A 59,447-nucleotide genomic window follows, 5' to 3' on the forward strand; every position below is an offset into this window, starting at 1 on the left:
GTGCACACATGCGCATTTGGGCGTCTGCATGTCTGCATGACTGTCTACAGCTGTGTGTGCATGTGCATACATGTCTGTGGGCAGGTCTGTGTGTGCACATATGTGTCCATGCGTGTGCATGCGCATGCAGGCGTATGTGTACACATACACATCTGCATGCATACATGCGTGTGCAGGTCAGTGTGTGCACATGTGTGTGTACATATGTGCAGACACTTGCACACATGTGTATGCAAATGCATGTTTGCATTTGTGTGCAAGTGTGCATGCGCATGCATGTGCACCTAACTGTGCATGTCTGTGAGCATGTTTCTATGCACATGTGTGTGCGTGTACATATATGCATGTGTGTGTACAGGGGGTGCATGCATGTGCATGCAGGATTGTGCGCACGTGTATGTGCATGTGCGTGCAGATGTGTGCATATATGTATTCATGTGTTTGTGCATGTGAGTGTAGGTGTTTCTAGACATGTCTGTGCATGTATATAAGTGCATATGTGCGTAGGTGCATGTGCACGTATTTATGCACGTGTTTGATATGTGCATGCATATGTGTGTGTGTGCCTGTGCGTGCCGGCCTGTGTGCACGTGTATGTGTGTGCATCTGCATGCAGGTGTGTGTGTGCATATGTGTGCATGGGCATATGTGTATGTGCATGTAGGTGCTTCTGTGCACATGGGTGTGCAAGTGTGTGTGCATGCAGGTGCCAGTGTTTCTGTGCACACATGTGTGCACTTATGTGTGGGCACTTATGTGTGGGCACTTATGTGTGTGCATGTGCAGGCTTAGGTGTGCATACATGTGAATGTGTGTGCACAACTGTGTGAACAAACATGTGTGTGCATGTACCTGCAGGTGTGTGGGGGTCGATGTGCACATATGTATGCATGTGTGCATGTGTACGCAGACATGTGTGTGCTTGTGTGCACTCCTGCAGGTCTTTGTGCCTCTGTCCGTGTGTCTGTGTGCATGTGTGTGCGTGTGTGCAGGTGTATGTGAGCACATTTGCATGCATGTGCACATCTGCTTTTGCGTGCAGGTGCTTCGGTGCATGCATGTGCAAGTGTATGTGCACGTGTGTGCAGGTGTTTCTGTGTGCAGGCATGTGCATGCAGGTGTGTGCCCTTCTTTGTGTGTAGACACATGTGTACATGCAGGCATGTGTGCCCACGTGTGTGTGCACACGTGTGTGCATGGTGGTGTGCGCGCGCATGCCTGTGTGTGCACAAGTGCATGCATGCAGGTGTATGCACATGTGTGCAGGCCATGTGCACACGTGCTAGCAGCTTTAGGCATGTGTATGTGTGCATGTGCACGTGTATGTGTGTGCAAGTGCCTGTGCCTATGTGTGCATTCTCATCTCTATGTCTCTGTGTGTGTGCAAGCATGCGTGACTGCGTGTGCGTGCACACATGTGCATGCAGGGGTGTGTGACTGTGTGTGTTTGCGCACGCATATGCTTGCCAATGTGTGCATGCATGCATGTGCATGTAAGTGTGTGCATGTGTGCGTGTGTGCACATGCATATGCGTGCGGGTGTGTGTCTATGTGTGCACGTGTGTGTGTGTGCAGGTGTGTGTGTCTGTGTGTGTTTGCGCACACGTGGGCATGCCAGTGTGTGTGCCCATGTGTGTGTGCACACACATATGCATGCAGGCGTGTGCCCATGTGTGTGTGTGTGCACATGCATGTTAGTGTGTGCCCATGCATGTGTGCACTCATTTGTGCATGTAGGTGTTTGACTGTGTGTTAATGCATGTGTGTACATGCCTGTGTGTGTACCCATGTGTGCATGTACATGCATCTGCATGTAGGTGTGTGTGTGTGTGTGCACATGTGTGTGCATGCCAGCCTGTGTGCTCAGGTGTGTGTGCACATGCATGAGCATGCAAGTCTGTGCCTGTGTGTGTGTGTGTGTGCACGCGTGGACATATCGGCATGTGCACCCATGTGTGTGTGCACACAAGCTTGAGTGTCTATGTGTGTTTGCACATGCGTGTTCTTGCCAGGGTGTGTGCACAGGCTTGTGTGCGCATGCACATGTGTGTAGGTGTGTGCCTGTGTGTGCGCATGCTGGTGTGTGTCCATGCGTGTGTGCACACATGCATACATGCAGCTGTGTGCTCACGGGTGTGCATGCCTATGTATGTGTCCATGTGTGTGCACACGTATGTGCACATAGGTAGGTGCCTGTGTGTGTGCACATGTGTGCGCATGATGGCACGTGTGCCCATGTGTATGTGCACACAAATGTGCATGCAGGTATGTGTGCCCGTGTGTGTCCACGCATGGACACGCCGGCGTGTGTGTGTGTGTGCACACACGTGTTCATGCAGGTGTGCACCCGTGTGTGCGTGCACAGGCGTGTGCATGCCAGCGTGTGTGTCCGCCCGTGTGTCTGTGCCTACACGCATGCGCATGCCAGCGTGTGTGCATGGCGGCACGTGTGCCCATGTGCATGGCCACACGCACGCGCGCGCAGGTGTGGGGGCGCACATGGACGTGCCGACGTGCGTGCCCACGCGCGTGTGTGCACACGTGCGTGCATGTAGATGTGTGCGCCTATGCGCGTTTCCGCCCGCCTATGCTTGCCGGCACTGGTGCCCGGGCGCCTGCGCACACGCGTGTGCATGCCGCTCCGGTGCACCTGCCCGTGCGTGCAGGCCGGCGTGCCACGCAGGCGTGCCCAGGCCTGCCCACGCGAGTTGGGGGCGGGGGGGGCGTGCCCGCGCGCGCCTGCGCTCTCCACCTCTCTCCCCCCCCTCCCCACGCCCCCATCTCCTCACCCTCCCCACCGCGCGCCGGCCGGCCCCGCCGCCGGTAGCCGGCCCCGCCCCTCTCGGCGGAGGCCACGCCCCTCTCCCCCTCCTCCTTCCCCCGTTGGCGGCACAGGCGGCGGGGGCGGGGCCGTTGCCGGGCAGCCGGTGCCCCCGCCCCCTCGCCCCGCCCCCTCGCCCCGCCCCCCGGCGGCCCGGCCGGCGCCGCGCCGCGCCCCTGGCGGCAGAGGCGGGCGGGCGGGCGGCGGAGGAGCGGGCGGCCGGGGAGCGCCGCTTGCGCCGCCGCCGCCGCCATGGCCTGGCCCTGCATCACCCGCGCCTGCTGCATCGCCCGCTTCTGGAACCAGCTGGACAAAGCCGACATCGCCGTGCCGCTCGTCTTCGCCAAGTACTCCGAGGTCACCGAGCAAGCGGCGCCGCCGCGGCCCATCGAGACGCAACCGGGCGGCGAGGCGGGACCGCCGGAGCGGGAGCAGCAGCATCCGCGGGAGCAACAGCCACAACCGCCACCACCACGGGAGCAACAACAACAACAACAACCGCCACCACCGCGGGAGCAACAACGGGAGCGCGGGCCCAGCCCGGCCCGGCCCGGCCCGCCGCCTCACGCCTCGCCGCCCGCCGACTCGGTGATGCGCCACGACTACAAACCCTGGAAGGTGCAGCGACCCGAGCCCAGCTGCAAGCCCAAGAGCGAATACCAACCCTCCGACACCCCCTTCGAGAAGGAGACCCAGTACCAGAAGGATTTCCGCGCCTGGCCCATCCCCAAGCGCGGCGACCACCCTTGGATCCCCAAGCCGGGCCCTTCGCCCGTGCTGGCCCTCGACGGTTCCCAGGAGAGGAGGAGGAAGGCGCAAACCGGCCCGGAGAAGACCCAAGGGCAAAGCGAGACGGTGGAAGAGCCGCCCAAGGTGGCCAAAGGCGGTGAAGGCAAGAAGAAGGTGCACCTGCCTGAGGAGCAGGCCGGGCCACCGGCGCCGGATGGAGGCAAAGGCCGGGCGGCGGCGGATGCCCTCAACAGGCAGATCAAGGAAGAGGTGGCGGCCGGCGTCAGCTCGTCCTACAGGTGAGAGGAGCCGCCGGACGCTGCCCGCCGTCACCGCCGCCGCCGCCGCCGCCGCCGCCATCCGCTCTCCCTCCATCACCCAGCCCCATCCTTCATCCTCGGCCGCCCTTCTCCTCTCCTCTCCCGTCCTTGTCTTCATCCGTCTTCTTGCATCTCATCCATGGGTGGTTGTTGGTGGGAAGCGTCTTTCCGTCTTGTCTCCCCTGGGAAGACGCCGGCCCCGCGCCGGGAGTCGCGCCAAGGCGTCTCACCGGGCGAGAGGTGTCGGCTCGGAGGCTTTTACGGCTTTCTGGAGGCCTCCTCCGGCCTGAGGAGCCTTGAGATTTCTGCCCCGACCCCACCTCTGCTGGTGTTTTCGATTGCCTTTTGGGTTGGACCGTGGGTTTAATTGCGGTACGTGGGGATGCTGATCGTGCATACGTCAGCCGTTCTCGCCGGGTGCGTTTAGGGACGCTCGCAGCAGGTGCCCCCCCCGGCGTCCGCAGGGCTGGGGTTGCCCTAAATTCGGGCAGACCCAGGCTGAGTTGTCTTTTTTCCACTTGGGTGGAATAAGACAATTTGGGCCGTTCCCCCCGCCCCCAGCCTCTCCGCATCACCGCCAACCCTTCCCGAGCGGATCCCGGGACGTCCCGAAATGCCGCTCCCACCCGCGATGCACCCCGCGGTCCCGGCGGCGGAGGGTCCGCGCGGGATGCGCGGCGCCGTGGGTCCGGCTCCGCTTGGGTGGGGCAGGTTTCAGATGCTGCCATGTTTAACGCGGCAACGGGAGCGCGCGTCCCGCTGTCCCCAACGCCTGTCACCCCCAGCCTGCTCCCCCCACCGCCACCCTCCCCGGCTCGGGCTGCGGAGAGGCGCCCCGGTTTCATCCCAGGAGGAGTCACAAAATGCCGCGGGATGCTCCTTATGTCTCTCCCGGCGCAGGAGGGCGGCGAGGCGCAAATGCCGAAATGCAGGGCTGGGGCGGCTGCCCGGCGTCCGCGGATTGCAGCGCACGTCCCCCCGTGAAGCCAGGGTTTGCCGCGGTTGTGTTTTCCAGGGCTTTCGCTGGCCGAGCCCACCGCTGCCGAGGCCGGGGTGGAGATACTAGAGAGCAAAAGTAGTCGTGCTTTATATGACAAAAGGGTAAGCCCAGCAGCCTTTTCGCTTCCCCGCGTGTTTATGCCATGACAAAGGTGACCAATTTGCTTCCCCTCGGAGGGGTTTCAGAGGTGACGCCCTGCTGTCAAACAGGGAGTGAGTTCGTGTGGATTTAAAATGCAGCTGTAATTTTACTCCTCTGTCCCACTGCTGACTGCGAGTCAAAGCAGAGCTGGTAATCATCTCCTTTCCTGCTGTCTCCAGGTTCGGTCGGAAACGGTTTTAGCAGTGAGAAGGTTTGGGGAGGAGGGGTTGCTTTGAGTACGCATAATGGTCTTGGCGGGGAACCACCCCCATCCCCATCATCTCTCTGATTTTTTGCTGAGTTCGGGGCTGATTTGGCTTTTGGGGTGGACATTTGTGATGCTGCGTACTCTGGTGCTCTTGTGCATCCAGGTATCACCGGCAGCTCTTGACTAAGACGTGACAAAACAGCCTGTGATTTTCAGTGTGTCTGTTTTGCAAAGGCAGAGGATGCAGGATGAGGTGGGGGGGTTCCCGAAAGGGCTGAGTTTTCCAAAAGTGTCACACCATCCTTTAATCTGCTTTGGACAGCCCTGATTTTTGACCATGAGTTTTTTCTCCATTCGTCTCACAAGGTCTGTGTTTATATTGCTGATGGCAGGAGAAAAGTGGAATGGTGTCCTGGACCTGGAGGGCTGTTGCGTTGCTCATTTCCGCTGGAGCAAACATAATTACCCCTATTTGCTTGCACTTTTAGGCACGAATTGCTCAGCCTTCCCTCCTTACACACACCTTGCTCCAGCCTGCTGTGTAACGCAATGGAGCGTAGCCTCTCCGACAGGGATCGGCAGACGTCCTCGTGCCACGATTCACTCTGTCAGTGTGTTGGGCAAAAAGCAGCGGGTCCGATATGGTCAAACTCAAAAGGATGGGTCCGTGGCTGTCTGCCACAGAGGGAGGGCATCCTCCAGCCCGTTCTTACTGCGGTTGTCCTGGCGGGGCAGGCTGGGCTGTGTTGAGCGTGCAGGAACATGGCGAGGTTAAGCAGAGCTGCTGGCTCACCCCAAATGAGTCTAGCTGGTGCCCCATGAGAATCTGTCTGTACTTTATTTGCGACGAGCAATATAATCCAGTTGGTCCAGAGGGAAGTCTGGGAGCGAGTCTGATGCTGTAGAGCTGTGCTCCCCACTGGGAGATCAGCCCAAAGGTGAATCCCTGACTTTAGGCTGTGGCTTTGCCCTCTGACGATATGATGCAGCCTGTCAACCACATCCACTGTCCTGGGACACCTTTGGGGAGCTGCCTCTTTCTGTTAGAAAAGAGCCTTTTGGAGAGCTCCTCCAGCCTCCCCAAGGCACCTAGACATCCTCTGCTGAGCACATACTGAGATCTTCTGGGTGCAGTGAAGCCCCATGCTTGGAAAGGTCATTTACTGTCTACATTTTCTCACTTTTCTCATGGGAGTCCTGCAGCCTTCCCACATGGGTCTCTAGCAGCAGAGAGCTCCAGTCCAGAGCCAGGCAGCATCTGGCCTGTGAATATTAACCTCCTTACTGCAGATATTAAAAGCAAGAGGAACTCAAAAGGCTCAGTCTTCCCTGTCTTGCTCCTCAGTACAGCCTTAGTGTGTGAGGGTTTCTCCTTCCCCCGGGTCCCCGTCTGCCCTATCACTTCTATGTTTTTCTTCTTGCAGCATATTTTAAGAGAAGTGTTTGCTCTAACGCCGAGCCCTGGAACATAAGCACCTCTTCATTAATGCATAAGTGATGTTCTGGTTAATTGTTCTTACTCTCTGTTCAAATTAAGCATATTTAAAATGCTACTTATTGTTTGGGTTGTTTTAAGAGCCCAATTCTCCAAATCCCTATTATTATTGAAAACCTTTCTGTTCAAAGGAGTCCCCACTGGGTGTATTTAATCCCCACCTTGTTCTGTGAGATGAAAGAGGAATACAACTTCCCCAGATACCTGAACACCTGAACTGTGGTGCTCTGTCCACTTGAGGGCATCTGCTCTAAATATCTATTTTTAGGCACTACATGGTGATTTACGAACAAAGTAACCCCTGCATAAAATCACAGACACACAGAACCGCTAAGGTTGGAAGGCAACTCCAGAGGAGGTCTCCAGTCCAATCCTCTGCTCAGCTCAAGCAGGGTCAGCTAGAGCAGGTTGCTCAGGACTGTGTCCAGATGGATTTTGACTGTCTCCCTGAGGACCTGGTGTTCAGAGTGTGTAAAGAAATCAGGGTTAAATAAAGACTGCCAAGGGTGAACTTCACTTTGATGGGGCTAGCTGAGGAAAGCTTAAAGGCCAGGTTTACAGAAGGACCTAAGATCCTGGGGTGAGGTTTAGGGTGCCTAAATCCAGGAACATGAACCTCATGACTTGCACCCACAGAGGTGCAGTGCTGGTGGGACCCAAACTGTCCCCATAGTGTCCCTGTCTAGTGCACACGTGCCCTCTGCTTAGATTTCCCAAACCAAGAGTCTTTCTGGTTGGACCTTCTGCAGGGCCCATTGCAGTGAGCATGCTCTGAGCACAAGCTGAGCACAAGCTGAGGGCCTTGAGGCAGCCCTAAGTTGTGGTGATACAGCAATAACAGCAAATGTTGGTACTGCCAACCTTTTATGTGATCATCTGGATGTTGGAGTCCTCTCCTGACCCTGAGGAGCTCAGGGAGGGGTTCAGAACTTCCACTCTTCCTACAAAGGATGCTGACATCCCAGCCTAGCCTGAAAGACACTCCATGGGTGATGGGAGATTAGGGAGGACACTGAGAAAGGAGGAGCGTCCCATTCCTATCCCAGCACGCAGAAGCCAGAATTATCTTCAAGTTACCATTTGCCAGTGTGTGGCAAGGATGGCTAATGTGAGGCTTGTCCTCCATGCCCTTTGCTGCACTTCTGCACCAGTGAAGGCTCCCGGCAGACGAGGTGGGGAGATTTCCTTACAGCCCTTTGCCACCGTTGCAGATCAGCGTAATGTGATGCCCTAGGGCCAGGGAAATGATTCCCCAGCGAAACCGAAGAACACGCTGGTAATGGCTTTTAAACGCGCTCTGTCCCTGTGAAGCCGGGGAGTGGTGTTTACAGGTGTGGGAACAGAGCATGGGATAGACTAAGCAACTAGCCCAAGGTCACTGGGGGAGCATGTGCAAGGATGAGGAATTCCCCTTTCAAACCCCCTTATACTGAGACGAGCAAGTATTGCGGAGCCCATGTGCCTGTTGCCTCCTCCCACGTCTCCCAGGACCTGCACAAACGATGCCTGGCAGTGATGGCCACGGAGGATGAAGGCTGCTCCCAGTCAGCGGACAGATCCGTTTGCATTATCATTTTAGCCCCGGAAGCCTTCAGTGAGGTCAGGCCAGCTGTGCCAGTACTGTGGGTGTTTGTAAGAGATTGTCTGCACCCCAAAGAGCCTACAGAATAAATGGACAAGACTGGGGGAAGGGTGGGAGGGTGCGCTTGCCGCTCATGGTTTTCAAGTGCTAAGAGCCCTGTGACTCCCAGGGCCGAATGTGGTTTGAACCCCTTGGAAGTGAGTAGGTTTGAGAATGATCAAGTCATGTATGATGGAGCCTGCTTGGCAGTCAGTGCTATTACTCTTCTTCTGCAGTGAGGAAGCTGAGGCAGAGATGCTAAGTGACCTACCTGAAATGTTAGAGCACGTCAGGGTTAGGTTTAGACTAGAGCTCCGGGGTATCATTCTCCTCCTGGTAATGTGCAGAGCTAACTGCTGGCATCGAGGTGCTGGAAAGTCCCCGCTGTGACCAGTCAACACAGGTCCCCACATCAGGGTAGCCCTCCTTGCCTCAATCTTCCTACCCCAGGTACGTGCCACCCAAGCAGATTTATGGGGGCAGGCTGTGCCCCTCTTCGCCTCGTCTCCTCTGCAGCCCTGGTGGACTGCGGCCCCTGAGGGACCGAGGAGGGAGTAGGGAGCATCCCCAATGTGCCAGCGTGAAGCTGGCTCAGGGACGCCTGCCCAAGGTGTTTATTTGAGCTAAATGCTAACGAGCCCGTAGCCTGCAATGGCATCAACAAAATAGTAATCAGAGGGTACATGAGTGGAAAGCAGCTCTGCTCCTTCTTTCTCATGTCTCCTCCTGCAAGGCAACCAAAGAGAAACAAGGCAGCTGAAGGGACTGGCATAAGACAAGCCTGTGACTGACAGTCTCAAGTTCGGTAACCCAGCTCAAAAGGAAATTATCCTTGATTTAGACCCAATTTTGATCACCAGCCATGCAGAGGCAAGCATTTGTAGAGGACAGATGGTGATGGAGGCATTCGAGGCTCCCTGCTGCCCCGCCTGCTGTGGAAAACGTGGTTTAGGTGGCTGATCTGTTTTTTAGGAGTCGGGACCCAGCCTGGAGAGTTTTCAGCCCCTTAGAAAGTTGTTGCTGCTGGATGGAGCCCTTTCTTGTCCAGTTATGCGGTGTCATGTAAAAGGATCTGGTAACATCATTTCAGAGTTTTCTCTGTAATAGGTGCATGGGTGGCTGTGGTGACCCCCATGTTTGAGTGCTTGGAAATGTTTTTTCCCCCTGAACTCCTGGCATGATTGGGTAGAGCTCTTCTGCCACGGAAGGGCGGAGGGAGGCGAATAAACCACGTGGCCAGGGTTACCCAGGAAGTCTGGTAGCAGAGAGAGCAGGTGATTTAATGAGCAGATAGTGGTGTTTGCTAGTGTAAGTGGAACAATTCCAAGCATTTTTTTGCAAAAATGCAAAAAGCAATGAATGGTTTTCACTTTTGTTTGGAAAATCGTGGAAAACATTAGAATTAAGGGGTTTCTGTTTTCTCTTTGTTTTGCTTTCTTCTTCTTTCATTATAGGTAAAAAGCAAGAGGGGGGTTGCCCCCTTTCAAAAGTGTTTGAAAGAGTAATAATGAGATGAATTTTCTCCAGACAAGTAATATTAGGAAGCATAGTTTTGAAATTCTTTAGCCAAAAGGCAATTACTTTTCAGCCAAGAAAATGATTTTCGTTGACAAGCCATTTCCTAGCAGAGGAGACAAAACAAGAAAGGCTTCAATGGAGAATTTTGGACTGCATCTAGTATTAATGAATTGCCTGTTGCTACTGTTGTCATTCATCTCAAGCCCTGGAGGTAGTGAAGATGCGGAGCAAATGGGAATTTGTAGTAGCTATAGAGATGAATGACTCAGAGCTCGGTACTTGCTGTGTATTTCTCTGAGAAATAGAGGAACTAATTCTGGGAGGGATGTTTGCAACATATCCATGTGCAAGCCCTGGAACAAGCTACACCAGGGTGGTGAATTCATATTCCATCATGAAAGTCATGGAAACGTAGGACGGGAAGGACCTCCAAGGTCCATCCAGTCCGTATCCCTGTTCTGAGGCAGAGGAGGGTATATCTAGACCACCCCAGGTAGATGCCTATCTAGCCTGTTCTTGAAAATCTCCAGTGAAAGACATGTCCCACCTTGCTGCGATACCTGGTAGTGCTGCTCCTGTCAAGTGTGGAGGTTGGTTTGACATTCAGCTATTGCCTGGAGCAGAGTTAATGAAATCTCCTGGGTTTACATTCATATGGCTGGATTATGGATCCTTATTGAAACTATTTGATAGCAATGCAGTCTCTTTCCAGTAAATTAGAGGAATTTTTTTTAGTGCTTAATTCTTGTTCTTCATGGTAGAATAAGCAACTGATACGCAGTTGGATAGATGAATCAGACATTATCTGATGTGCCTGTCAGTGCAAAATTTTCCATTGTCGTCTGAGATTTCTGATCAGACCCTCTTGAGAAGACCATTTCAAGGTCAGCCAGACTTTATTTTGGTGGGTTCTCATAGAGCTATGGAGGTTTGAGCTTCCCGTGAAAAAGCTACAAAATAACTTTTCCAGGAAATTATTCCCCTGTCCAGGGGATTATCCCTCCCAACTGAAACCAGATTAAGTGGGAGCAGAACAAGGCATTCTCATGTTGCTCTAGGAGCACCAACATTAATACAGGAAAAGCTGTTGCACTTTACACTTGCTTAATCCAAATGAACTTCCAGCTATAGATGAGTATTTGAGTTCCAGAGAAGATTTGGAGGTGGGTGTCACAGGCAGAAAGTGTTTCTATACTTCAGCAATTTTTTCCTCTGCTCCTGCTCTGCTGAGACCTCAGCAAGGACCTTTAGGCACACAGGACTGGAAGGGGCCCTCTGAACCACTAAGTCCTATCATGGGCGCCATGTTACTTGGCCTCGTTCAGTAGCACGTGAGACCCTGTCTCAGAAATGGGGGATTTTTAGTTGCATGACTGCAGCTCAAAGGCGTTCCAAGACCTCAGTCTCTAATAGTTTTAAGCATCTTCTTACTATGTCCATGGTTAGGTTATAGCTGGCATCAGGTTAGTTGATGGTTTTCTCCTCCCTGGTGGTCACTGCCCAGTATCTTTAAGCACAGTGTCCACATCCGACTCCTTGGCTCTGAAGATAGTAAATCAGTTTTTCAGCCTCCTTTCTACCTCCTCTATTACCTCTCCCTAGATGAAATCAGTGTTTCTTAAGCACGGATGCAGAGATGTTGGTTAGGGAATTGGAGATGGGGTCTCCTCAGGAGCTGGTACGTCAGGTCCTCGTGCTGATATTACAGATGCATCCCAGGGAACACCATGTGCCTCCATGTTGTTCTCCTCCTCAGGCAGTTCCAGCAGTGGAGCTCCCAGCCTCTAGGAAAAATCCTGGTGATTAGTACCCAGTTTGGTACTACTATTTTTCATGCTATTTCAAACACTGCAGTCAAGGTCAATCCCTTTCTTCCTCTGTGATATCCCCATCCTCCTTTGTGTTGGTTCTGCTTACAACTTTGTGTCATTAGCAGGTCTCATCAGCGTCGTCCTACTTTCTGTGCCAAAGTCAACCTTAAAAATGTTAAACACTGCTAACCTCCTTCCAGCCTGCAGCTCAGCCTTTCAATACCCAGCATTTTCGTTTCCCTCACCCAGCTTCCAGCTCTGCTGATGCTCATGTTCCACTGGCTTAATTAATAATTTCCCACGTGGCCCTGTATCAAATGCTTTGCTGAAGTCCAGACAGATTTTCCCATTTCCTTTGTCTGCAAAGTCAGTTATCTTACCAGAGGATGTCTCAAACGTTTCTCCTTCTGCCGTCCCAGTCATTGCCTTGCCTGCTTAGCTTCTCTGGCAGGGACTTGGTTTTTCCAGATGCAGGAGCGGAGGCATATAACAGACCCCAGTTTCACCTGGCAGCTTCAAGGTACTGCTGTAACACAAACAATAAATAAAGATAAGGAGAGAAGGGTCAGCTAATTTAGACGGCAGGACTCTCCCTCCCGTCCTTTGCCAAGTAAACCATGAACAGCCGCTGTAAATTTGTCTTCTCTCACGTTCAGAGCGTGACCTTTGCTTTTCCTGTCTCCCACCAGCTGAACAAGCCTTCACTTTCTAAGTACTTCTGCACTCTCTCTGACATCAATCTTGCTTTTCTTTGCTCTTATCTAATCATAGCGCTGATGCTCAGAAAAGTCTTGCTGCCGTGGTCCAAGAATATGGGTGTCCTTCTCCTGTGGTGGCAGCCAGGATTGGAAAGGCAGTCTTAGGGAACCTTTATAGGATATAGCAAGTTTTCTCTGTCTTGATTTTGTAGCTCAGGGTTCTGGATATCCTTCCGATGTCCTTTATGAGCGTGTATAGAGGGCTCTTAACCAAGTTACTGCTTTAACCTCCAACTCTTCTCTCTTCCTCAAGTACAGCATTGCAGGTATTGTATAGAGAATACATTTTGCTTTCTAATAATAGCTCCTTTTGCTTAAATGGTGCCTTCACCTGAGAAGACCTCACAGCACTTTGCAAACAGGGTGTGCATGCAGAAGGGATTGAACAACGAGCAACAGCTGCTTCTTCAGGGAACTGGCTGCAAGCTGTGCTGCTGAGACTACAAAACAGGGTGTTTTGGTGCTGGCAAGGTAGGGAGGCTGCTTTTTATTCAGAGGAGCTGTAATTCAGTTTTGCGAAGGAGGATGTATTTGAAGGAGGCAAATTATGTTCTCTGGTTGACGGGTAGAGCAGTTGATCTAAGACATGGTAAATGCTATAGAGGGGCTTTGTGGTGCTCTTGACAGATGTCCAGAGATGTCCCTGTGAAATGTTCATGCCAAGCAATAAGGGGGCTGGATCCAGTGGTAAAAATCACTACAGTCCCTGTGACAGTCCTGTGGGTGAGGATGTGGCCCTCAGACAGTTGCCCCTATCCGTGAGGATGCCAGTCACATGAAAAGATGCCCTGGGGAGGGATATCGAGTTGGTGGTCCCTGAATGTCCAGCAGAGTGGTTCATTTCAGAAAGTGCCATGTGCTCAACGCTGCCATGATTTGGAGCGGGGATGCAAACGTTTCCACTTCATAGCATGTCTGGGATGCAAAATGAACCAGGCACCTGGGCAATGGGCTGTCCCCTGTGTCCCTGGCTAGCCGCGTCTGCAGGGACTTGCCGTGGTCCCTCTTCCAGGCCGTGCTTAAAGAGCACAAAATAAAATCCCTCGTGGCTGCGGGATAAAAGCATCTCCCGACTTGTCATTGCAGCCAGAGGATTTGTAGAGCCTTGCTGTTTGGGTGGTGTGCGCCTGCTTAAAACCAGGATTTGCATTTGTCTGGTTTTAACTCTAAAAATGTCACCCTCAAGACAGACGGAAGCCGAGAGTGAAGCAAACCGTTTCGGCATCTGTTACTCCATCTCCGTTGTAACGACTAGGGAAAGGAGGCTGCCGTTTTCCGTGCTCCGCATGAGCTGCAGGCTGGTTCCCGCCAGCCGTGCAGCCGGAGGACTCCTGCTGACTGCAGTCAGACTTTACCTGCATAGCAACATCCTTCCCATGCCAATTAGTGCTTGCATATTGTGTATCCGTCCAACCTTGCAGGTGTTTTCTTGGAAACTGGCCAGAGATTTCTCACCAAAATGTTTCACAAGGTCGTTGCTGCTCTGCTAACATTGTTTTGCTGCTGCTTTTCTGTTATTACTCTTTCAGAGGGGTGAAGGTGTGTGCTTCTGCTCAGGTGTTTTGCTGCTCCTCTAACTCAGAAGGAGAAAAATGAAGGTGTTTACAGAAGATGGTGGCCTTTTGGAGATGGGGAGAAAGGGTTCTGGAGCCATATTAATTGCAAGGGCAAGGTTATCTCCTCCACATAGGAGCAGTCCTGATAGATAGTCACAGCAGAGACGTAAAGGGGCCAGGTTTTCTGCTCATATAAATCAGTAGAGCTATTCCTGAGAGTGCCAGGGTTGGCATTGGGATTTTTAACCCCCAAACCCCCGATTAGATCTCCTTCCTCTCCCCAGAGCTCTGGAGAGCGAGCAAGTCCTCCTGCAGGATCCCTGCTCTCCCATGGGTTTGTTGGGAGATTAAACGCTCGTGTCCTAGCATTAATGTCTCAAATTTCCTTCTCCTGCTCTTGCTCCCCTTGCAGAAAGTGTAAGCAGCGTGCCTGTTGTGGGACTCTTGGGTATAAACGATGTTTATCTGCAATTAATTATTAGAGGATTAATTGTTAAATATTAATGCCATCCTCCACTTTGTCCTTTTCCTCCCGATTCCTTCCCATTAATCAAGCCACAGAGGGTATTGTGACCACACAGGCAGAGGGGAAGATTGGCAGAGAGCTAATCTCTCAAAGAAGGGAATCCAATATTTTTCTCCCAAAACAAAGGCAAGCAACCTTTTTAGAGAGCATAAGTTTGTGGATAGCTGTACAGTTCAGGATTGGTCAAAAATGCATTTTTACCAGCTAAAAAATGGCCTTGGGAAGGCTGGAGCTGGCCAGGTTAGTGCGTATCAGTAAAGAAGCCTCAATTTTGTGTCTAGATAGTGAGTGAATGGCAAGGGGAGAAATTATCCAGGTATAGCAGGGAAAGTGCTGGATCCGGATGGCTCCAGCCGTTCATTAGGAAATACTCTTCCATAGGTGCTTTACAGCAGTTGGCAATAGTGAGCTAGTAGTGAGCAGTACTGACCCAGGCAGTGGATCCTCTGTTTCTTCCTCACGTCTGCACACCCATCATGAGGATGTCTGTGGTGGGTTGAAAGCAAAGGTGGTCACTGCTGTTGAAATTCCTCCTTGCTTTCACGGACACCAGAGGCAAGCATTATTTTCTCCCTGGGTGGCAGAGTAGAGCGCTGTGGTGGTGCATGAGGTCCCTGGGACATGGCACCTGGAAGGTCTCGTGTTGGTGAACCTGGGGGACTTGGTAGGCTGAGGAAGAGAATTTCCCAACTCTCCCTTTCACCCCATCCTGCGTTGTGGCAGCAAATGCCACTGAAATTCTTCAGGATTGGCTCTGATTGCTAAGGTTCAGGCTTCTTACCCTATTTTGCTTTACCTTTCACCTTGAAGGAGGCTGTGCACCTCCTCTTGGACATGGTATCTGAGTGCAGGCAGATTTCTCTAAAAGAAATCAGTGCATCATGCTCAAGTGGTCTGGAAACACAGGCAGAGACATGAATCCTGACTTGTACCATTCCCAGATTTGTGCATTTCAAAGCCCAGTGATGGCTGGTTTTACTGGGAGGGACATTCAAGGAGAACCTGCAGGTGCCCTGAAGGTGCCGTTTCACTATGAAGAAGGAGCCTCTGTCTTTTCACATCTGCTTTTACTGTGGAGCTCCATCGACCTGAGCACCCAGTGTGAGATTGAAATGAGGCTCAGTGTCTTGTAAACGCTTCTGCAAGCCTGATCTGCTCTTTACTACCAGTGTAAATGAGCAGCATCTCTGTCAGTGGAGCTAGTAACACTGAGGAGGGGAAGAATTAGATGCAAGGGTCTGATTTTTCCACTACTTTGCCCTATAGGGGAATTGTGGAGGCCAACACGCTGCAAGCCATCCAAGTGGTTAGATTATGTTTTGGGTGTAAAGATGGATGTGTGGTAGGTGTGAGAGATGAGGAAAAAAGGGGGGATCTGAGGTTGCCAAGCCTGACACCCACCAACGTCTGTCCTATAAAGGTTAGTCACTACTGGGGAGTACAGGGAAGAAAAAATGAGCATGCAAAAGAAAAGGGCAGAGAGGTTTAAGTACTGCCAGGAACTCAGTGCAAGATGCTGTTAAGGTACCGAAAGCACTAGGCTGGATTTGCACAGGGCTGACGTGCAATTGCTGGGAGACAGCCCAGCACGCCAGGTACGCCGTGTGTCAGGGGGATAAATGTGCCTGTCTCAGCCGAGCGGCAGAGCTTGTCACGGAGTCGGCGAGTAGCTATGGCAACTCGTACTGAGGTTTCTGAGAGCGGGTTTTGGTTGGCAGGCAGCCAGAGGGAGAGATGACACAGTGGTGTGGAAGGAAGGAGAGGAAGCCACGCGGTCCCACCGGGGCGCTGAGAAGGGTTTCTGCAGGGTAGCCATGCAGAGAGACAGCAACTCCCCAAGCAACTGGGACCCATCACAGCCAAAAGGTGCTGTGCTCTCTCCTCCATCCGCTGGATTAAACGCTCCCTGCACCCACCTGGATGCTAAAATAGCAGTCTGTCTGGAAGCACTTGTACCTGCCGTGGCAGCAGGATGGATCAGTGCCATCTGGTTAGGACACACAGCGGCTCTGCTCTGCTCCTTGTCCGTCGCGGAGGCTTGAGGCTGAGCCCTGTCTCCCGGGAAGGGACGAGGTTGTTGGGTGAGACATTGCAGCATTGCAGCAGTGTTGTAGCAAAGCTCAGCACGGTACGTTCTAAGAGGGGAAGTGATTTCGTTCTTTGATGATCTCACACCAGCATACTTGCCAGCACCGGAATGCATCTCTCAAAGTGTCTGCCCAAGAGCTCCTTCCCAGAGGACAAGGCATACCAGGAGAGGTGCCTCCTCATGTCTCCAGGTCTCTTCTTAGGTTGACGACCTTGTGCTGCCTTTGGATATGCCTTTCATTCCTTCGGAGCTGACGGTGATTGATCTCTCTGTCTAGTCCCACCTTTATATTTGTCAAGAATTTACTTACTATCCCTGACCTGGGTGTCCCAAGAGCAGCATGTAGCTGTGCTGGGCTGTTGTTGACCCTGTTGCGATCCAGGTACCATCGACACCAGGCCTCTCCTACAGCCCTTTTCCTGCCATTCGTGTGCCCTGCTGCCTGCATGCCTGACGTCCCATCCATTCTCCATTCATACCGGTACAGTCATTCCTGTTGCAGTTCTCTTCGGAAGGTGGAGAGGTGGCTTCCCTCTGGCGTTGCTGCCTTTTTGATAACCAGGCAGTTGTGCTTCTGAAGAAGGAGGCATTGGGGAAATGCTCCCATGATTCCTTATAACCTTCAATTCAGTGGGAGGAGGCTGCTGGATGCAGTCAGTCTGATTTCTGGTAGTGCATAGGGCAGGTTACTTCAGCCATCATCTGACTGTAGCACCTCCGAAAAGGTAGCCAACCATCAGAGGAGATGCATAGAGACTGATGGCCACTCTCTTGATCCTGCCCCAGAGCATGGGTTGCATTTGATGTTTTCTGAGATCCTTCCCAGACCCATTTGCCATAATTCCTCTTGCTTGTTCCAGGTATAGTAACTAACCTACTAATCCTTGTCCTCTGAGGAGAAAAAGGTTTCTCATTTCTGACCAGTTGTGATTTATCTCTCTCCCTGGCCTCTGTGCATCTATTTCTCTGTGCCCCTGTCCCCACTCGGAGGGTTGGAAACCCTGAGAAAACACCATTCTCACACCCTGTTGGCTGTGAGAATGGTGCTGCCCTTTTGGACTTCTGCCAGTGTCTCTAGGCACATCTGACATCGTGGCAGCCTTTGTGGTCAGCTTTTACAAAGCCTAGCTCGTGCAGTTAAGTGGTTATGGGAGGCAGTCAGCTTTGTTTAGACCAGAGGTCTCACAAGGTAGTGCCATGCTCACTATGATGGGTGAAACTCACAGTGAGCAACTACAAGGTATTTCTTTAGACTCGACGTGGCATTACAGTGAGCTGCAATCTGGCAAGTCTGTCCAGCCCTTCCTTTCTCAAAGTTTGATCTTCCAGTGTCTCTACAGGCATGTCTAATAGTCTTTCAGCAGCAACGCACACATTTTCATCATCTTCACACCCTGTTGGGGAGGAAGGATGCTCCCACAAGTTCATACTGGAATCAAGAAACAAGAATTTTGACTGCGTCACACTGATGTGTGAAGTAAAGCATCACCAAGTACTATGTTTACTGAGTTGGGTGGGAAGTGAAACGAGGTGATCAGTGGAAATTGGAGGGGAGTGAGAATTTGGTGCTTTTAGAAAATAGAGGAAAATGGAGGCCTCTACTGTCATTATGGTGTAGGAAGGGCTAGGGTGTCTGAAGGCGGTACACTGCTTTATGGGCTGTTTTCATAGCTTTTTTTGCTCTAATGTCAGGGAGAGCTATAAGCACTTGAAATACAAGTTAGAAGATTGTTTTATTTTAAGCTCTCAAAATGCAGGCAAACAATTCTAACTAATTTAACATGGTCCCTGTTCTGGATTTCATCAGACAGCATGTTCAAGCCCACTATTGTCCAATGCAAGACTGGAGCCTGGTAGCATCCCGGTTTGGGGATATGCCCTTGTTAGAAAAACTGTATGGATGCGTTATGCAGAAGGTCAAATGAGGGAATTCAAAGTGGTCTGTAATTGCCATTAACACTTGCATCCCTCTTCTGCGTTTGGAGGAGTGGAAACATCCCTCAGGAAGCCCTTAGAGGTGCTGCAGGTGTCATCAGGACTTCTGCAGCGATAAATGAACATGCCTCAGTGCACCAGAGAGCAAAAGTACAACTCTTGTGCTGCAGCTGCATGGCCCAGGTGATTATATACTCATCAAACAGGATACTGTAGGAAATTAGTGTAATAATACTCAATGCAAGGCCATATGGAAGACCTTTTTTCTCTAAAGTTGATTTTACCTGCTCTCTTTCTGTCATAGATTTACTTGATGTACACACTCAAACCCCATAGTGACAAGCGCCACGATGTACATGTTCAAGTGGCCTGGCCAGGATCACTTATGTGCATGCAGCACAGGCTAAGAGACACCAGCTGTAGAGTCCTCGTTTCATTTCTGGGGTTCTTCCAGACTGGTGAGAACAAACTCGGTTTTGGACAGATCTTTTATATTGTTTAGGAGTCAACGGTTGTTATGGGTGGGCCTTTGCTGTAGTCCATCTTCCTGGTGGGCTGACAGAAAATGGACTGGCATACGTGATATGCTGCAACCTCCATGCTAGCCTCCTATTGGCAGCATGCAGGGTCTTCTGCTGGAGATTCAGCGGTGTCGTGGTCTTACCAGAGCACAGGCATTTGGGCTAGGTGGAAACAGCCCATTCCTCAATCTAGTGAATTGGCAGAGGTGACGTCTGTTATCCGTACGAGCCATTCTTGTAACCTTAATTCTAGCATTTCTTCTGGTGCTTACACACACTCTTCCACTTGCATTTTATTCATACCAATCTTAACATTCTTATTAAAATTCTGGCAGTGTCATCCTTGATAGCCTATTGATAGGGCTCTCTGGAGCTCTAGAGACGTTTCCCAAGAGCTTGATCCAAATCTCAGTGAAGTCATAAAAAAATACTGTGCTCAACTTGAAGCTTGGATGAGTCTCTGCATGAAAATCACAGTTTCAGCTTGGAGATACTGTTCGCTTAGCTAGGTGTCCTGCATCACACTGACCTAGCGTTGCAAGTTAGAAGGATTCAGGCATTCCTGAGCTCACGCATCCCTTTTGTATGGGATGTGACCTTCCCAAAGGTCTCGCAGGTAGTTTAAATTTGCAGCACTGCTTCCCACCTGCCTTTGTAACTGGTACCCTATTGCACTTCAGAGGTTTTTAAGGGCAGAAGAGGGCATTATGACCATCTCATCTGGCTGCCTGTACAATGCCGTATTTCATCCACGTACTCCTGTGTTGAGTCCATTACTTGTGTTTGGCTAAATCATTTTGCCTGCTGGAGTTGGCATTCAAAGACATCTTGACGAATTGGAAAAAAAGCTTGAAATGAATAGGATGCAATTCAGGAGAGGTGAGAGCAGAGAGTGACATAAAGGTAGAAATCATCAGCTGTACCAGTGCAAGATGGGGTAGTAGCAGTTCTGCAGCGAATCATAAATCAGATGTCAACTATATTGCCAAAGTTTTGTGACAAGCAAGGTGTTGGGATGTACGTAGAGGAAAGTCACATGTAAGAAGTGACATCCTTCCACATTGCTAAAGCCTCAGATAGAGTCTTGTTTTGGCTTTGTGCTTCAGTAGAGCTGTGGACCAAGCAGTGAAAGTCCTGTGGAGACCCTTCAGAGAGGCCAGGAATGTAGAAAGCATGATCACTGCGAAAAGCTGGAAAGTATTGAATTGTTTTGGTTTGAGAACAGAGCACCACAGAGAAGTGGATAATTGTCTTTGCATATATGAAATATAATGGTCCCTTGGGATGCTCAAACCCGCTGTAGTCACAGTCAAGAGGAGCAAGACTTCGATGTTTTAAAGTTAAAAATGTCAAGTTAAAAATGTACTAAGTGCTCTGCTGGAGCAAGTCCGAGGTCTCAGGGATATTGTGCATCTCTGGAGATGCTAGCATGATAGCTGCACGGTCCCTCTCTGTGAAACTAGAAAAAAATAGATTACCATTCATTCCCTGCATTGATTTTCTGTCTGCAGTGACCTTGGTACTGCTTGCTTTTCCTTATGCTCCCCAGGGCACAGGTTGAATCAAGCAATTACAGTTTTAATAAAACGTGCCTCATTGTATCCATGATGATATTTGATTCATATTATCTTTATGACTCCTACTGGTCCTCAGTCATTACCCCACTACCTTGTCTCCTTCCCTGCCACACTCACAGTCCTGTATCCTATCTCAGAGTCCGAGTGTCTCTCATGCAAGTGAAAGTCAGGCACATTTCCCTGGCTCAGGAATTGGTCTGAGGCACCACGTCTGACCCTCATGGTGCTGGCAGGAAGTCATGACATAATGGTCCACAGTTGGCATTTTCAGATGTGCTTAGTGAATTTGGTCGTCTCTCTTTTGTGACGCCTAGCTAGAGACTCCTTTGAGGGACCTGCTGGGTTTTTTCTTTTTTCATGACGACAGGATGGATGGATGCCACTTGGCCAAATCCACCCCTTTAAAGTGATTTGAAAGAGCCTCTAGAAATGCAGGGATGCAGAGTCAGGTGGGAGCATTTAAACCTAGCAGCTCCGTGCACCCTTAGGATGAGATGGGATCTTGGCGCAAGGGTCCGAATCATGGTGTTCTGAAGTGAAAACAGTCGTAGAGATACAGTCCCTGAGTGGTCCAGGGGGTTAGTGTCTCTCAAGCGCACAGTGAAGGAGGTACGGCTGTGGATGCAAAGAGGAAACCGTCCACCCCACAGAGGCTTGAGATTCACCACAGCTCAAGGGCAGATATTGCAAAGGGATTGCTGACCCTGCCCTGCATATCTGAAGAAACACTCCATGGTTATATGGGCAGAGGGAAAAAACCCGGTGTATTTGCACACGTGAGAGCAGACTCTGTGCTCATCTTGCGGAGCTCCACAGAAAGAGCCCCATGGTTCAGGGTCGGACAAGGATTTGAAGCGACAGAGCCGACGGAAGATCTAGTGTAGCAGAGAGTCACGTCTTTTAACTGCTTTCGCTTTGAGTTGTTCTCAGCAGAGAAAATGCAACGTGACAGTTGCAAGACGTTCGTTTTCCCCACCCTCATTTGGGATGATATTTTTCTCTTGGCTGTAATGCTCGTTATTTTTTTTTAAAAGCAATATTTAATTATTACTTAATATAAACATTTTATGAACCGTTACAAGGAGTGAATTATTTATGGGAGAGGAAGGAATGCTTCTTCCGAGCCTTTCTGCCCTGTCAGTTGCAATAAATATCAATCTAGGAGTGTGTTTAAAGCACGCATGCTTTGCCTGGGAGACAAGAACAGCGTCGTCTTCTCCCGTCTCATCTCTCAATTAAGTACCTGTTTAATACATTTGTCCCTAGCATATTTTATTTCCCGATTAAGACTGGAACAGCTCCAAAGAAAGACGTATTTGCAGATCAACTCAGTTTCAAATGCGTATTATTTACCCAGCGGATACAAATGGCTCAGGGAGGCTGTAAACGTTTGCTGTGCCTCCAGAAATGCATAATAACAACAGATCCTCCTTCCAGTTCTCTACAGACGAGTTGCAAAACTTGTACTTTTTATTTTTAATTCTCTAAATTTAATACTTGAAAGACTAGTTTTTTGTTTTTTGTTTTTTTTTTTTTTGCTTTAGGTAAAGGATTGCAACGCACACTTATATGCGCTGGAAACCTGGTCTGAGTTTTGGCAGGTAGATCTGTGATTGCAGATCCTTGCAGAAAACGTGCAGTGAGGATTTCCTAGAGCCAAGCAGATAGCTGGTACCAGAGTGAGGACAGAGATACCAACAGAAACAAGCCAAATAATTGGGAATATTTCTATTCAGTTCTAAATTAACAGTATCCTTTCTGGAAAGCAGATTTCTGTGATCCAGGTGTTATTTTTTTTAGGGTCGCTATGGCTTGTGACGATTTTTTGGGGGGAAAAGATGTTGCTGTGCTTGTGAAACGGTCAGGACAGCTTTGGCACCTAACTTAGGAGGGGATAGCGTGTTTCTCCATTGTTCTCAAAGTCAAGGGGACACAAGCCTGGCCCGGTCAGGGAGCCACGCGACCCCGTTACTACAGCATCATCCTCTGCACCCTGTGTCTCTGGACACGTTGGCTTTGGTGTTAAAGCCCTCAGCCCATTTACAGCCTCCACCAGGTGCCCGAGGCTGGGTCTGGATGTGCCTAGAGACCCCTAGACATCAGACCCTTGGGAAGCCATGTCCCATCAGCTTCCAAAACCACACAAGACACATCTGAAGGTGGGAAGAGGCTCCAAGTCTCGTAGGCGTTTCTGCAGTTTTACCGTGCAGCTCCTAGCTTTCCTTTCTGCGTACGGCATTACTAAATCCCCTCGGCTGGCACAGGCAGCCATTTCATGTCTCATGAAGGAGACGGTCACACCCCGCGGTCTCCCGGGGATTTTCTTTTCTCTGATCTTGTTTTAGCTCGTAGTACATTACGCACAGGCTCTTTGTGTGCAGAAACAGAAAACCATGTCTCTACTGCATTAAATCCTACGCTCTGCTCATTGCACCTTTTGGCTTCATGCCCGTTGCACCTTTTGGCTTCATGCCTCTCCCCTGTAGTGGAGTGCCAGCCTCGAGATCACTCGATGCTGCATCACACATCTGAGAATGGGGTATTTCCATTATTATTTTGCTGTGTGTAATCCCAGGGGCAGGTGCTTAGAGTGACACTTCCTATCAGATGCAGAAAAGGGCCGCCGTGAACGTGAGCACCTTTGATGTGAAGAGCCAACCCGTTTTGTCTGTGCTTTGGTTTCAAAGCTTTTCCCTCCTTGCAGTGCAAGCTTTGGAGAAGCCCTTGAAAGCAGCAAATTCATTCTAAAATAACCTTGTTCTGAAAGCTACTTTTGCACCATCTCCCATATAAAGCCTTCCAGCAGTTCTGCTCTTTTATTTCATGGCAGCTTTCGTACACACAGCGTCCATGTCTCTGGTACCGGCTGTGACCAGTAATTGCTTCATGCACTTACATTGTGTTTTACCTAATTAGGAAGAGATCTCACAATATAGCCATCTGCTCCTGTGTCTTGTGCTGCCTCTTTCCCAGACTCCCCTGAGACAGCTTTGATGGTCCCAGTGTTTACTGGTTTGGTACCGTGGGACTCGTACAGTTGTTTGGGAGCTGGAGTTGGTGAGTCTTCCCCATTAAGTAGTTACTGATGCACAAGCGATGCTGATGGTTTCTAAAGCTTGCAGAGGAGGAGTGGTGAAGTGGAGGGCAAATGAATATTATTTTCTACAGTTCATCTTCTTCTGTGCCTTCTACAGGCCTGGATAGCTTCTAAAGAAAGAAGAGTCAACTGGAGACCGAGTCTTACTCAGTTGTGTTAAATGTGATACACTTGAATGGACCTAATCCTGCTCTTGGTTACACCCATGTAGCCCCAGTGAGTTGCTGTGATGGGTTTTGTGGTTTCCTAAAGAGGCATGTTGTAAAACTTTGTACTGTTCTCATGTCCTTTCCAAAGAAACCTTTTTACCTTCCTGTTCTTCCACACTGTCCCTCTCAATTGTCTGTCCGTCTGCTTAGCCCAGTTCAGTCTTTCAGTTGTGCTTTTAATCAACCTTCAGCACACCACCCAGTGCAATTTCAGTGTAATGCCGTTACGTTTGCTCCCCAATAATTCTACGTATTGCATGCAAAGCCTGGAGCAGGAGTGTGTGTTAAATCTGCACCTTCTTGTGTAGCAGAAAACAAATTTACTTCTAGATTTTGCAGCTCTGAGGTAAGACAGAATTAAGGATAGAGACAAAGAAGTGGGGAAAAACCAACTCAATATTTGGTTGCTTTTCCTAAGCTCAGTAGTCCTTTGAGTCAGGATCCTTGCTCCAGACTCAACTCTTTTCTTCCATATGTGCATTCACACCCATCTCTATCAGTTCTCCTAGTTGAAAATAATTACAACCTTGTAATTTCAACCTAAGAAGGCTTCAGCGGGTACATTTCTTGGGGGTAATGGAAAGCAGAACTCGGCCCTCTCTGTCAAAGTCAGCAGCTGTCTAGTCACTTTTGCTTGCTAAAAAAAATGCTTTAGTTTCATTATATATAATCTTGTAAAGAAATATCACAAGCTCAAATACATATAGACATGCGTAGGCACAGCAGAGACAAGTGATCAGACTAAATCTGGGTTAATCTTGACTTCATCCACTTTCTGGGCTGCGTTACTTGTAGCGGCGTTGTCATGTTGCATGTGTCGTGTATAGCGTCTCTCCCTATGCCTGACTTCACTTACTTATTTAACACACTTGGGACACAGTGGAAACGGAGCTTATCAAACCGCAGAACTGTTCAGGATGAAACATTCATCCTATTGGATCTGGCACCCTGTGCTGCCAGCTGCGAGATTCAGGGGATTTCTGCAGGAGTAGTTGTTGCAAAAATGTCCGCACAGATCAGTGACAGACCACAAACCAAGCCACAGAACTGCACACCGCATCTACCAAGGTTGCCCCTCCATAACAGAATGTGGACATGGATGGACGAAGGATAAAAGTGTCATTGCTTTGAATTCCCTTTCCCTTTCTGAGAATATGGTGTTATGCATCCAAACGTGTATATATATAAGACATTTGGATTATTTATTATGTTTTACTTTGTAGACTGAAATAGGATAAAATGAGGTGACGTAGGAGCCACGTGGCTAAGCATATGTGCGTGCTTAGCTCTTGCAGATGATATTTTAGACTGGGGGAGCTGAGCTATGGAAGTGTAAGATCACTTAGGAGCTCAGCATGCTTGTTGCTGCACACGGGTTTCAGTGGTCTAACAAAAAATAAGAGAAGATCCAGATTACAGTTTGGCCTCAAAGCTGGGCTACAAGGGCTTCCCATACACATCTAGGGCTGTACAGATATGGGCTATTCCATACACATCTAGGAAACGTGTCCATTGGTGTGAGTGGCAATCCAGGCTGTGTCCTTCTATCAGCTCTGCTGGAGCTTTGAAGGTAGAGGGGATGCTGTCAGGAGACTGCAGGGTCAGACGCTACGTATTTGGGTGCCATGAGCAGTATGGATGTAAGAAATATGCACTGGAATTTTGGCAGCATGTTACTGATCCAGCTTTAGTATTGATAGGGATTGACCATGTTGGAATGGCAGGTCTGCCCACAAGAAGGACGTGGAACAGCCGACTGGCTGGAGAGGATGAAAAATGCTAAGTAGATTGATCCTTTCAGTTATAGTCTACACTGAGCGTGAAATTCCTGCCTTGTCGATAATGGATTAAGGGCACTATCCTGCACCCATTGAAATCAATAGGCTTTTCTCATTGACTCCAACAAGGTAGGGAAGGGGCTGAGTCCACCTCACCTCCACGCAAACCAAACCTGAGTGCCCTGAGTCTCTGTTGCCATGGAAAAAAAGGCTCCATGCTGTTTAAGGCTTTTGGATGAACTTTAGGTCTAACTAGTAAAAATCTGTCTTCAGTGATATCATAAATGTTCTTCTTTTACCATGATCTTTCTTTAATATTTTTTAGTTGTAAAACCAACCATGGTTTTGCAATGCATGATATAGTGAGGCTGAGCAGTGTTAGCCGAGTGCGCGTGCGTGGGGAGAGGGTACGTTTGCACTGAGTGGGATGGGAGGGAGTTAAAAAACTCCTCCTCTGAACAAGAGCAACCCGCAGCAGCAGCTAGTGCTAGTGGGAGGCTGTAATCAAAGCCAGCAGCAATGCACCTTCTTGGGGCTAAATTCACTGTGGGGCTTGGTTTACTCCTCTTCCACTTACTGGTCAGGATCCTCATTCCTCTATGCCTCCTGCATGTACCAGGGGATCCTGATCCTAGCTCCCTATTTCTTAAGATTACCTTACAACAGTTGATTATTGCCTTCTTGGACATGTCCATTTTTTGAAATGGGTCACTAGGTCTGATATAAGAGCCCACACCAGTATAGCATTCTCGTATGAACTGAAACTCAGATCATGCCTAACTAGTTTCCTAATTTTTCGTGTGTGTGTTTAAGCTTTAGGATACCTGGTCCCCAATCAGCGTATGCGTGAAAGTCAGATACAGACATATAGTAGATACTACAGTGATGGGCGTATAATAATGACCCAAGTCATCAATGCAATGGCAAAACAATACCTGCTATTTAAGTTTCAGTGTGTTCCTCCTCTACCCCCCGTTACTGCTGATTCTATTTCTACTCCCTTGTCGGGGTGAGCAATTATAGTGTCATGCAGACTGGAAAGGAAATCAAAGAGCAACACTGATCTTGAGCTCCATTAGAAGCACAGAAAGGAGGGAAGGTAATGATTCCCTAAAGGGAGTAGAAAAGTACATCCTAGCAAATCATGCTGCAACAACAGAAAGTCAAGGCTTCTGTTTTATGTCAACCAACTGTTTCCTGACTTTCCTTTGGAGAGGCGCATCGTTCTGCATCCGTGATTTGGATGATAATTTGAACGAATCTGGACAAAATCTTACCTGTCATCTCCAGCACCACCCATCTCCATTTCTGCCTAAAGGACAAACCTTGCAGTTCTTATGCAGCTAAACTGCAGTATCATTAAAGCATCCTCCATCTCGGACCAGGGCCAGAATCTGTGAAATGAGAGTTGGCAATGAGCTTAAGCTGCTTTGCATCAGAGCATCCAGGAAGGTCCAGATAGTGGGTTTTTCCCCAACAGTCACTCCCTTCACTGTGAGGGTAAATGGTCTTTGTGAAAACTCCTGAGAACAGGGTTATTATGGCAGCACAAATGGAGCAATTTGGACCAGAGAGCCTGCCAGCTCTTTCAGTGCTGTTGATCAGAGAGCAGCGCTGTCCTTTATCTCCTTAGGCAGCATTTCTTCATTTCTTTATCTGGCCTGTTGTTCATGAAAGGTGATGTCTTTGGATGCTCTCCCTGCCCTGCTGTCAGATCTCTGGGGTAGCCTGATTGAACTAGGAGTTTATGAAATGTAATTGCTTCATTTGACCTAAAAAGCTTCATTTTCCTCAACCTTAGTTAGTGCACCTTGCTGTGCTGGATTCCCCTCTTAAAATCACACTGTAGGTTCATATATAGCTTTTTCAATGTGGTCAGTCAAGCTCTGATTCAGGAAGTCATTAATGCCCCTGTTTATATGTGAGGAGCTGCTAAGAGCCATTGCACATGTGCTGAAATGTTTTACTGTACTGGACTAATGCAATTTTTACCTTTGTCTCCTGTTCATGCCTTCAGACCCTTGAAGCTAGATACTAAAAGCGCTTCTCCACAAAGAATCCCATTGCAGCCAAAGCTAGGGCTCACGAGGCCACCGCCTCAACACAGCTTTGACGTGCTGCTTTGCATGGGGATGGGCACAGACAAACTTTAGCTGGAGACAGGCCCAGCACTCAGCATTACTGCAGGTGGCTGCCAGTGCCTGTATATCCAATCAGATGTCTGAATAAATTCCTTGCACTTGATCTGAATTGCACTGAAGAATATTTGCACTTGAAGAAAAGCAGAATTTTCAGTGTTATGTTGTCATTGCATTGTCATTGCAAGTTGTTCCACTTTTCCTAAAGCGAAGGATGCTTCTTATGGGTTTTTCCCTGGTACCTTAAGATCCGTTACCGAGTGAGCCTCATTGCTTCATGTGTCTGTACCTTGCTAGTGTGCTGGTAGCTGTGTTTGTGTTCTTGTGAAGGAGTCGGACACGTAGTGCTCCATGGCCCCAACAGATCCTTACAGGAGCAGTTGGGCTCTCCGAGCTCTGTTCAGATTTCAGCAGCCCGTTCAGATCTGCCTGTGGCAACTCTTTTCCTGACCCTAATCTTCCTACAGTGCCTCGTCAATAAAGACTGCCTTGTATCAAAGCACCCATGTGGTGAGCTATTTTGTTTGTTTAACCTTGTGGCAAATTTTAGAGTCATCTGCCCGTTTGGAGGACGAGGAGGAAGGGACAGTGCTTTAGGTCCAGCCAACTGGACAATAGACATGCAGGACATGAAATGGGGTGTTAACACAGCTTCGATCTGTCCCTGACCCATTTTCCAGGGGTGAACATAACATTTACAGATGGGTTATTTCTGCAGGCATGCTCAGAAGTGTCAGGCTGTGATCACCCTGGGAACTTTCCTAGCAGGCTGCATTAGCTGGCTGCATCAGTGACACTGGTGTCGTGCTCACCAACATTGCAGGCTCAAGCCTGTACAAAGAGGGCATAGCAGCTTCCGTATGGGATCTCAAACGTGTGGTCCATTGAAGCTGACTGTCATGGCTCTGGCTGAGGAGATGGATCCGAGTTTCTTGTCACCAGAATAAGATGCGTTGACCATGCATAGTGTTTCTGTTTGAATGGAATTGGGTCTTTGGCTTGGTCTGAATTTCTGTAGAGTGAGGTGAGGTGTGAATAGTAACTTTTTAGGCCCTTAGAAAGTCAATCACTACAAAGTGAATGTTGAAATTGTATTTTCAGTTTGGTAACAAACAGGCTTATTAGAAAGTCAGTGAAATTTTTATATTTTCTTCACTTTTTCCCTCCCCAGCAGTTCCCCCTAGCTTATAACATCAAGGGAAATTCAGAGAGGTATAAACTGGCCAATCTTTAAAGGGCTATGGCAATTCACAGCAGTAAGGATCTGGTTCCTGAGGTCTTACTGCCGTTGTATTTAACTTCCCTCCGGATCTCCCCATGCACCCTTCCATAATTTCTGACATTTCTGCAGGATGATCTCCCAGAGGATCTTCTCCAGAGTCCACATTCTTCCCTTTGGTGGGTATTTACCCACCAGGAGATAGAGAGGGCCTTGGGCTGCTGGGCTGTAGCAGATACTGATGGATATCCTTTATTTGGCTTGGACTCTACCTTCCCCATGGCTGACTGAGAGCAGGGCCTTAGATGAAGGGCTGCAAGGTGAACAGTGGAGCTAAGGTGGAGGAAGCACCAGGAGGAGGGGACTGGTCATGGGAGTATTTCCCTTAAGGTGGACCTTGGCTGCCCGTGGTGACCAGGTGTGCCAGCTATTCCGGATGTGGGAATTTGTCTCGCCCTTTCCTTCCACACATGGACCTCTCCAAACTGCTCCATGCATGTGGAGCCTCCAGAGAGGACTATTGCCTTATGCTGCATAGTGTACCTAGTACACCTTTGTAGTGGAGCACTGAAGACAACCCTGAGTCTACAGTTAATGCAAAATAGCTCACTGGGAATAGCTACAGGAGGCACGTTGCACCCCTGGACGTTGCCTTTGTTTTCTCTTTGATTCCAGTATTCCTAAGGCTACTTTCAATAATCCTTCAATGTTATAGCACTGCTGGATGCTACTTCTCCTCACAGGATACTCTTTCAGCTGTTGAGGTCAACACAAGCACAGTAACTGCAACTCCCTCAGCCTCAGTATCCCAGTGGATTACAGATGATCCCCACATCTCTTCTATTTCTCTGTCCTGAGACCTGAGTCCTGGCACAACTGGTACTCTTGGGGATGCTCTTCCACAACTCCATTGCTCTCTTACATTCTTGGACCTCTGTCATATTCAGCATCATCTTCATTCATGTATCTGTGATGTTGTGGGCATAAAAGCCCAAATAGTTCTGCATCCTTGGAAGGCTACATGGGTAACACTGACCCTAAGGCAATGCAATATCCATAATTTGTGAGCAGCTGATTCGAGCACCTTTCAGAAATGAATTGTGGCATGGGATCTTCTTGCCAAATGACTAGACTCCATCCCTTTCAGTATCTTAATCACATCTTGCTTATAGCCTGGTTGAACCAGTGCTGCAGCCACCCTGTTGAAGGCTCAGCACATTCCTCCTCTTCTACACCAGTGCTGTATGTGCTGTACTTGGTTGGCCCCAGCTAGAGATGTCCATAGATACTGTATCCATCCCCTGCCTGCTCACGCTTAGTCCATTGTGCATTGTTGAAGTTTCAGGTTCATAAATAAAGGTATCAAATTGTTTTAGTCTCTGTGCACTACTCATTAGGTATTGGCTCATTGATTCACTCTCTGAATGTATGTGTGTGCACGTGTGTATGGGGGCTAGAGGTTGATTATTAATGTTTGGAAAAAAATAATCTTGGGCACCAGGAACTTCATGACACCATTCACAGCCTCAATACAGCTTTACAATAAATTACTGTTTACGAAATAATAACAAGGGCATTAGAGAATAAAGCTGTCTTTAAGCGTATGCATTGGAATCAGAGACAGGAGCACTTCATGTTGATTGTGGCAAAGAAGGAGGGGTAGTTCTTGTGCTTGTGCTGGCAGATCTTATATGTCGACAAGACAATTGTAGTGGGAGTTGGTTGAAATTGACCTTTTATTCAGAGGGGACTGGGGATGTGCTGAAGCAGTTGAAGTCCATGTCTTGGGGTGCAGGGAACACGCTGTGTTACAGTAGCATGTTCGGCTTTCAGAAGCAGCAAGGAATCATCTGGGTCCGGGACTTTAAGACTCATTTCTCTGGAAGGCAATAACATTGTGCCATCTGTTGCTGAACAACCTAGATCGCTGGTGATTTTTTCACGCAGCAGCCAGACTGGAAAATTGGAGGGTTTTTATCCATTTGAACTGAGCCAAGTAAAATATTGTGGCTTCTTTTTTCTTCCCCCAAATTAAAAGATAAATATTCCTTGTAGTTCAGCACAAAACATTCCACTCCTCCTGAAAGGAAGCATTTCAGCTTCAGGAAAAAAAGCGTGGAACACAAAGGAAATGAAGGGCTGGATTCACAGGGCTGCCAGAGAGATGATTCCTCGTTACCGGGTGAGCCAAGAGGCCAAGGGGAAAAGCACGATCCATGCGTGGTGCTGACGCCAGGTTAATGCTCTCCTCTGCCTGATCAGTTGTGAACCCCCTTCTCTTGTTTCCAAAGCATGTGGCTCAACCACCAGCCTGGGAGGCACTGTGGGAGCAGCTTTGACTCTTTTATGACTGCTCTTTCACTTTGTTTGTTCAGTAACTCAGGGACTGAAACCAGTGCCCAAATCACCAGGTACAGGCGTCTGTAGTCCAACGGAATGTGGTGACATAGGGTCATAGGACAATTCGGGTTGGAAGGGACCTCAACATGCGGCAGTATTCCCTTATTGCTAAAAACGTGTTAGGAGTCATGTGTTAGCTCTTGCAGAGCAGTATCCGTTGATTAGGCTTGTCTTCAAAATCAGTTGTGTGCTCGCAGGAGGATACAGGGCCTATTTATATTGAATCCGAGTGGAATTTTACCATTAGAAAAGAGTGAAGAAGCTTAGGATCAAAACAGGTGCATGTTCCTCATATGATCCTCAAAAGCTGCACCAAGCTTTGCTCATGTCCAGCTAGTCCAGTATCTCCTGTGTAATCATGGCCAGCACCAGATAACTTGAGGGAGATGGGAGATGCTCGCAGTGTGGAATAGCTCTTGCTTCAGCCCATAGTTTTGAGAAAACAGCTAAGTGCTGAAGAATGACGTTATTAACTCAAGGCTGTGTTGCTGCAATTTCCTTTGATAACTGTGAATATTCTCAATATCCGCCTAAATAGCCATGACTTATTTAAATTTCACTGTATGCTGGACTTCAGTGACCTCCTTTAGAGAAGTTCCAGAGTTCGACCAGGCATTATCATTGATTTTGGGTCTCCCACTGTTTCATTTCATTGAACATCTCTGTTCATAAGTTAAGAGAGGGAAGGGAGCTGAAGAATATTTGGGGAGAAAATGATACATTCTCAGAAACGGTAATTCCAGAAAGTCAAAAATTGTTTGAAAATATATTCAAAATATATATTGGTGTATATTGGTATATATTGGAATAAATCTATTCACCAAAATGTGTTCACATTTTCATTTTTGTTTTGTTTGAAGGAGTATTAAAGAGGAGTGTGATGTTCTGACATATTCCTTCTGAAGCAGTTTGACTTTTTACTTCATAAGAGGAAGGGGGGGTCATAGACCTTTCAGATTGTCCCAAGTAGAATAAGGAAAAATGAGATGGAAAAGAATCGAAACTGAAAAGGAAAGTTGCCTTTTCATTTTAGAATGGATGAAACATTTCAGGCCAACCCCAAACATTTCTTGAGTTTTTTAAAAATTATTATTTCTCTGAAAAATTTGAATATTTTTCATTTTTTGTTTGACCCATTTTTTTTCAGATTAAGCTAGAAATATTCCTTCTGTGCAGGGCTCCATCATGAAATTCCTAGTTTCCCTTTTCTGCAGCATTCATTATTTCATACTCTTACCTCAGGATCAGGGAATCAGGCTCAGTTGGTGCCAGTAAAGCTGCCATCAGCAGAATTCATTTAATAATCTTTGCTGATTCTGAACAAACGTAACCTCTCTTTAAAGCCCTTTAAAGTAGACGGAAGCTTTGACGTGGTTACACCTGGCTGCATCTTCCCCTCAGCTCTGCTCTGGCTGCAAGAGATGAAGGCAATCAATGCGAATGTCGGTGAGCATCTCCAGAGATAGCTGCACACTGTAGCTCAGAGTTCACATTAACCTCATAGCCCCCACATGTGGTGAAGGAGGATGTGGAGGACAATATTCAGATCACCTTCACCTGCAGCCACCTTTAACTGTGCTCTGCCAAGGAGAAGGCACAATTAAAGTAAAATAACCAGGATGAATTCAGTCCCATGCAACACCGCTGATGTACGTGGAAGGCAACTTTTGCCTTTGATAGGTGTAAATTATCTTGCAAAAGGTCTGATGTTATAAGGAGAATGCACCTATCTGGTACGTATCGGTTCACAAAACATCTCCTCATCCTATGCAGCCCTGTGTTCTGGTCAGGTCGGCATCTGGCCAATTTCCCATTATCTTTGGAAATTTTTCCTGGGTGACTCAGCTTGCAAAAGGTCATCAGACCTTTGGCAAGATTTGGCAGAGAATCAGAATACCTGTAATTCGCTTCTATGTCAACTCGATACCTCCATGTCATGCCAAGATAGCAAGTCTTAATTTTCACAGCAAAACTGCGAGCAATGAAGAGCTCTTAGATAAGAAACACAGAGCTAGATTAAGCTGTGCGTGTTGAGCATGTCCATACTGGTGCTGGTCTGAGCTAGTGACTCACCGGGGCAGCGTGAGCTCAGGTTTTAGGTGAGCTTTGAGGCTGACCTCTTTCCTTCTCTGGTATGGAAAAACAGGCTGGACTATAGCACACTCCTGAAATACTTTAGGGCTAATTTTGTGCAGAGCAGACTGGGAACGGTGGTCCAGAACCCTCTATAACTGTTTCTTCTCAAAACACACAGCAACAAGTTTTACGAGGCTCATTCCAGTTTGTAGCCAAAGTTTTCTGACTTTCTGGCATCTTCCCCGTAATGTTGGCCTTGGGTAATAGGGATGTCGAATAGTAAAGGGGAGATTTCAGAACTGCAGGGCCTTTTTCCAAGACAGGATTAGTTTTAGTGTTACAGGAGCAACTGATACAGTTCCTTAGAAAGCAGACATCTTTGCTAGCCCAAGAACACCAAAAAAATCAACTTTTAAAGGTGTTTCCTTCTCTCTCGCTTCTTTACTGCATATAATGAATGTATAATTTTACAAAACATCATTTCTGACAGACATAAATATCCTAGAGCATGAGACCTCTTCCAACTAGCGCATCACAACTGCTAAGAGGGTTTAGCCGCTCTGTACGCTGTTTGGACAACATGAGCTCGTGCTGACATAGGGCTGTGTCAGACAAACTGTGAATATTTGAGAGAGAGTCACCAAAATTGGCAGGGGGATTTAGATCACCTTCTCAAGATGTTCCCCCTCCCCATACAGTCAATAGAGAGATGGACCCCAAGCAAAACACCTGCCTCCTTCTGTGGGATAAGGCTACCTTTGTGTTAGGAAATTCAGTGTGCCTGGCACTGTAATGTGATGATCCAGGCAGTTAAGTTGCTAGTACTTTCCCAAACCTTTGTTAGGCTTGCTTCAGGAGTTAGCATATTCCATGGGCAGTTCCCAAGAGGCAGTTTTCCCTCACTCATCTGTGGTGGAGCCTAGGAGATTTAGGAACCTTACGCTACCTCTATACTGAGGCAACCAGCACAGAGCAGCCCTTGTCTATTCTATTACCCGCTTTTTACAGTTTATGTGTTGCCTAAATGCGAAAAATAATAGGCACTGAAATCAGCTTGCCACATCGGACCTAGCTTTAGTAACTGGTCCACATTTCTTTCCTCCTTTCATTGCCTCTGGAGGCTCTGGATAGCAGATATGCAGAACTGAGCGCACAGGGTGTTTGAGTGTGGTCATAGCAAAGAGTAGCTGGGTCCGTCTAAGTTGTGGTAGGACACCATTCGAACGTGGCCCATGCTCACTCTTGCTCTAAGGGACTGGGTCTCGTGTAATAGCTGATGATGTGAAATCAAGCACATTTGCCTAAAAAGGATTTCAAGATATTCAGCAAATCCCTGTGTTGTTCTAGTTCTCCACTCATCTGGGGTCTATAATTCGTTTGTCAGCCCTGAAAAGTATTTCAAGATCAATAGCTTTTAACTGTGCATTTCCGGAGAAGATCTTGGCTGAGTTATTGCAGAGCTGTTAGACATGGTATGTCAGTATGCATTGCCCAAGAGCGGTTACCAGTCTCTTCTTCATCTGCAGAGCCAGGCTCATCTCAGGAGACTCAGGGAAGTGAAGGGTCCTTTTGCAAAGTACAACAGAGCTGAGTACTTGCAGAATTGTTACTTCTGCATTAAGACCGGCAAAGCACATGGAAGATGGAGAACAGCAGAGGAATTCATGCTCATTTTTAACTGTCAGATAAGATTTGTTGTTGTGCTGACAGGTATTAGAGCCCAGCTCTATTGTATGATCTTTTCCATTCACAGTTCGGGGACCAGCACAAGGGGGTTCTGAATGTCCACCGCTGTTGAGGGGAGTGCAGAAATGCGTTTTCTGCCAGCCCACAGGTGACAGGGGGCTGTTTTTTCTCCTTTTTTTCTTCCTCTTGTGTCTGTCTCGTCCACAGAGATCACAAGCTTTTCAGGGAGCAGCCCGTCTCTTGCTGCACGTTTGCATAATGCAGCACATAATGAGTTTGCTAGGCACTATGCTAACAAATACAGTCGCTCTGCTGCAAAGCTCACCTCCATATAAACAAGCATTTTATGTGCGGTGGAATGAACAAATCTTGATTTGTGTCCTACACCTTTAAAATCCAGCTCCTATACACACAGTACTCCAGGCTTCATCCTTTGTCTCTTTTTGGCTGCTCTGTTTGATGGCTTGTGCTTATAGCTTCACTCTGGTCTGCTGGTTGGCCTGTCAGCAATGTGACTGGTGGGCCAGCTGGCTGTGGCCTTAGAGCGATTAAAAAAATGCATTGTACCTGGCTTTCCTTAAGCTGAAGAAGAGGGAATGTTCCTCCTCTACCCACTCACTGATTCTGAGGGAATGTGTTGGAAGTCCTACCTGCAACAAATCTGACTGAAAACGGCTAATGGGTTCGAAGGTTACTAGGGGAGGGATCTAAGTGACAGATAGGCAGGGATAGAGAGCATAATTGCATAATCTTGTTTCCTTTGGAAAGCAGTTGAAAATACAGGGTCTAGTTATGGAACAAAACTGGCTCCTAGAAAGAACTTGTCTTCTGACAAACTTGGGATGAGCTTTGAGCTTATCAGTAGTATGGTCTAGTGAAAAAAAGCATATATTTGCATCTTTAATCCAGTTCTTCAAAGATATTTCCAATTCCTTTCTCTCAGCTCTTCATGCAGAGGGGATATTTTAACAATGGACAGCAGAGAAATTTCTACGGAAGAATGGGTGACATTTGGTGAATAGCAATCAAGGGGACACAGATGAGCCTGTTCATGTATTGACCATTCAGTGCAACACAGTTTGTGAAGAATAGCACCCTTCAAACAGCCAGTATCCCTGGGTCCTTGGCAGATTTATTCAAGCGCCAGAAGGGCTGAGTCGTAAACGAGAGGGAGGGAAATGAAGAAATATCAGGAAAAGAAAAAGTTGATGTAGCTGGAATCAGCACTAAGGAAGGACAAAGAGATGGAGGTAGGATTCAGCTCACAGACTGAGATACCTCCATGTAGATGTGTATGTATGAGTGTCTTCATGTGGACTATATTCCCTTTAGTGGAGATCTAGTCAGTCAACAGAGCCCAAAGAGCCATTCACCACACCGTAAAGCAGTCACCTGCTCTCCAGGCTCCACTGACCATGTTGACTAGGTCTTCACTGACTGTGAGAAGAGCATAGTCACATGGCAGAAAAAGTGAGACCTGAATATAGGTGTCTTGGGAGCAGAAACACACCCAGGAGACTGTTGCAACCAGCAGTTACCTCAAAAGAGCAGATTTTTCCATCACTTATAGTGGGACTAGTAGGTGGGCAAAATTTGGTACTAGATGGGCAGGGAGACCCTCTGATCTTGCCCATGAAGGATGTCATTTATTATTGATCTCTGGGGACAACAGCTGAACTTCTGCAGCCTGGTCTGCCAAAGTGGATCATCTGGTGACTAATGAAGTGTACATGCCCAAACTGAAGCTTCTCTGAGCCTCTGGCTTTTGTTTGATTGTCTGTTTTCATAAAAGTAAAAAATGAGTATCTTTGAGATCTTTGCCCTTTGTCAAATCTGGTTAATGCTGATCAAGATATTCAAAGCTGTTACAGGAGGGAATTGCTTGGCAGATACACCCTCACACAAGGCTCTTTTCCCAAATAAACCGGACTGAAAATGAGTAACGCAACTTCAAAGTGGTTGATTGGAAAGAGGCAGGAGGGACAGGGACTGCAGACCTCTCACTGCCTCCCAGTTCCCAAAATCCAGACAAGGACTTTTTGTTTTCTGGGGAAGATTCATCCCTTTGCAAAGGTCTTGCATCACCTCCGTTAGGATAACTCCTTGGCTTATGTCAGAGTCTTTAGGAACAAGACAACTTGTAGCAACACCTTTGGGGTTTCTCCATTTCCCTTCTCATCAAATAGAGGTTTTTCTCAGATGAATGGCAATTTTCAGTGAGGAAATGGAACGTTTTGTTTCAAATCTAGAAAGATGTTGGTGCTCTGTTGGGAGGAACTAAAAAAATCAAGACTTGGATTCTATGGATGGGAAGCAGAATGTGTCCATTAGGTGCCAAAAATCTTTAAAATATATCTTTTTCAAGAAGTCACTGCTCTAGACAAAAGAAAAAAAAAAGAGACTGTCATTTTTTTCAGTAACTCTGAAATTCACCATCAGCAGCTAATAAAGAAAGATTATAGCTTGATGCTTGATGAACACTGCATTTCCCAGTCTGCTTGGGTTTAAATCTAAGACAGCTTTATTTTAAGTTGTTCCTTTGCAGAATTAACAAAGCTGTTGTGCATAATTTGATGCAATAAAGGAGGAACAGTACAATTCACTACTTACAGGCATGGGTACGGGGTGCCTGTAGGAAATCTTGGCTCTTTTCATTTCTGAATCACCCAGCTCACTTGCATGCAGATAAGTTTGCTGACAGGCATGTGCCCAGTGTTGAGTTATCAGGTGCCTACTGTGGAGCACACATTTTTATGTTTCTATGTAAATATCCACTTCTACCCTAATTGTGAGAATCAGGAACTTTGTGTGAGTAGTTTCAGGTGAAGCTGTACAGCCAAGAAAGGACCTGTGCTTTCAGAAATGCTTTATAATGACATCTGAGGCCGGCTTTTCAAAGGGTACCTGGCCATTGACATAGAAGTAGAAGTCTGTCTAGTGCCCAGGACTGACTGATTTATTTCGATAGACAGATTTCATTTGGATCTTTCCTAAAGCGTCAGAGGGTTTTGGATGAGGTCAAAAATGAGCTGTTAGGAGTCAGGTGTTTTTTTGTAAATCTGACTGGATGGAGACAAAAGCCCTTCTTATAAGACCTTGTTGAGTAATGGGGGTCAGTTTAATTCCTATATTGCCTCTACTCTCCTGTTGGTTTAATTCCTCAACCCTTTTTCTTTTTTTCTTCAGAAACGAGTTCAGACCTTGGGTAGATGTCAAGCCTGTGAAAGCTATAAAAGCTAAGCCTCAGTACAAGCCACCAGAGGAGAAAATGACCCATGAAACCAGTTACAGCGCTCAGTTCAAGGGGGAAACCAGTAAGCCCGCTCCAGCCGATAACAAATTCCTGGAACGCAGAAGGATACGCACTCTCTACAGTGAACCCTACAAAGAACCTCCAAAGGTGAGAAGCGCAGCGGAAGGGAACGATGGCCACATTGTGGAATCCCACCTTGTGGGATGTGTCTAAAGCAAAAAGGCTGGGGTGAACACTGCCTGCTTTCATTTCCCTTACATGCCATCTTCATTTCCAACCAGTGGGTGCATCTAGGGATCTACATCAGAGATGGACTCTAGTACAAGTTGGTGTACTTTGGAGTCTATACTGCTCTGCATCAAACTGTCAACAGGTGAGGGTAGGGCCCAGATTAAGAGGTTTTTGTGTTGTCATTTCCCAGGTCATTTTTCTAGACTGCTATCTCTTTCCAACTCCAAAGCTATAGACACCCCACACCATTACACTTTATGCCAGGAACAACATGGTAAGAACCATATCTTCATGTGCAGTTAATTCAGAGAGCTCTACAGGTTTCGGCAGTAAGTTCTTTTGGCTTTGATGAGACGGACATGTGTCAAGAATGGCCTGGACTGAAATCTCTTCTAGCCTTGTCTTCTAGGAAGAGCTGAGGATCTGCATCTAAATGGAGCCAGTCTGTGCAGTTTTTGAACGTAGGACCTTCTTCTTTCCCAGAGTTTGTAACTGCTTAGATTTGTCAAGTCTCAGAGGGATGGGAGGGCCAGCAGAGAGGAGCTGAAGGCTTCTGTTCCATCTAAATTTCGAAGTAGTCCTCCCTACTTTTGGGGCTACAGAAACAGCTGGATGCAAGACACTGTTCTGAACTTTCCTCAAGTGCCACTTGGCATCCTGGGCCCCAGCTGTCCCCAAGTAATTTTTCTCCATTGTAGCCAACTGTTAGGGAAGGGCAGGCTGAGGAGTCATGTCCTGCAAGAAGGAGGTGGATTTGTGCCAGCCTCTTGGTCCTGAGCATCATTTCTCAGCTTTGAATCCAGAGAGAGACAATCCTTCTTGGGTTTGCAAAGCCCCTCCTGAAAGCAGAGAAAGATGGAGGAACTGATAAAATGCTATTTACCCGATTGTATCCCAGTCCCGAAACTGCATTCGGAGATATTAGGACCAGAACAATTAATGCTACTTTATTAAGCCCATATAACTGTGAGTCAGAGGCCAGCTTCTTACTAAGAGCGTGCCTTAGGTTGCAGTCTCAGCTAATGTACATGACCATGGCTCTGTTGGCTTCAGGGGCGCTGTGTCCATCACCACTGTGAAGGAGTTGGCCATTTGCAACTCAGCATGCGCCCCTCCGCTCCCTTCCCTTCATGGCAGAGTACAGCTAAGTAAAGAAGTAACATTCACTGGCTCTTGAATGATGTTTCTGATCTAAATCCTGTTTTCCACCTGTCCTTGTGTGTGTCTCTCTCCCTTTCTCTTTCTCTCTCTCTCTCTCTCTCTCTCTCTCTGTTGGTGTTTTGCATGTCACCCTCCATGCAGGTGGAAAAGCCTAGCGTAAAGCCTTCTAAACCAAAAAAGACCACAACAAGCCATAAACCCCTGAAAAAGGCCAAAGACAAGCAGATTGCATCTGGCCGGGCTGCCAAGAAAAAGAGCGCCGAGACCTCCAACACAGCAAAGCCAGAGGAGAAGGAGAAAAGTAAAGAGATGAACAATAAACTGGCTGAGGCAAAAGAGTAAATGTCACTGCACTTTCCTTTCTTTCTCTTTTTTCCCTTTTTCTTTCTTTCTTTCTTTCCTTTTTTTTATTTTGATTAAATAAAGGCCACAAAATTAATTAGAGGCTTCTAATCTGCTTTTTGTTCTGATTGGATTAGAAGCTTTTCTGTTTTATTTCCAAGGAGGATTAGGGAATCCTTTTTTCTGAGGTCAGGTTATTCTGCTTTGCCTGCACAACACAGCTCTACACAGAGTGAGGGGGATCGCAGGAAGGATGTGGGAATGCACAGAAGAGGTCGTAGGATACAAAGGTTTTGGATTAACTGTGCACTGTGAATGTTAAACAGCTCATCCCTTTCCTCGGGGTTGATCTTCCAGTGCTTTGACGGCGTGGAATTGCCTGTCGATCCAAGGATGCCAGGGATGGGCTGTGCTCTCATTCCACGAGGCCCTTTTGGGGGTCACCATTTTCGATAACCTCCCACTGGTGTCAGCAGGCCAAGGGAAAGGCTTCGGAGGCGGAAAGGATCAGAGGTTAATTCACAGCGCCGTTGGTGTGCCATAACTCCACTTGCATCAATGGTGTGACCGAGAGCAAACTTTCTCCTGTTAACACCAGTGGGAGTTTTGCTCCAGGAAGGGACATGGAATGAGATCCCATGTAAATAAAGATGTCGGGCCAAATCCTCTACAAGGGTAGCTGGGGTAGCTCTATTCACATCAGGGCAGCTTCACCCATCAGCATCACTCAAGGTTTTTTGGAACCTTGATTCCAAAAAAAGAAGGAGCGAGGGAAGTCACGGAGACTTCCCAAGCATGCAGCAGGTCAGACTAGGTTATCTGCAGCCTGTTCTTCCCTATTGTTTCCCCTAGGTTATTCATCTTTTTAATTACTCCTGATTTATTTTGAATCTTGGTCTTTTTTCTTCACTTCTGGGGTGCCAGTAGACAAGTGTGTGAAACGAGCTATATTTCAGAACGATGTTCGGTTTGCAGGTGCGGCCTTCCAAGGGGTAGAAGTTGATGAGCCACCAGGGTTAGCTAGAGCTGTGAGCCCCAGCTGTTTTGATTCCAATGTTTTGGAGTTCATATTGGCTCATAAATGTGCTAAAACGGGGCCGTAAACCAGTTGTTGGGATCCCCAGACTCCCGTTCAGGCAAGATGTCAGGGTTTCAACTCTATGTACTGTGCTTTTACTCTAGGAAGTTCCTATGCCCAGCCTCCTAGATCAGTTGGGAGGCTGTATTTGAAGGCTGTAAAAGGAGAGGAATCATTTGTCAGCAAATACTAACTGGCCCAACACCCATACGTGATGGGATCAGGCAGATTTCCATGAGCTGATGGGCCGGGCTGGCATGCGCTCTTCAGAATTTGTCTCATTGATGCAGTGGGAGCTGGGAGAGTTATGATCCCAACCCAAAATTTGGTGCCCAGCTGCTGGATCTGGGCCTGAATGTCAGGATTAGTCCTGGTCTGACCAAACCAAGCTGTTAAACTCTCCTGTGTTAATTGTCTGGATGCAGGGTCCTTCTTTATTTTTGCAGCTCAATATTTCTATCCCAACATGCAGTCCAGCTTGATACTTTCGGAGAACAGACAATTGGGAAGAACAAAAGAGAGATGGGAAGTAGGGTAGGGACGTGGTGTAAGAGGAGAGTTTCAGAACTGTGTTACTGTAGAGATGATTGAATGGAGAAAGTCTTGCTGCTAGGATATTTTAGAGATGTGAAACTATGTAATAGGAAAGGGATGAGCTGGGAGGGTGAAGAGCCCCATTTTTGGAATCTCACTCCATTATAATTGGGTCTCTTGGAAACACAAATGAGTGACAAGCTATAAGACTGAGAGAAAGTTTCCAAAGATGAGGAAAGCTCTGTGGTATACAGATAGTGACATTTGCTGGCCTTAGTAATGAATAAATGCCAAGTTCAGTGTATTGTGTAATGTGTCCTGTTTGCCTTGCGCTAACAGCCTAAAGCTTTGAGTATAAGTAAGTGTAGTGTTCTGAATTCAGTGGTGTATTTCCAAGCTTAGCTGTGTTAGAACTGTGTGCTATGAGCTAGTCAGGTTGTGTATGTGGAAAATATATATTCATATATAGAAATATATATATTTAAGCCTCCGATGTTTAGGAGGAAACCAGGGAAATCCTCCAGGAAGTAAAACTGTGGAAATCTTTGCGAATGTAATGCGTTTTTGATGTGCATGCTCCATGGAGATGCTGACCTGTCCATAATGACCATTGCTTTTCTGAGTGCTCAGAAGCCCCTGCAGCACTGCTTGAGTGCAAAGCTCAGCTCTGTCTCCAGAGTAGCTCAGCGAAAGGCTTGCGTTGAACTCGCGAAGAGAAATGCCATTCACAGCTCTTCCCGCCCCGTGGCTCAAAGGGTAACCGTCCAGAGAGATCTGAGCTTCCAAGGCTGTGTAATTTCTTGGAATTTAGATGCTTCATCCATCCTCACACTCCTCAATAATGTCCTTTCTTATCTCAGGATATAGCAACAGCCGAGAAGATGACGTGTCACAGCAGGTAGAAGATGTCAGAAAGGCACGTAGACAGTTAGCCCATAGCCCAACACACCGATCTCAGTGTACATAAGGAGAAACATGTAAAATCATTATCCCACTTATTTTTGGCCGTAAGCTTTGCGTGCTAAGAAACTGTGCACTTAACACCATGTCGCCTTGAATTCCGTGGGAATTTAGCCCTTGACTTCAATGGAAACCAAATTCAGCCCAAGCAACATCAGTAAGAGCCATACTCAGACCACCTACTCTAAGCATCTCAGCGATTCCGGATCAACTGCCCGCTATCCACAGCTGCAGGATTGCTGCTTCTCAATGGAGAGCATCCATCACGATGTTTGAATCAGCCGCACACAGTAAGTGGTCAGAATATGGCCTGATGTTTCCTTACTACATAAAATTTTAGGTAGCATCTAACTACTAGCTATCTAACTAACTAGCTAGATATGAAGTGCTAGCCAATGATTTAAGCTCCCACTTCAGTGGGAAGAGAGAGGAACATCCCAAGGGCCATTTATCTACCCCACCCTTAGCGTGGGATGAATGTTCCTTGGAAGGTTTCGCTATTTCCAGAAAGAGCCTAGGAGACTGCAAGGTCTGGGGGCCTTCCTCTTACGTAGCCAAAGTCAAGGGAAATAAATTCTGGCCTTTGCTCCATTTGAGCAGGGCCCTCGGCATACATCTAAGTGCACGTTTTAGCCTTGCATTTAATACCAGGAACAGCGGTAGAGTCAGGCCTTAGGGTGAAATCCTGCATTGCTCTATGTTCCGCAGACTTTATGCCCGCTCAACCTCAGGTTATCAGAAAGGAGACAAAAATCTCTGCTGTTTCAAATTCACTTTGGACTCTGAGCTTGTCAATCCCATTGGGAAAGAGTGCTCTGCTGTTCTGTGTTCTCAGCTACCACAATGCTGGTTCTGTTTCACCGCAAACTTGTAATATGTTTTGCTTTCCATGTAAAAAGAAAAAGAATGATGTTTTGCTTTTTACCCTGTCAAAGTTTCTATGCTGTCGATTGCTTGCTTTCTCATTTTCACTGTATTGTACTGTTACTCCTTTCTGCAAAATGGTGCTAATTGCTTATTGAGCTTCTATTTTCTGACTGCTTTGCACACCGATCACCTGCTTCCTCATTTGCAATGCGTCTGTTGTAAATACATGGCTCCCATGAATTCCACAAACTCTTGCCTCTTGGAGGCAGATAGGAAGTGTCTAATTAATATTTTGTGGCCTGGGTTTGGTTGCATATCACAGATTGTCTCTTGTAACGTGTTAAGCACACCTCCTCGTGGTGCTTTCTCATTCTTGCTGTTCGTATGAGAATCACATACACACACACACTCACGCACACACACACACACACACACACACACACACAGAGACACGGATTAATGTATAGCCAATTGATTGTGACGTGCTTGTGATCTTTGCTTGCTCAAAGGGTTTTTTTTCCAATGATAAATAAATGCTAAAGACGAATACCACCTCCTTGATCTTGTTTTCTCGACAAGAAGCACCTTTAAGTGAAAGCAATGCCCTTGCAAATGTAATCAGATTTATGTCGCTGGAGCCACCAGTTCCATGCCTGCCATAGGGACATCTGAGCTGTCACAGTCTGACTCACTTTAGATGGCTGCTAACCTAAGACTAGCCTGACGTGAGACCTAAGCCTTTGCAAACATGAAGATGGACAGTGAAGTCATGCAAGCAAAGCAGGTAGTTTGATTTTATTTTATATATACGACGTGTGGAGCAGAGGGTTCATGCGGTGAGTTCCCTGCATGCAGGCTACTGCTGAACCAGGTTCTGCACCTTGCTGGCGTCCACGTTGCACTTGGTCAGGGAGCAGAAACCGGGCCCCATGAAGAGCTGAAGGGAGGCAAGGTGCTGTTGCCTGAGATGGTTTAGTTATACGCCCCATCCCACAGCTACCTTCAGCTTTTGCTTTTTAGCAAAACCACCTTAAAGGTCCATTAGGGGTCAGGGGACTGTAGATCCTCACTGAAAAGAGGTAGCAAATGGTTGGGTTGACCATTTTCATCGTAGAGCAAGCCTAGCCACCTTTGAACAAGCACTTGGAGTCTTTGTGTGGCAGGTTCTGTGGAAGTGCAAAGCACTGATTTATGTATTAATGGAAGCGTTTGCTATCTGGAGAAAATGATGACTGAGAAAAAAGCAGGGCTGAGGGCACAATTTGGTTTCAAATGGTGAACCCTAATCTTAGCTTGATTTCTTTTTTCTTTTACCCAACTGGTAAGCTCCGACCTTCAATTGTTATTTTTAATGGTGTTTTCTCTTTTAATGAGTATTCCAATAACATCCCCACCAAATCCTTAGCTGGAAAAAAATTGTCTGTCTTTGGGTTGTATCTTTAAATTTCTCCTCCAGCATAGCTCTGTTGACTTCCATGTAGCACTGACCCTTTTTTTGCCTTATTGTTTCCGGGTGCTATTTCTCATCCCTGCCTGAATTTATTATTAATCATCCACTTTCTGAATTTATTCCATCTATGACTACACGCTGAGAACAGTGCTGCATCCTGATGGCCTGCCATATCACATTGCCTTCCCTCTCGCTTCCCCACCAGCTTCATCCGTTCATAGGTTGCACATAACTCTGCGAGTCTTAAAATGTTTCAGCTGAGCTATAGCTTCTGGGATTTATCTTTTAACCCATCCATAGCTGGTATTGGAGAAAATGTTATTTATTACAAGACTGGGCATAGATTGGGCTTATCTGTGGGAATCTGCGCTGGCCAACAAAACGTTCCCACAAGGACACAGAGGTGCAGGGTCTTTTCCATAGTTCAGTATGGATGCGCGCTCCATCTGGTCCCACCCAGCTGCCCACGCTCAGTGCTGGAAAACATACTGTTGCTGTACTATTGCTCTTTGAACCAGCTCTGAATTGCAAAACCTAAACACCCAGAGGGACAAGATGCATTTCTAAGAGACAGTAGAGCCTTACAGGCTGATCACAGTCCTAGGGACCTGGGGTCCCTGCTCTTTAACCATCACTACCTAAACCCTCTGCTATGACTCTATAGTTGCAGCCATGTCATTTGTGACTGGCAATGCCCGCCTGTTTCCAAGGGCTGTTGTGACAATGATGTCTGTACAAAGCGCTGAAGGTGAGTTACTAAAAATGAAAAGGTTTGTTTTATAAGAGCGTTTAGTGTGGAGGAGCTGGCTGGATTAACAATAGCCTCAGTGTTCATTGTTGCTGTCTGGGTGAGGGGAAAAAAGAGAGAAAAAATATTGAAGTGTTGAAGTTAGAGTGTTGCATCTGCTTCTTGCACTCGAAGTAACCGAGCATCTGAGCATGACTGCGCAGGTGTTGCTTTGACCACATGGACTGTGAGCAGACAGATGATGGATGGCTTGCAGGTTTCTGATTTTAATCAATTGCTTTCAAATGCATTGTTTGCTGAGGGCTTCAGCGCTCACACCCTGGAGAATTGTGCATGAGTGGATGAAGAGGTTCATGCCTGATGCTCTCCATCCCTCCCTTTGTGGGAAGCTATCATTCCCTGCATCAGATGGGAACTTGGAGCTAGGCAGTGCTGAATGTTCCGGCTTAAGCAGCTTGGGCGCTGGACTGAGATTTATTTTTTGGCACTTCCAAATCTCTGAGCTTCTTCTGAAAACCCCAGTTACCATTATGACATCTCTGACTGGTAAACCAAGGTCCAAGGATGTGCAGGGACATTTCAATCAGCTGACATGTCAACCCTTATCGTATGAATGCATTCTCCTGCGTCACAGTAACCTTCGGACTTAGGCTTTATTTAGGGATACGCCAAGGCAGGAGAGAAAGGGACTTTCTAGGAAGATGCCTCTGTCATTGCTGGTACCTCCCAGCATCCTAGGAATAACCACTACCCCCAGCAACAGCTGCAATGTGAAATAATGAAGAAGATCTGTATGGGAAGAAGAAAAATTTCCCTAGTGTGAATATGAAGACATGGCCGTGTTCAGCACTAAGAACAATTCATTCTTGTGTTGTTGCAAAATCTTACAATTTTCAGGCCTCAACTTCAACTCTCCCCATTTCCAGCAGTGTCTTGGTAAGTCTGATTCTGTTGGGGATTTAGCAGCCTACTTCTATTTGTCCTTATTCGTCTGAGCCTCCTGGGTTGGGAGCAATTCCACTAATGCAACTGGGTCTACTCACAAGCCCAGATGTCTGCAATAAGGAATAACACAGCTCTGAGTACTTCAGGGTGGGTGGTTTATCCTGAGTACTTCAGGATGGGTGGTTTATCATGAACTATAGAGACTGCTTGTCAACAGTGTTAATTTCTCTTGCAGGATGCCTTGGAAACAGCTCCCTAATCATGACTGTCAGTGTGGAGGAGATACGAGCCCAAGGATAAAGGAAATGCCTGCTAATGGATTGAAAAGCTCTTTATGCATTCTAGATGCCAGCTCCCCTGCAGGGAGCCTGCTGCACAAAACCAACAGCATGGACCAGCCACCAGAAAATGATGTATAAGGAATAGTGACAGATCTCGAGGATGTGTCAGAGCACTGACAAATAATAACTGTTCCTTCAATGTCAGCAATTCAATGGTGTGAGAAATGGACAGCGAGAAACGTTTCTGAAAAAACACTGTTGTCCTCTGCCCACCTGCCATCCCACCCTAGCCTGAGCCTTGCTGAAACCTCAGGTCTCTGAGCAGAGCTGTTTTTTCATGTATCTCCCTTGGGTAGCGTGAAACCTACATGTCTTGCCTGGCTCTTTCGTCAGGAGGAACATCATTGCCTAAGTGGCCATGTGCTGCTCCTACTTCCCATTAGACAGTGGCTTAGCCATGGGTGATTAGATAGCTGGAGTCAGCAAGCCACTAACAACAGAGGTGGCTTTAGAGAGAAATGGCCTGGTGTGAGTAGCTAAATGCAGGGCATTGTACTGAGGAATGGGGTTTCCTTCCTGCTGTCACATAGCAGGAGGGGATTGACCTGGAGCCTCGGTCACTGGAGAGGGTGAGGAGTGCATGTTCCATGGCACATGGTGGAGGAGAGCCCCCAGCACAATGCCTGGGGCAGGTGGGTCTATCTTAGTCTGTTAGCAGTACCCAGGAATGCTGGTCAGTGTTGGGACCTGATCATCCAGACCAGGAAATCCTGAGATCAGTCCAGGCCATGGGACTGAACTGCTCCCTGGCTGGTTCAGGAATTATCGTCTAACTGAAGACCATTCACGAAGGCGGTTTATGTGTGGCCGCCTTGTTTTGAGCTAAGAGATCTAACAGTAGGGATATGAACCAGCAGGCATCCACCACAGGCATATTTAGTTTACTAGATAAGAGATTTGGAGTTTAGGCCTGGGGAACTGAGTTAGCCCTGCTGCCCTTGCTTCCTACCCTGTCCCAAGCTCCCATCGCTGGTCTGACCTTTCTATCCATGTTGGCTCCTTCCCACATGTTGCTGTGGATTCACTGCAGAATGCAAGGGCTGCCCTTGCCACCTCACCAGATGACCCCTCTCCACCTGCCATGCTGCTATTCCTTCCGGCTTTCCAAACGTCTCATTTTCCCTCCGTCTTCCCTGCTGTCTTTCAAGTGTCTGTCCCATAGCCCCTTTCCCAACCGTGTGCTTTCTCTGACCTCCTCCCTCTTCACCACCTTTTCCTTCAAGGTTGTCCTAAAAAGCCAGTTCTACCAGGAATCTTCTCTTTCCCGTCCTCCCTGAGTTACTGTCTCTTGTCAGATCCTGTCTCTCTTGGACTGTAAACCTTTTCTTTGCCTGTATTGTGCTATAACACTCACTATTTAGAATAAACAATATCTCACCTATCGACTGTCCTCTCTCTCTCTGTTTTCTTTGTATGGCTTCAGTAGCTATGTGTCCTGTCTGCAAGCGCACTGTGTGTCTGTTCTCATTGCCAGTTCAGCAGTCGATCTTGCTACTACAGCTCTATCTATAGTCTTTTGGGATGGCTCTGCTCTTATTTTTGTTCCCCAGTACCTTTCTTTCTTTCTTACAGCCACAGAGACAAGCTTTGCTGTCTAAGCAGGAGTCGAGCACATTCAGAGCTACACAACCTCCTGTCCTTTGCAATTCTGGTGCATCTGATAAAAGGGTGGCCTTTCTCCAACTTCGTGCAGAGGTGTCCTGGGCTGTCAAGTGGTTGAACAAATGCAGCAACTGAGAAGAATGAGGGAGAAATCTTGTAGCCAAGAACGGAAGCAGCTGATGTTAAAAGATCTGCATTTCCTAGTGCAATACAGAAAACATGGGCAGAGGTGTGTCAGTGGAAGTCCAAGCAGATGCAGCTCTGAGGGGAAGAAGCAGAAGTTGACTTAGCAGCAGGACACACTTCAGAGATGAACGCCCAGGAGACTTCTTCAAGTTGCGAAGGTGCCCTGAACATGTCCATTCCTTGCTAGGACTAGACCTGCCCACAGTCCTTTCATCCTGTGAGTACAGCAGGGACTGGATTTTTACTGAGCGAGTCCCAGGTGGGTCCTTGCTCCTTCCTGGCTCACTGTCAGCCATTCCTGTCCCAATTTTTTGCCTGAAAGTGCTAGCTTGGTATGTGTTGGTTGGTGCTAGCAGTGTATGTGGTGACCATGCTTCTTCCCAGCTGCTCCACACTCACGTGGAAGTTACACGTTACAGGATGAGCTCAGTTTCTCTACCCTTACGGTGACTCTCACTGCAGGTGGTGTGACACCACCCTGCCAGAAAGCAAAGGAGACTCCTTTTCATGCTGAATGAGCGGCCAAGCTCACAGCCTGGTCTTGTTTTTATGTGGCATTTGCAGAAGAATGCCATTATTTGTGGCATTAGATCTGGAGAAAAAGCTAAGGCCAAATTGTGGCTGGTTGGTGGACAAGCCTGGGAGGAGAATCAAAAAGCTCTCAATCTCTTGGGCTTCCTGCAGTGATGCTGTGCCTGCCCTTGGGTGTGCAAGAGCAGACAGAAGAGAAGAAACGCGTGGGGAAAGCCAGTCCTCCTCAATGAGGAGCCTGGAGTTTTCATCAAAGACAAGCGAGACCACAAGCTGGGTTGTGCTTGACATCTCCGGGCTCTAGGAATTTGAGTGTAGATACTGGAAAGAAGAAGTGGGAAAGAGGGTCACATAGTGTAGGTAATGGCTTTCATGCCTTTCCATGTATCACCACAACCTGCTCCCATCTGCCATGCTTCCATGGTGCCTCCTTCTCCTCCAAACTCTTATTTTAGCCTCCAAGAGTGAAAAAGCTCTAGAACAACCCAAAATAACATCCCAGATCTCAGCTGCAGAGTGTTAGAGACTACATAATATTTAGGACAAGATTTCTGAATGCCACTGGGATCCCTAGCTGAACTTGGAGATGCCTTGAAATCTTTTATTGTCTAAGTTTCTGCTAGCAAAGTCTTCTAAGTGCTTGTATATCTGCTGCTTGGCAGGTGGACAGTTTTTAGGTTCTGAAGTGCTGAGCTTCCTGTTGCTCATCTGATGCCTAAATCAGGTCATTTCACCACCAAGCTCTTCTTCGGCCCTTGCTGACTTCTAGCTGGTGCACATTTCCAGGACATAGCCAATCTAGGCAAGTGATAACAACCCCTCGGCTTGCTTAGATCCAGACCCAGGCTGAAAGTCGTCATTTGCCTGAGGGAGACAAGTTTGCATTGCCAACCTCATGTTATACACTAATCTGTCACTTCTTGTTGAAAGGCACAAGGCTACAGCTATAACGTACAGATTCCACTATTGATGCCGTTGCCTTTTCCAAGGAATGTAACTGAGAATAATTTCTGAGCACAACCTTGAGGTCATTTACCAGGGCAAAGAAGATTTATGTTTCTGTCTCTGTTATCACAGAAAGCAAACTTTGGTGCACAAAGGGCAATACTGCATTCAGAAGAGAGAAGTGATTCAGTGACTTAGTTATTAAAGCATTTGCCCAGGAATCAATCAATTCATATCTTCTGAGGAACATGAACATGCCACTGTCCTCCCAGCTGAGTGTCCTACCTGTGAAGGTCAGTTCCTCTAAGGAGCAGATCCATCTCCTCACTTGAATTTTATGGAAAAAAAAAAAAAAGGACAGATTTCTCATATTTCTTTGTGAAAAAAGGTCTTTTGGTGCTAAACTTCAAAACTAAGGAGCCTACCCAGGGCTGGATTGCTTTTTCTGAGCCACTAGGAGAGGATTCCTGCTGCTTCTAGTTGCTCTTGAAGGCAACTTTTTATTTTCTTTATTCCAGGAGTTGGCTCTGTCTATTCTGATTCATGGCAGCTCCCAAATAGTTAAACTTCTTTGAATGAAGATGATTTTGCACAGAAGGGTAACTATTATCAGCCATGTGTTGATAGGAGGCCACCAAGAGACAGAGACCTAAATCCTCAGAGGAACTGCGATCAGACATGAGCTGGTCCTGGGCTTCTGCAAGGAACAGGGTAAACATTTCTGAGGTCCGTTGCTATCAGAGGCAAGTTTAGACCCCCAAGTCACAAGGGCACAATCCAGGCATAGGTAGTCGCCCATCAGCACCAGTCAGAGCTGGTTGGAGTATGCACTGGGATCACCAGTGTGCTCCCTGCTTTTGCACCAAGACCAGCAAAAAGGAGGCTGTGCTTTGTGTGCTCGTGATAAGCAGAGCTTCAGTCAATTGTTTCAACCAGACACCAGATGCTGCCTATGAAAAACAAACCCCTGCTGAATTTCTTATCATGACTCTTTCTGCTTTTCTCTCTCAACTGTAACCTGAGTAATGATCTGTCACCTCCAATCCATCCGTTCTCTGTTTTTCACCTTGTCACGCCACATAATTAACCTCTCCTACACGCAAGTTGAGGCTTGGGTTTCATCAAGACAACGATTTGCCACCGGTAGCCTTTGTGAGTGCAAAGATCTCCAAACTCACTCCTCGCTTGGCTAAGACAAGGAGGATCGACTTTCCTTTCAACCGTCCAGTTGCCCTGGCAATAGATGCTGCACCCTCCCACCTCACTCCTCGCAGCGCTGCTGCATGCAGCCGGATCTCACTGGGCAGCCCTGGCAGGGAGCAGCTGGGGCTGGTCTCTTCCTGGTGAGAGGCAGTGCAATGCTGCTTTGTCCCTGAGTACCGAATTCAGGGGAAAATAATGTAATTACCTCCCCCTGCCCTTCCCCCCGCCCCCAGTTTAAAACAGGTTCTGAATGAGCTTTGCTGGGAAGGACAATCACACAATTATCTTTGCTCCGGTCTCTCATGAAATGCAAACAAAGAGGAAGCCAGGGGATGGGGATGGGACACAGCTTCTTTCTCCTCCAAGGGGCTGGCTCTTAGCCAGCCTGCAGTACGTGGCTGAAAGATGCACACACGCGTGAGAAAAGAGCCTGCAGATTGAAACTGGGAAGTATCCACCACATAAACACGCACCAGCTTTCATGGCTGTCTCAACAGAGACATACTGCACTGAAGCTACTGAAAAGGGTTAATTCCCCTGATGATTTTAGCAGGGGCTAAGGGAAAAGTTGGTGAAGGGTGATTTTTGAACAGTTTATGTTCTCCAGGAAAAAAGGTCTTTGGTTTTCAAACTCAATATTCTGAGATGCAGAGCAGCAGCAAGCATGGGATTGGACATCAAGCCCAGAGAACTGCTGGAATTAGTCTGGTCTTGACCTGCCTACAATGTGGGAGCACCACATCCACACTGTGCCCAGGAAGACCTAAGTTCCCCATAGGTACTGGGTCATCCTTTACTAGATGCGGAGGCCTGTTTGGAGAGATCACAGCATCTGGAGTAGGTTTGACCTGCCCAGAGTGCATATGCCTGTGCCCTTGGGCGTGGTCTCCACTGGTGAGGACATGCAGGCATCTCCATCTCTCTCCAGGCACCGGGCAATGGGCCATGTCTCAGCAGACATCTGTGCATTAGCAGCATGGACCTGCTCTGACCTGACAGTGGAACGGATTTCCAAAGAGGAGCTGCCTTGCATTTTTCCTTAATCTCCTGGATCTGTGGTGCTGGGCACACCTCCTTCCCAGTGACAGGCACCAGTAGGTAGGAAGGACTCGGTTGTTTTTCTGCACAAGTTATCCCCTACACAGTGATCACTGGGGAAAGGGCTTGCTGACCTCTGCCAACAACTTCTGGCAGAAAATTTCTCTTCATCATAAGCATGAAGGGCAGGACAAGGGTGAGTATTTGAGCAAAAGCAATCCTGCCACAGCTTTCCACACTGTCCAGTCCCATGAGCCTCTCAACAAGGAAGGTTAATCTCACGTCTGGATTGTGCTTGTTTTATGACCCAGGGAAATGGTAACTTGCATCTGTTCTCCTAGTCCGGCTGTCAAACTCTCCTTTCCTCCTGTCCTTTAAGCTCTGAGCTGGCTACAAACCAGGCTGGGGGAAGAAGGGTGTCTCCACAAGCCCTTAATGCAACTGCCATACCAAGCTGTCGTTTTAAAGCTGATGAGATTTCTCCTGCCTCTCCATCTGCTTTCTGCAGCCTTAAAGATCCCTCCCCATCCATCGCACTTCTCTCATCAGCCCTAGAGATCTTCCTTCTCTTTCTATCTCCTAGTGAAGGTAGATTCCTTCACAACCCGCAGACCTTTCCTTCTTGGTCTCTGCTGCACTCCAACAAGACCCATCCTTCCCTCCAACACCTATCCAGAGATCCTCCTAACAGCACCCACCGTAACTCCAGGGCTCTATCCTCCTGTGCTCCCACCCAAGCCTAAGCCAAATCCACTCCACAGGAGTTGTAGTTTCCCTGTATCATGTAAAGCTAGATACCAGCGATTGAAATGTGGCGCTTACACTGATTCACCTCTGCTGATTTACCCTAGGAAGACAGCTGGCCCTGAGCTGATCCCAACAGGGATCGAGTGCCTTGGTTCCACTGTCACCTCCTGGTGTCCCCTGTGGACATTGAGCAGGAGGGGTGCCCTTGACTGAGACTTCAGCATGTGTTAAATGGGCTTTCTTTCCTGTCAGTTGCTTTAATAGGCACCAGGCGCTTCCTGAGCAGTAGGACTCAGCTCTCCTGCATTGCAGGGCATTCACCACCTGCCTTCAGGGAAACAAATTGCTTCTTTGTGAGACAATTTTACTGCGAGGTGCTCTTTTGATGCAGGTTATAATCAATTGGCAAGCATTTTTCATAGTTGACCAGTGGGCCTGATCCTGGTCCCAGATGAACCAGGGGCTGAGGAAAAGGTCAAGAGCTTCAGCCCTCTGAATTTTGTGGACTTCAGCCCCGTGGCTTCCATGGGTTTTGGACTGGCTCCTTGTGGGGACCAGAACCAGGCTCACTGAGCATCCTGAGAACATACTAACATGTACAGGCGGCCTGAGGAGAGCTCCACAAAGCGAAGTGCCACTGGGCAAAATCTAGCTCGGGGGACGCATTTTGCTGTCTTGCGCCAGCTGATTGCTCTAACAGCTTTGCAATAATGCTCTTTCTCTGCTTACAGGATGCCTGAGAAAACCACTGGTGCTACAGACCAAGAACCAAGTACCTTAGAACAGGAGCAACGCGCATGAAGTCAAGATTTTCTTCTGAGTGGCAGTTGGAACAAACGTGTAGTCTGCATGAAATGTGTATCGTCTGGCTGGCATACAATAAAGCTGATGATCAAGAGTTGAACAATATTTTCTCTTGTCTCAAGCACTGAGAAAGTAACTGTCACCAGGATCTGTATGATGCAGTTAGCATGACTGTGCCTTGATTTATATTCAGTAAAGTCAAGTCAGACAAAGAAAATGGGTCCAATTCTCCCTTTTATTCACAGCTGTGAAATACCACCGATTTCAATGGTTTCTCTCATGTACACTGGCAACAGGGAGATCAGATTCATGTCCCTAACTCATGGAAGTATCATACTGGATTTCAGAGATTATGCTGGAAAACTTAATGATAGGGTCAGCAGCTCTTTTCGAAATCCTTGGGAGTTTTAAATGCGCTGTAAGTTCTTAACCACTGTCAGGAACACACATTTGGATGTCGCCAGGTTAACCATGCCCTGTGCAACATTTGGCAAAGAAACCAATCTTCTTGTCTTCATGTTGTAGCCAAGAGTACCTCAGGCATTTTTTCTGAGGCACTTAGCAGTCAGTTTGTTCTGCCGTTTAGAGAACATCCCAGGCAAGACACCAAAACTTGCTGGAAAATTAGTATCTGTCCTCCATATTTTTCAAAAACGTTTGGTTGAAAAATTGTAAAATGCAAACCGGAAATGTTACGGGAGAAATGCAGCTAGTTCAAGAGATCAGTGAATCTAATTGTTTTATATCTGCATTCTCTTTTCTGGGGGAGGCTTCCTATGTCCATACAGCATATTGCAGCACATTACGGAAGACGTAGTCCAGGCCTGCAGTCTGTCCCCTGTAGACAGACATGGGCATGAGGCATCCAGACTACAGTTCCGGCAAGACATTAGCCTAGCACACTCTAATAAATATTTCTAGGTTTAGGTTGAAGTGTTGTAACACTTAGTACAGGGATTTACTTTACTTTCAGTAAACACTAATGCTAAGTGGAAAGCTGCTTTTCTTTCCCAAATCAATTACACAAGGCGGCTCCTTTATCCGGTTGGGCAGAGCTGGGCCAGCTTCCATGGAGCATGATGGTGACTGGAGCCAAAAACAGAGGATCCGGTTTTCTGGATCTAGTTTAGAAGGAAACTGCCTTGGGCCCAGAGAAGTCCCAAGTATTTCAAAGCGAAAATGCAAGGCTGAGGGCCTGATAGATCTCCTGCTCCCGTGTATGTACTCTTCCTATACGTAGATTCCTTGTATAACAGGTGTAAATCAAGACTGATTCCAGCCATGACTGGACTGGCTTTAAAATAAGTGCATCTTTTAGAAGATTCAATCATATCCTTCACTTGCAGAGACCCGTGGTTACTGCTTCCATTTGTTATTCATACTGTACCATTGCTAAGGTGCCCTGCGATGGCCAGAATCCAAGGAGTGCTAGGAGCTGTACAGAAACAGGACAAAAAAGCTGAACTCCACCCAAAGGACCTTGAAGCCAGAGCAGGAAGGCAAAAATCCTTCGAGCTTTTGGTGATTGCAATGTAGTGATTTCTCTTTGGCAAAAGGAAGGGTGGAAAGAATCTCCTCTTTTTGTTAAAGGGATAATATACAGTGCAATATTGTAATGATAAGAGTTTATACAAGCCAGGAAGAAATTAGAACAAATCCAATCACTGAACCATGGCAAAGCACCTCCGAGAAGATGTGAATAGTAACTAATGAAATATTCAATACAAAGGGAAGTAGATTACATGGCTGTGAATAATTGGACTGAGTGTGTGCCTCGCTTAGTAGCTAAAGGGTTCTTGTTACACATGATTAAGTAATTAACTTTTTTTTTGTGTATAATTATCACGATTGCATAATTATTAGAGAGGAGCCCAGTCCAAAGCTCCAGAGCCAGACATCCATGGCCTGCAGGAGTCTTGCTCGATGTTGGAGCTGCCCATGCCCCGGTAAAGTGGTGTCTCACAGGCGTCTCTGGCAGTTGCTTCTTTGATGTCTCGGGGCCAATGGCTTGTCTCTGAATCAGAGGCACCCGAGGAAAAAGAGCACTATGAATCCAGTCTGCCAAGGACCTTCTCTATAAGCAGTCATTCATAGCAACCCGGATATCCATGGGGGAAAAATTAAAAAAAAAGGCTTGTTCACCAGTAGGTATCCATAGTCCTGCTCACATTCGTGAGCCATTCTGGATCAAGAAAACAAATTCTGGTCCAGTCTATAGAGGACGTGTGATATGGTTTTGGTCTTACAGCTTAGTTTGCTTTGCTTTGCACTGCTCTGCAGAGCCTTCTCCTCCCTTAAACTGGCGCGAATGCACTTCTGGCCTTCAGGAGGAGTGCACTGGCAGAAAACCCAAGAATAACGTTCACAGAAACACTGACTAATTTTCTGCCTGTTCAGCTCCCTGAACCAGCTCAGCACAAGCTGAGAGCAGGAATAAGTGGCCAGGGCAGGAACAGAAGTGGGACCATGCATTTGGGCAGCTGCCAGCTCCTAGATTAGCTTAGCTGTCTCATAAAATCACACCCTAATAAAAGCATCCAAGAAACTAGAAAGTGCAGTGCTCTGCATGTTTTAAAAATGCATGCATTGCATATGGATCCAAAAACTAGAGTTGGAGTCTGGATGGACTAAAAGTACCTGTGAAATTAGACTGCAATTAAAACTGAGGGGAACTGTTTCCAGAATAGCAATGTGAAATTTCACAGAGATTGGTTTTGAACCAGCAGAGCTGATTTCAGCAGTGATCCAAATCAAAGCAGAAGATGCCCACTTTAGAAATATGCATGTAACTCATAAATAACCACACTTTTTTCATCAAACTGGGCAAAACATTTCAGATTGATCAAAGTGATTCTTTTTTTTCATATAAAAATGCATTATTTTGATTTAACTCAGCATCTCCCCCTTCTCATTCCCAATTTTTCACTTTGCCACAAGCTAGACTATTTACTGTTTATTAAGAAATGATAATAAACCTCTGTATCCTCTCATATTCTGTTCCGCATTGCTAATATTCCCCTCCTCTTCCTCCCTGTGTCATCAGCTGCTGCCCTCTGATTCCTGTTGCCTTTCATATCTCTTTCCGTTTAGCTTTTCTTCCCCTACATAATTCCTTTCATTCAAATTCCTCCCACTCTCACAAATAATCATATTACCAGTCACCGTATTGCCCACCCAGAGGATTGTACATGATTCCCCACCCTTCTCCTCTCTTTGCATTGCAAAGTGTTTGGGGCTGCGAGTTTCCCTCTGTCTTGCTATTCACTGCCCTGCCTGTCTTTAGCTTATCCTGAGGTATTACTTTAATAAATGTGATTAATGGGTATAATCCTCCCACCAGCAAGACTAATTCAATGCAGCTGAATTTTGCATAACTCCTTTCATCCATAGCATGCTTTTTACATCATTACAGCCTTGCCCCTACTGTGTATCAGCAATGGTGCAAATCTGTTGGAGGATTGGAGGGAATCCTCCACCCAAGCAAAGCCAAGGCTGAAACAGGAGGAGCATGGGACGCCAGAAATGAGAGCAAGATAGGAAAAGAAGTATTTGTAGATCAGAAATGAAACACAACGGAGGAAGATGGAGGCAGGAGGGACTTTCTGTCCCCTCCAGGAGCTGGGTAACAAATTGGGCCAGAGCAGATATCTCTCCTAGAAAGAGGAAAAACAGTATTGGAAAAGAGAGGAAGATTCACAGAAGTGTGTTCTGAATCGGATTTCTCCCGTTGTATGTCCCAGACTTCACAGCTTTGAGGGCTTCCACTGATTTTTCAGGGAAAAGCACGCCCAAAGCTGAGGAGACATACAAAATTCACGGGAGGAGCTTGGCTCACTGGAGGCACCGACTGCATTAACATCGATTAATGCTGCAAAACTCCTAATGTGACAGGTTATTTCCATTTAATGAGTTAATGACTGAAGGAGCTCGGTGGCTGGGGACAGCTCCCAGACAAAGCTATCGAGCATCAGCAGACCTGCCTGGTTGTCTAAACCAAGGGGAAATTCAATTGGGATTGGAGACCAACAGTGTCCTTGGTGTAAAGTGGGCAAAACGACTGGAGTTACAGCAGCTGGATTTACCCCTTTAATTTCTTTTATGGGCCACTTTCTTTGGAGAGCATAAATACAGCCAGCTGTATTGACTCCTTGCTGATTTATGCCAGCTGGGATCTAGCTGAAGAAAGTCCAACAGATCTTTCTGACGCTGTGAATGGACAGTTTTGTGTGTGTGTAGTTCTCCCCCCTCGCCCCCCTAGAAATTCCTAGGTGACTTATGCTCCCTTATTTCTTCAAGACTCTTAAAAATCCTCACCTGAATTATTTAACCTCCATTCACTCCCTCTTTCCTCCACTGTCTTTTTCTCTTTTGCTTCCTTTGCCTTGATCTGTTTATCACCCGCTCTGTCATTCCAGTCACTTAATTTCTCCTTCCATCCTCATGCATCTTTCATAGTTTATCCCTCTTGCTCTGGTAAGGGGCAGGATTTCCTATTTGGTGGCAATCAGTTTTTGTGACATAACTAGGTTACTGTCAGGACGCCTGTCTGTGTAAAATATCTTTCATTTGTTATGAATCTGCTTTAATAATTTATCCGCCATCAATGATGTATAATGAAACCGCCGTCCTGAAATGGCTTTTCTATGTCAAGGTAATGGAACAGGGGTGGGCTGGAAGGTAATATTCCCAATCGGTATTTTGATGCAAGAGATGGCACAAATCTCAGGGGAAGGAGAGGGCTGAAACAGCTGAGAAGACCCTACAGTATGGGGTCTGGATCAGAACTGAAAGCGATGGACCTACCTCTCCTTTCCCTGTAGTGGAAAATGTCAGGAATCAAGTCAACTGGGTCGTGATATTCTCACTGGTGATTAGCAGCTTTTGGCTCAGAACTGAGAGCCATGAATCTGGGCCACCAAAAATACCAAGAACAGAAACAACCTTTCCATAGAGTCGTAGCCTCACATCTCAGGTTGCCAAATCTCTTACCTCCCTGACTTGCAGACCTCCCGACCGCTGTGGCCCAGATCAGGACATCAGAGGTGACTGAGGCTTATGCCTTCACCATATCATGAACTAACAGTGGTAGGAGAGCTGATGTAGTGCTGGTGGTTTAGGGATACCAATGAGGCAAGGCTGGTAAGAGATGGTTTGTTTTTCACTAGACCACCTGAGAGGAAACACACTTTTTCAGCAAAAGAATAGTCGAGAGAAACTGAAACTTTGTAAATATGGCACTTTTGTCCTATGTT

General features: G+C 47.3%; 1 protein-coding gene across 3 annotated transcripts; it reads left to right on the forward strand.

The window, feature by feature from the left end:
* Nucleotides 1–3,010: 3,010 nt before the first annotated feature.
* MAP6 (microtubule associated protein 6) lies at nt 3,011–54,410 on the forward strand. 3 transcript variants are annotated; one of them, XM_068930743.1, is made up of 5 exons: nt 3,011–3,849; nt 38,416–38,629; nt 40,016–40,212; nt 47,034–49,144; nt 54,123–54,410. In XM_068930743.1, exons 1-4 carry the CDS (start codon nt 3,074–3,076, stop codon nt 47,215–47,217), a joined length of 1,371 nt encoding a protein of 456 aa, XP_068786844.1. In that variant the 5' UTR covers nt 3,011–3,073; the 3' UTR covers nt 47,218–49,144; nt 54,123–54,410. The 3 variants fall into 3 exon arrangements, with proteins under 3 accessions (XP_068786844.1, XP_068786845.1, XP_068786846.1); XM_068930744.1 differs by having other exon boundaries at nt 47,034–47,392; nt 54,123–54,391; XM_068930745.1 differs by lacking the exon at nt 47,034–49,144 and having other exon boundaries at nt 54,123–54,384.
* Nucleotides 54,411–59,447: the final 5,037 nt, after the last annotated feature.

This window comes from Struthio camelus, chromosome 1 (genome assembly GCF_040807025.1).
Source record: "Struthio camelus isolate bStrCam1 chromosome 1, bStrCam1.hap1, whole genome shotgun sequence".
NCBI lineage: Eukaryota > Metazoa > Chordata > Aves > Struthioniformes > Struthionidae > Struthio > Struthio camelus.

What these genes read in the sequence shown, in the direction of transcription:
- MAP6 (XM_068930743.1), top strand. Translation starts at nt 3,074, where the DNA reads ATGGCCTGGCCCTGCATCACCCGCGCCTGCTGCATCGCCCGCTTCTGG. An exon ending in GGCGTCAGCTCGTCCTACAG is followed by an intron (nt 3,850 to 38,415) that starts GTGAGAGGAGCC and finishes TTTTTTCTTCAG; the next exon opens with AAACGAGTTCAGACCTTGGG. An exon ending in AAACTGGCTGAGGCAAAAGA is followed by an intron (nt 40,213 to 47,033) that starts GTAAATGTCACT and finishes TTTCTCTTGCAG; the next exon opens with GATGCCTTGGAAACAGCTCC.